Source organism: Ornithorhynchus anatinus, chromosome 6 (genome assembly GCF_004115215.2).
Source record: "Ornithorhynchus anatinus isolate Pmale09 chromosome 6, mOrnAna1.pri.v4, whole genome shotgun sequence".
In the NCBI taxonomy this organism is placed as follows: domain Eukaryota; kingdom Metazoa; phylum Chordata; class Mammalia; order Monotremata; family Ornithorhynchidae; genus Ornithorhynchus; species Ornithorhynchus anatinus.
Genome location: NC_041733.1, coordinates 44,705,811 through 44,777,483, shown reverse-complemented (window position 1 = coordinate 44,777,483; position 71,673 = coordinate 44,705,811). Strand labels below are relative to the sequence as shown.

The window sequence follows — 71,673 nt, the reverse complement described above, 5'->3', positions numbered from 1 at the left end:
CTCTCCGCTTCTCAAAAACTTCCAGTGGTTTCCCACTCCCCTCATTTCAAGCAGAACCTCCTGACTGTTAACTTAAAAACACTCTCACCCTCCTACTTATTCACGCCCTTCTCCCACTAAACCCCAACTGGCACCCTTAGTTCTGCCCAACTTAATCTACTCATTCTGTCTCATCAATAATAACTGTAATCATGGTATTCGTTAAGTGCTTAGACAGTGACAAGCATCGTACAAAGCTCTGGGGTAGATTTTTTGAAAGGTATTTATTAAGTGTTTACTACTTACCAGGCACCGAAATAAGTGCTGGGACAGATACAAGCTCACAGTCTTAATCTCCATTTTATAGATGAAGAAAATGAAGCACAGAGAAGTTAAGAGACATGTCCAAGGTCACACAACAGACAAGATGCAGAGCCAGGATTAGAATGCAGGTCTTTCTGCCTCCCGGGCTTGTGCTTGATCCATTAGGCCAGGGTGCTGCTTCTCATCTTTCCCGCAGCCAACCTTTTGCTTTCCTCCTACTGCCACTTAGAACCATCCAAGCACTTAAATCCTAACAACCTACATAGCACTTCTTTACATATATTATGTACTCGATTACTTTCATCTATTTAAGGGTCTGCCTCCCTCTCTTGAAAGTAAGCTTCTTGAAGGCAGGGATCGTGGATACAAATTCTTTCATATACTTTCAAGTGTCGAATATAAAATTCTGCATAAAGTAGGTGCTCGCTTACGTACATATCTATACTTTATTAATTTATATTAATATAGGTCTCCCCTTCTAGACTGTGAGCTCACTGTGGGCAGGGAATCTGTCTGTTTATTGTTATACTGTACTCTCCCAAGAACTTAATACAGTATTTTAGAGTAAGCACTCAGTAAATACTACTGAATGTGCAATAGAAATTTTTATCTTCTAACTTTTATCTTTTATCTTTTAACTTCTGTGCATACTGAAGTTCCATGAAAAGGAAGACGGCAATGATTCTCAGACAATCCACCAGGTGGTAGTGTGACTTAATAAACTAGACTCCCAGTCACATGGAGGAAGTTGTAAATGTAAGGATTAAAAAATAGGAAGGGTGATTTTTCCTTGCTTACCCTGGGCTGCAGATTTCGTCGTCCCTTGTTTAGCTGCAGGAGTTTCCCCCGGCTCTTAAAAGGAACAAATGAAACCAATTACTCGAAAGTATTCTATCACAAAACTACACAACTTGAAGGGAAAACAACAGATTAAAAAAAAATTGGCTGTGAGCACACGGTCTTTCTACTGAAGAATGAATGCTATCATTAGTGGGATGCTAGGAGTACAAAGAAAAATCTGACTGAATCAAATAAAGGCCTGAAATAAGGCAATCGGGAGAAACTGCTCTGGCTACAGTGTAAAGCAACGATTAGGATGATACTTTACTTTTCTGAGAACCTCAGAAAGTCTCTGAGTGTTTTCATAATCTCAACTCTGTGGATGGGGAATTCGGACACAAAGTAAGTGACCTATTCAGGATTCAGTCAAAGGCGCCCCAGATAATGAGGCACGGGGAATGTGGAAATGGTGTTTCCCCAACTTGTGAGCACATGATCACGACTTCTCCTTTGTCTTTTTTTCCCACCACAATTGTCATCCCAGCTCCAGGCTATGGTGCGTTGTGGGGATATTGATGTAGTGAGTTGGGCATTATTGGGCCTCTTGTCCCTCCCCTTTACTTCTTTAGCCTTGGCCGCTTATTTACCCGGAAAGGAAGAGGATATTAAATACATCACTTTGCTGCACCACAATCCAAAGGAAAAGGACAAAATCCCTGAAGCTAAAAAAAGGTTTTCACAGTAACATCTTTCCCCTCTTGTGGCACTTTATGAATAAGTCAGAGGATTGGCTGTTTTCCCAAAATGGAAAATGTTTAATCATTCAAGAACAAATAGAGGACATGATCTTTAACTCGTCAATTTCAGTCCACGTTTAACATGGGTATGAACATGGTTTCAGTGTACGGTAATCACGAATTCTTCCACAGTGCATGCTTTTTGGTGGGCATTTTGCTCGGGTGTTGTGACTTTCTAACACTTTTTAAGATCAATCATTGATACTTACTGAGCGCTTACTCTGTGCCAAGAACATTATTAGACACTTGGAAGGAGACAATACAGTAAAATTGAGAGACACATTTCCTAACCACAGGAGTTCCATTCATTCACTCAGTCAAGTCGTATTTACTGAACATTATTTGCAGAGCCCTGTATTAAGCACTAAGGAGACTACAATATAAAAATAAACAGACACATTCCCTGCCCACAATGAGTTTACGGCCTATTTATAGATTTATGTATACCATCTGAGCATTTTCAAATTGATTTACTTATGTACACATCTAGAGAAAACTGATCAAGCAATTATTTTGATTACTTGGTCAGGATTTGTATATTTGTTTTCCCCATTTCGGTGTAGACTGTTTGTGGGCAGGGAATGTGTCTCCCAAAAGGCTGGCCTAACCTGACTGATTACTTGGGATATTTTCCAACAATTTGGTAACCCATATGGGACTGCCCTAAACTGCGGTGTCCTGAGTGACCCAGCTACCCTGGATGACCCATGCCGGCAATGTGGTGCGTTCACCCCAGGGCCTTCAGGTAGTTGGACCTTGAGGATGCCGATGGTCAGCGGCAGTCAGGACCTACTGTGTCCCCAGTCTCGAGGGAAAACTTGAACTGGAACGAGTATAAAGAAGGCCAGTAAAGACTGAGCAGAGGTCAGACCCAGACGAGATAAGGGCTGTACCGGAGGCCAGTTATTTTTACTGTGCAGGGGTCGTGGTCCGGGTGAATGAGGAGGTGTGATAGCTGGCATTGTCCAGAGATTTTGAGCCTGTTCTTAGTGTGTGTGTGGAAAGCCTTCCAAAAGCTTGTTCGGCCGGTAAACTTCCTATTCAATCAACCATCGCAAAACGCCGAGTGGCGGATTTATGTCACTAATGGGAAAGGTATTTGGGAAATGATGGTACACAGATCTGGCCCACATGGGGTAGATTCGATTACTGTAAATTGAAGGCCTTGTGCTTGCGACTAGTAGACTTACCACCACCTGGGCAGATAGATCATTGGTATTGTTGGGCTGTCCCCTTAGATAGAAGCTGTCCCACAGGGACGTTCCTGGTAAATAAAGTCTCCATGGTAGGAGCCAAAAATTCCCCTTCCCTACCTTATGTGCAACCTGGGCCGGCTGCCCACCCCACTAATGAACTGGCTCCTATTTTACCTTTTCCTAACACCCCAACTAATCTCTACCCTATTTTGTGACAGCCTATTCAAAATCCCCTGGCAGGTCAACCGAACCAGCCTGCCCTGCTTAGTTTTCGGCAGTACACTCCCTGAAGGTACCAAGATTTGGCCACATGGCAGAAAGACACACCACCTTTTTCCCAGGACCCCAATTCGGTGGTCAAACGACTGAGTGATCATCATCAGGGGCCTTAATCCAATTTGGAGTGATATGGAAGCCTTCCTCACCAGGGATGAGAAAACAAAAATAATAGAGGCAGTGAGACAGTTAGGAGTACAGGCTGCTGGGGCTCTTGTGGTGTGGCACGAGGTCTACCCTCAGTGGAATCTGGAACACCAGGCTGAGTTTGATGCATTAGTAAGAGCTCGCCAGGTTTCAATTCAAGGTATGGAAAGGGCAGAGAGAAGCCTTTAGATTACAACAAATTCCATTCGATCCAACCAGGAGCTGAGGAAACCCCAAATGTATTTTTTACCCGCCTGTGTGATGAGGCTCGCCAGTAGGCTCGACTGGGCTCAGATAACCTCAGGGACCTCAGGTCAATAGTAGCAGCATTTGTAAACCAATCTACCCCCGACATAAAGGAATATTTCCACCGTTACTGTCCCGGATGGAAAGGGAAAGCTATGACAGAAATTAGAGGGATGGCTATTTATGTGTACGAAGGAAGAAGAAGGAAAAGGAGAAAGAGAAGAGACAGTGAGTGAAGGAATTGTATGTGTATGAAGGAAGAAGGAGGGAAAAGGAGAAAGAGAAGAAAAGGTGAAGGATTTGCAGCTAATGGTGGCAATGTTAGGGGAAGCGGACAGAGGTGGATCAGTCAGAAGGATAAATGGACTTGAAATGTAGGGAGACAAGAGGGAACCCAGATGGGGAGTGGGCAACCAGTACTCAGACCCAGTGGCCTGTTATTGGTGCCATCAGCCAGATCATTCCAAGAAAAATTGTCAGCCCTGGAAAAGGAGCTGGGACAATGCCAAAGACCAGCAGGTGGCTGACAAAGACCCCCGGGTTCACCTGGGCCATTCTCTGAACACCCCCAGATCAGCTGATGGGATGACGGGCTCGAGGGAGAATGGGAGGAAGTAGAAGGGACTGACAGTTTAATTGTGCTACAGATACCCATGGCCCATTCCCCTGGCAGCCAGGAACCTTATATTAATTTGAAAACTGGGACAGAAATGTATAAGTGCTTATTAGACACAGGCACTATGAATGGGCCTTGAATAAAAATCCTGGGAGCCTGTAGGGAAACGGTAATGGGGGTGGGCAGCCAACCTCTTAGGTGCGGTGAGACTCGAACCAACATCTGTGAAACTAGGTCTGGTGACTGTAGAACACTCCTTCCTGTTTATAGACCAGTCCCCCACCAATCTGCTGGGGAGGGATCTGTTGTGTAAACTGACGGCCACTATAAGGTGTGACTCTGAGGGGGGCTAACCCTGGAAGTGCCAGTCGATAATTGGTCTGCACTCACCATGCTGCTTCAGATCCCAGAGGATAACATCCCTCCTCAATTGGCTCAGTTGTCGACTCCTTATGGGGGTGAGCTACTATTGACGTTGGACTCCTTAAAGGAGCTACCCTGGTGAAGATCAGAGAAAAGTTTGGGAAACCATCAGTCAGACCCCAGTATCCCCTTAGCCGCTGTGGGAAGAGTGCCCTATCTGTGAGTTCACCCCTCCGCTGAGCAACCCACAGGGAGGACACAGAACTGCTACAGAATGGGAACTGTCCCAATCAGATAGACATCCTGGGAACACTGGGAGGGCTAACCAGTACAAGGGGGCTTCATAGCATTGCTGCTATTGTTAGTTGTAGGCATTTAGACCGAGCCCTGCAGAGCCTGCCCTGCTGATTAGGACTCGGACCCCCTCCTTCGCTTGCTTGCTGCACTAAAGTCATGTAAGTGTACCCAATAAAGAGGCAGAATTGATCACTCTGGCTAGATGTCTGGTCTTTGGCTCATCATTGCCCAAAGTAAAGAACCCGGAGCCGTCCTCAGGTCAGCAACCCCAGAAGATTTGGGGGGCAGCTCCCCACAGGCACGAAGTGGAACATGGTATTGAGTTCTTAATAGAAGTTTACCAGCAAGCCGGCATCGTAATCCCTTGTACATCCCCGTGTGAAGCAGTGTGGCTTAGTGGAAAGAACATGGGCTTGGGAGTCAGAAGACATGGGTTCTAATCCTAGCTCCACCATTGTCTGCTATGTGACCTTGGGCAAGTCACTTCACTTCTCTATGCCTCAGTTACCTCATCTGTAAAATGGGGATTAACACTGTGAGCCCCATGTGGGACAACCTGATTACCTTGTATCCATTCCAGCGCTCAGAACAGCGCTTGGCACATAGTAAGCACTTAATAAATACCATAATTATTATTATTATTATTATTATATGCCTCACCTACCGGTAAGGAAACCCAAAACAGATAATGACGGCAAGCCTGTCTACAGATTTGTATAAGACATCAGAGCAATTAACCAGTATGTGATCCGAAGATATGCTGTAGTCCCCAAACCGACAACCATTGTTACTTCCATCCCAGAGGAAGCTAAGTATTTCACTCTGATAGATCTGTGTGTTGAGTTCTTTGGTATCCCAGTTAACCCTCGGTTCTAAATCCTCTTCGCCTTTATGTGGAAGGGGGAGCAATTAACCTGACACGACTCCCCCAGGGCTATGTCGAGAGCCCTACCTTGTTCTCCCAAATCCTAAAGCAGGACCTGGAGACTATTGTTTTGTCGGCCAATTCCCAGTTGGTTCAGTATGTCAATGACTTGCTTCTTGTCACCCTTTCCAAACCGGACTGTGAAACAGATACTCTAGCCTTATTACAGGGACTGGCAGAGAAGGTCCATAAAGTTTCCCTGAAGAAGCTCTAGTATTGCTTCACTGAAGTAGAGTGCCTTGAATACAAACTTGGGGCCGGATATCGGAAACTGGCTCCAACTCGAGTAGAAGCCCTCCAGAACCTTGCCATACTGGTCACAAAAAGGCAGGTGAAAGCTCTACTGGGGTGGCCAGATACTGCAAAGCCTAGATACCAGCCTTCAGAGAAATCGTGAAGCCCCTAGTTGCTCTCACTTGGAAAGAAGAATCAGAGCCCCTTCAGCCGACCATGGAGGTAAGACATGCTATTAAGACTTTACAAACTGCTTTACTCTCAGTTCCCACCCTAGGGGTCCTCAACTACAAGAAGGATTTCTACCTGTTTATCCATGATTGGGGTAGAGTGATTTCTGGGGTTCTACGTCAGCAGCTCGGACACTGAAAAAGACTTATAGCTTACTATTCCGCCCAATTGTACTCTGCAGTGACAGGAGACCTCGGATGCCTCCAGGCTGTCACTGCGGCTGCCCTCCTTGTAGAAAAGTCCAGGAATTTGGTGGTGGGCTACTGGCTAATTATCCTGGCCCCCCATGAGGTGGAGGCCCTCCTCTTGCATAGCAGCACACAGGCCTTCTCCTGCCAGAGACTGGCCCATTATGAAACTGAACTATTAGCAGTAGAGAATGTCACCCTTCAGAGGTTCAGGGAGCTGAATCCCACGACCCTAGTTCTGGAGATCCTCACGGAGGGAGGAGAGTGACTTTCATGACTGGAACCAGATCAGATTTGTCTGACCTCCCCCTTGAGAATCCTGACTTGACTCTGTTCACAGATGGCTCTTCCTTCATACTTGAGGGATGGCAACACACAGGAGCAGCAGTTGTCACTTTGTATGATACCTTGTGGGCCGCATCGCTGACACAGGGCAGTGCTCAGGCGGCAGAACTGAGTGCCTTGATTCAAGCCTGCACCTTGGCCCAGGGGAAGGCAGTCAACATCTATACAGACTCCAGGTATGTGTTCGGGGTATACCAAACCATAGGAGCTCTCTGGAAACTGAGGGGATTTCTCACTGACTCTGGAGGCAGAATTGCTAATGCCAATCATATCCAACAACTCCTGGATGCGATTCACCTGTCGAGCCAGATAGTGGTCATACACTGTACATCCCACACCGAGGTGAAGACCCGTCTCCCTAGGCAACACCAGAGCAGACCATGCTGCCAAGCAGGCAGCCCTTCGGCTCCCCCGCGATCCCCTCACCTGCGTCGTCCAGCCGGCGGAAGGGTCCTCGCTCCCTCCCTATGACCCCCTGGAAGTACAGGAATGGAGAGATAAGTATGAGGCAGAGGAGAGACGGGGTTATGGGTCTCCACCTAGGTAAAGCCTTTCCATCCTAAAGCCCTTTACCCAACTGTGTGCATCCAGCTACACTCAACAGGCCACTTTGAGGCCCAAGGGGTGGTGGATTCCATTGTGCAGGAATGGGTAGCCCCCGGAATTCATCCTGTAGCCATAAGAGTTACCAATAGTTGCAAGACTTGTCAGGCCTAAAACTCTAAAGCCAGGATTGAACTAAGGAAAGGGAAGCATCCATCGGCATACCAGCCTTTTGAGGCATTACAAATCGATTTTGCCCAGCTTCCTCACTGCCAGCAGTATAAGTTTGCGCTGGTGATAGTGGATAAGTTGACCCACTGGATCAGGCATTCCCCGCCTCACAAGCCATGGCCAAGGTTGTTAGAAATGCGCTGCTCAGAGACATTATCCCCAGGTATGGCTTACCTGTAACTATCCACTCCGACAGGGGACCTCACTTCAGCGAGACTCACCTAGCGGAGTTATATAAATGCTTTGGGATTCAAAGGCAACTGCACACCCCTTACCACCCTGCTAGTGCCGGCCCGGTAGAGCAGGCAGATGGGGAAATCAAAACCATGTTGGGAAAAATTCGCAGAGAGATGCACCCTATTGTCTCGTACACCCTTAAGAATCAGCCTCGAGAGATTTGCAGGTCTCCCTGTATGAGTTGCTCTTTGGGCACCCCGCCCCTGTTGCTAAACAGTTTTCGCTTGTTTATACCTCCATGCTGGGAGGGGATGAACAATTAACCCATTATGTCAGAGCCCTCCAACAGTTCCTGAGGCAGCTACATAAGGCCGGAGCCCTTCACCAGCCAGCCCCGGTGGACCGCCACTTGCACCCTTACGTGCCCGGAGATTTCGTGTGGATCCTGAACCACCGGAGGTCCACGTCAACTGTGCTGAAGTGGGACGGCCCATTCCAGGTGCTTCTGACCATGCAAGCTGCAGTGAACGTGGCAGAGAGGGAACACCTGGCTCCACCACTCACACCTTAAACGAGCTGTAAGAAGCTGACGTTATATTCCTTTTGCTTCCCTCTGGCTCACGCAATGACGATACAACTTACAGATTGCTCCAAGACCACTTTGCCAATTCCTCCTATGACTACCGCTCTGCCGCTCATTTTTATCTCTGGGTTAATTGGATTGGGCAACCCAATGCCAGACTGACAAACTTTTTCTGTGGCCGGGGAAACCAGAGAGGGGAGTGTTACAACCTGATTGACCTGGTGCCGGATCTCCTATTGAGTATTACGATCCCTGGCTATGTGTTTATTTGCAGGTCTTGAGCCTACGAAACCCTACCCCGCTGGTGGTTTGGGACTTGCGGAATCGCAACCCTGCTACCACTACCAACTGTGTTCAAACATTCGTGGGTTGTTATGCCATCCCACTTGATTCACAACTTTGATTCATAGTGGCACAGATGTAGATGCAATTTCAGACCTCCATCCTTGCCCCCCATCCCCCACCTCCACCCCGGCAGAATTGGGCAACCAAGGTCTTTGGCATTTTATTTGCCCCTTTGGGTCTGGGACATCTGACCTCGGCCTTTCTGAATATGTCTGGAGAAAATAAGAAATTCGCAGCTGAAGTAAGGACAGGACTCACCGCTTTGCAGGAGAAGGGTGGATTCCTGGCATGGGTGACTCTGCATAACTGGATGGCATTAGACATATTAACTGCACTCCAGGGAGAGACCTGTGCCCTCACCATCCAATCTTGCTATATGTTTGTCAACAGATCAGACTTGATTCACTCTGTATTACAGAGCCTCCAGCATGTGATTGAGGAAACCCACTCAGCCCATACCAAGCATGGGCGATGGGACCCTACTTCCTGGTTTTCCTGGTTGAACCTGCAAGGTTGGGGGCAGGGAGTCCTTTGATTCTTGGTTATTGGCATTGCTCTTTTCGTCATCTTTCGGTTCTTGCTGACCAGCTGCCTTGGTCTCCTGTCTCGCCTGGTCTCCCCTCACCCTTCCCACACCCACCTTATGCGATGCTCATGAGAAACGCTCCAGGCTTGACGTTAAATATGGGCCTTAGGGTCTGTGCCGGACCCAGGCCCAAAGAGGGGAACTGTGGTCAAGCCTTAACCCTGCTCATTTATATGCATTACTGTCATTGAAAATGTATACTGATTAGTTTGTGTTCACTTCCCACCCAGGAAAACTGCGACTGGCAAGGCCAGGATCCACCTTATCAGCAACTGCTGCCCGTAGCCTTGAGACTCAAATTATCAGCAACCTTAGCAGCAACCAATCACTGACCGCTGCCCATACTCTTGAAACCCAACACCTGCACTTGCCAAAGACTTCTCCAGGCTCAGAGTATCCTCTGGATGACCCAGAGTCGATAATGAAGGAGCTTGGCATATAATGAGGAGATAATGTAGACAACAACACACAGGGGCAGAACTGCACTTGATATGCCGGTGCAGCACACAAACCAATAGGACTTGAGGGGAAGGATCGGACTAGAGGGAAGGACTTGGTCCTGCGTTACCCAGGGAAGTGGGACCAGTGGGAAATATAAGGATGGGCTCATCCTCACCTCTTTGTCTACCAAACAGCCACTGACCTTCTGTTGCAACCAAATGAATAAAAGGCTGGCCTTAACCCGACTCATTATGTGGGATATTTTCCAACACTCTCCGGGTTGTATGCCTGGACAGGAGAAACCTGAGTGGAGTAACAGCTGATTTCTCCAGACTACAACACCTCTTGAATCCAGGGCGCTGGATAATAATGATAATAATAATAACAGTACACTTAATGTGCACTAAAAGTCTATATACTATAGTATACACTTAGAGAAGCAGTGTGGCTTAGTGGAAAGAGCTTGAGCATGGAAATCAGAGGACCTAATTCTGGCTTCTAATCCTGGCTCCGCTATCTTGTCCACTGTGTTACCTTGGAAGAGTCATTCATTCATTCATTCATTCAATCATATTTATTGAGCGCTTACTGAGTGCAGAGCACTGTTCTAAATGCTTGGGGGAGTACAATGCAACAGTAAACGGTCACATTCTATGCCATAACAAGTTTACAGTCTAGAGGGTGGGAAATAGACAACAGTACAAATAAATAAAATTACAGGTATGCACATAAGTCCTGTGGGGCTGGGAGCAGGCAAGAACAAAGGGAGCAAGTCAGGGCAATGCAGAAGGGTGCGGGAGAAGCCGAAAAGGGGGCTTAGTCAGGGAAGGTATCTTGGAGGAGATAAGCCTTCAATAAGTCACTTCTCTGTGCTTCAACTACCTCATCTGCAAAATGGTGATTCAATATTTGTTCTCCCTCTTACTTACACTCCCAGGCCCATTTTCTTTCCATTAGACCACACTGCCCTCCAACTGTTTAGTGACCACAGAAAAGCTCCTTTCTTTGGCTCCATTTCCCATTTATGAGGCAGCATCTTCTGTCATCTCTTGAGGATTTTAGGAAGCCGAACATTTCCAGGCACAGACAAGGTCTAGAGGAAACTCAACCCTTTCCTCTGAGAGGCTCCAAGCACCCTCCTCATCCAGTGAAATTGCCTCTATTCCTAAGGAGTCAGAAGGGTGGCCTCAGATTGACTCTGGCCCTCTGGGTGACCTTAGGGACACCCCTGAGGTCTCCTGCTGTCCTTCTCTGCACTCCTAGAAATGAAGAGAAGTCTCCCCCAACACCCAAGGAGGTGTGAAGAGGCGCTCAAGGCCCGAGGGCAAACACATCCTGAGGTCTCATGAGCCCTGCAGGGTCAGGGCTAGCAGTAGCACTCACCTATCGCTGACAGGGCTCACATTCTTGCTTTCCTTTCCTGTTTCTCCTTTCCCTCAGGACTGAGCGTTAGAGAGGCAGCCGCCAAGGTATATTTTTGTGCTAGGTTAATGAGTAAACCAGGAGCCTCTGTGGCTGCCTCCTGCAGAGAATTGGGGAGGGACCCCCATGCCCCATTGACAACTGAGTGGGCACCAGAGGCTCATCAGGGGAGGCTAGCGGGCAGAGTGCTGGGTCTGCTGGGCTGGTGCACTTGGGACATTGAACATCATTCCAAATAACAACAATTAAAATAATTATAATCTGTATTAAGCACTGACTGTGTGCTGTGGGAGGCACAAGATAATCAGGTTAGACACAGTTCCTGTTCCACATGGGGCCACCAGTCTGAAAGGGAGGGGGAGCAGGTATTTAACTTCCATTATACAGATGAGGAAACTGAGGTACAGAGAATTTAAGTGACTTGCCCAAGGTCACATAGCAGTCATGTGGCTGTGTGCTTAATAAATTCTATCATTTTTATAGGAAAGACTCACCCTCCATCCCTCCTCTTTTCCCTGCTCCATTATGTTCTGCAATCAGGAAGTTCATTTTTTCATCTTATCTATTTTCTTCCGTGAATGCCAGATAAAGATTCTACTGTTATCCCCTAAGGCTTCGGAACCAACTCACCCCCTCTCCCACAGCCCTCATGCACATAGGCATACTGGATTGCTTCCCTTACCTGTAATTTATTTTAATGTCTGTCTGTAAACTCCTTGAGGGCGGGGATTATGGCTATCTACCTCATTATACTCTCCTAAGGGCTCAGGCTGAATGCTCATTTAACTTCTCTGTGCCTTCCTTACCTCCTCTGTAAAATGGGGATTAAGACCCTGAACCCCATGTGAGAAAGGGGCTGTGTCCAACCTGATAAGCTTGTATCTATCCTAGCGCTTAGTACAGTGCCTGGCATATAGTAAGAGCCCACTGTGGACAGGGATTGTCTCTATTGCTATACTGTACTTTTCAAGCCCTTAGTACAGTGCTCTGCACAGAATAAGCGCTCAGTAAATACAACTGAATGAATGAAAGCACTTAACAAATACCATACAAAAGAGGGAGCACTCACTAAGCACGTTGATTGATGTTTGCTGGACTTCTGTATTCACCACGCAGCAAAGAACTTGCCTGAGGAACCCTGTGCCTGAAGTCACGTTGCACTCAGGTCAAGGGACATTTCCTTGATTCAGTCAATAAGATTTATTGAGTGCTTTCTTTGCGCAAAGAACTGTACTATGCACTTGACCAGTCCAGCAGGGCTCTAGCTAGCTTCTGGTCAGTAGCGGGCAGTAGTGAGGGTCCTCAGGGGTTTCTGCAATCAGCTCCGTCCCCTTCCCTCTTGATGATGGTGGTATCTTGGAGATCTGCAGCCATTTCTCAGGGTGCCCTACGTTAAAGCAACGTGACCCATTGGATAGAGCACGGAATCTGCTCTAGAGGATCTAAATTTTAATCCCGGCTCTGCCACTAGCCTGCTCTGTGACCTTGGGCAGATCACTCAACGTCTTTGCACCTCCATTTACAAATCTGTAAAATGGGAATTAACTACCTGTTCTTCCTCCCCCTTAGAGGGTGAGCTCCATGTGGGATAGGGAGGGCAGGGATGAGAAAGGAGTTTGAAGAGCACAGAGGCCTATGCAAAGGGCTGCTCTGTTGGCACTGTCTTGGCTTTTTGCAGGTCTGGCTCAGGGAGAGTTGGGGATGGGGCCAGCCACTCTCCATCTTGGTCTTGTGGCAGCCTCCTCCTCATGCCTTTTCTACTCTTTTCCAACTCCATACTGGGCTTCCTCAGTTCCTTTTCTCACTGTCCCACTTAGAGGCCAGCCCTAGCCAGTCTTCTTCAGGGTGTGGCCAGGGTAATACAGTCCTCTAGACTCCTCATGGTCCTCATGGGCATTTGAGCAGCCAATTCTGCTAATTTCTGCTAATTCTGTTGTATCTTGCTCTTCCGAGTGCTTAGTACATAGTAAGTGCTCAATAAATACCATTGATTGACTGATTGGTTGATAGATGGCTGGGAATTAGAGCCTCCTTTTCCACTGCAGCCCCAAACGGCTTCTGCTTCTGGACTGGCAATTGACATTCTGGAGTTTGGCTAAAGGTCACATGGAATTTCTGGGCAGCAGGATCTGTCTTGTAGCAGATACTTCAGCAATAGATGGTTGGAGGGCTGGAGAAGATAAAAGCTTTGGCTGCTTCCTTTCTCACCACCGCCTGGAGAGCATTCATTGTAAAATAACCACTGCTTCCTGCCAGCTATTTCCAGACCCAGGTGGAAACACGCTAGAATACAGGGCTGTGGAATAAAGTGTATGAGTAAACAGTGACTCTTTTGGTCCTATTTTCTTCCCAGTCTTCTTCAGGCAGTGTAGACTTTCCTCTCCCTGCTCAGGCAATGAGAATGGTACTGATTGTGTCTAGTTACACTAGCGTAGTACACTGTATTGTGTTGGAAAGAAGCAGCATGGCCTCGTGGAAAGTGAACAGCCATGGGAGTCAGAGGAGCTGGGTTCTAATCCCAGGACCACCACATGCCTGTTGGGTGGCCTTGAACAAGTCACTTAATTTCTCTATACCTCAGTCCCTTAACCTGCAATATGAGGATGAATAATAATAATAATAATGTTAGTATTTGTTAAGCACTTACTATGTGCAAAGCACTGTTCTAAGCACTGGGTAGACACAGGGTAATCAGGTTGTCCCACGTGAGGTTCACAGTTAATCCCCATTTTACAGATGAGGTAACTGAGGCACAGAGAAGTTAAGTGACTTGCCCACAGTCACACAGCTGACTGTGTGATTACCTCGTATCTACCCCAGAGCTTAGAACAGTGCTTGGCACATAGTAAGCGCTTAACAAATACCAACATTATTATTATTACAAAGCTCCACCCATAGTCAGCACTCAATAAATACGTTTGACTGATTGATGATGTAAGCTGAGGAATAGTTGGAGGGATTGAGAGGAGGAAAAAGGAAAGAACAGGGATGGAAGAGAAAGATATGCCGATGCCTTGTCTGGGTCCCTGGTACATCACGAATGATTGTTCCATGGGTGGCCTTCGCCAAGTAGCAGGGGCATTATTGATAAAGACAGTTATCCTTCAGGGGACAGGACCCAGCCCCTCAGTGACACTTTCTTCTGACTCTGTGGCCTGGCCCCTCAGGGCTCAAAGAGGATAGGGGTTGGAGCCAGTACTGTAGGGTAATAATAATAATAATGTTGGTATTTGTTAAGTGCTTACTATGTGCAGAGGACTGTTCTAAGCACTGGGGGAGATACGGGGTAATCAGGTTGTCTCACATGAGGCTCACAGTTAATCCCCATTTTACACATGAGGTAAGTGAGGCACAGAGAAGTTAAGTGACTTGCCCAGAGTCACAGAGTTGACAAGTGGCAGAGCCTGGATTTGAACTCATGACCTCTGACTCCCAAGTCCGGGCTCTTTCCACTCAGCCACGGGGCCTTCTCAGACAAAGGCACACTTTTCCTCATCTCCCACTCCCTTCCGTGTCACCCTGATTCGCTCCCTTTGCTCCTCCCCTATTCCCTGCCCCACAGCACTTATGTAATTTTATTTATTTACATTGATGCCTGTTTACTTGTACTGATGTCTGTCTTCCCCCCCTCTAAATTGTGAGCTCCTTGTGGGCAGGGATTATTTATTGCTGTATTGTATTTTCCCCAAGTGCTTAGTACAGTGCTCTGCACACAGTAAGTGCTCGATTAAATACAATTGAACGAACCAATGAATTGCTGCAGCGGGTGGGTGCAGGAAGTCTGGGGGTGGTGGGCAGGGGCGTGGGGCCTAGGGGAAGCTCCCCTCATTCATTTAGATTGATGTCTACTCCCCCCTCTCCCCACACCCAACCCTAGACTGTAAGCCTGTAGTAGGCAGGGAATGTGTCTGTTTATTGTTAAATCTCCTCCCCTGTTCTTTCTCCCTCCCTCCAGGCTCGCATCTCCTCCTGCCTTCAGGACATCTCCACCCAGATGTCCGGATGTCCTCCGGCCACCTAAAACTCAACATGTCCAAGACTGAGCTCCTTATCTTCCCTCCCAAACCCTGTCCTCTCCCTGATTTTCCCGTCACTGTGGGTGGCATGACCATCTTTCCCATCTCACAGGCCCGCAAACTTGGTGTCATCCTTGACTCCGCTCTCTCATTCACCCCACACATCCAATGTCAACAATACCTCACCTTCACAACATCGCCAAGATCCGCCCTTTCCTCTCCATCCACACAGCTACCAAATTATTCATTCAATAGTATTTATTGAGCGCTTACTATGTGCAGAGCACTGTACTAAGCGCTTGGGATGAACAAGTCGGCAACAGATAGAGACAGTCCCTGCCGTTTGACGGGCTTACAGTCTAATCGGGGGAGACGGACAGACAAGAACAATGGCAATAAACAGAGTCAAGGGGAAGAACATCTCGTAAAAACAATGGCAACTAAATAGAATCAAGGCGATGTACAATTCATTAACAAAATAAATAGGGTAACGAAAATATATACAGTTGAGCGGACGAGTACAGTGAAATTAGTACAAGCACTCATTATATCCCAACTGGATTACTGCATCAGCATCCTTTCTGACCTCCCAACCTTCTGTCTCTCCCCACTTCAGTCTGTATTTCACTCTGCTGCCCGGCTTATCTTTCTACAGAAACATTCTGGGCATGTCACCCCCTCTTCAAAAATCTCCAGTGGTTGCCTATCAACTTCTGTATCTAACAAAAACTCCTCACTCTTGGGTTCAAAGCTCTCCATCACCTGGCCCCCTCCTATCTCACCTCCCTTCTCTCCTATCTCCCAGCCTGCACACTCCATTCCTCACCTGTCCCGCTGTCGACCCCTAGTCCATGTCTTACCTCTGGTCTGGGAATGCCCTCCCTCCTCACATCTACCAAACCAGCTCTCTTCCCCCCTTCAAAGCCCTACTGAGAGCTCACCTTCTCCAGGAGGCCTTCCCAGACTGAGCCCCCCTTTTCCTCTGCTCCTCTTTCCCTCCCCACTGCCCCGACTCGCTCCCATTGCTCTACCTACCTCCCCGTGTGTATATATGTATATATAGTTATAATTCGATTTATTTTTATTAATGGCATGTATATATCTATAATTCTATTTATAATGATTCTACTGATGCCTGTTTTCTTGTTTTGATGTCTGTCTCCCCACCACCACCACTACTTGTAGACTGTGAGCCCATTATGGGCAGGGATTGTCTCTATGGGTTGCTGACTTGCATTCCCAAGCGTTTAGTACAGTGCTATGCACACAGTAAGCATTCAATAAATACGACTGAATGAATGAATATTGTACTCTCCCAAGCGCTTAGTACGTGCCCTGCACACAGTAAGTGCTCAATAAATACGAATGAATAAATAAACATTGACAATCATTATTATTATGGTATTTGTTAGGCACTTACTATGTGACAGGCACTGTTCTAAGCGCTAGGGTGGATACAAGCCAATCGGGGTGGACATAGTCCCCGTCCCACGTTAGGTTCACGGTCTCAATCCCCATTCGACAAATGGGGGTCACCGAGGCCCAGAGAAGTGAAGTGATTTGTCCGAGGTCACACAGCAGACGATTGGTAGAGCTGGAAACTAGCTGACTGCGACAGGCTGACTCCCAGGCCCGTGCTCCATCCACTACTGGAAAGCAGTGAGGCTTACTGGAAAGAGCCCGGGTTTGGGAGTCAGAGGTCGTGGGTTCCAATCCCGGCTCCGCCACTTGTCAGCTGTGGGACCTTAGTCACTTAACTTTTCTGGGCCTCAGTTCCCTCATCTGTAAAATGGGGATGGAGACTGCCAGCCCCACGTGGGACAACCTCATTCCCTTGTATCTACCCCAGAGCTTAGAACAGTGCTTGGCACATGGTAGGCGCTTAACAAATACCAACATTATTCTTATTCTTAGTACTCCCTGCTGAATGTGAGCCGGGGGGAGAGGAGGGAGGAAGGTGCTGCCGGCGGAACCGAGACTGCGGGCTGCGTGTTTCTGGTGGGAAAGGTGGAAGTGTGGCGCTGGGGGCGGTCGGGGTTGCCGGGGCAACGAGGGCAGGCCGGGGTTGCCGGGGCAACGAGGGCAGGCCGGGGTTGCCCGGGCTGCGAGGGCTGCGAGGGCTGCGAGGGGCGATGAGGCCTGGGGTCAGCGGGCAGACGTTCGGGGCCGGCGGCGCCCCTCAGACCCCTTCCTCCTCCTCCTCCACTTCCTTCTCCTCCTCCTTCTCCACTTCCTCCTCCTCCATGTTGGGGAAGCAGCCTGGCCTAATGGAAAGAGCCCGTGCCCGGGAATCAGAAAGTTATGGGTTCCAGTCCCAACTCTGCCACTTGTCTGCTGTGTGACCTGGGGCAAGTCACTTTACTTCTATCGCCCCTTCCCTCCTCCCCGCCTTAACTTCCATGTTTAACCACTCACTCTAATGGCCTCTTCCCCTCTGCCTTCCAACAGGCCCATGTCTCCCCCATCCTAAAAAAACCCTCTCTTGACCCCACTTCCCCTTCCAGTTATCGCCCTATCTCCCTCCTACCCTTCCTTTCCAAACTCCTAGAACGAGTCGTCTACACTCGCTGCCTTGAATTCCTCAACTCCAACTCTCTCCTGGACCGCCTCCGATCTGGCTTCTGTACCCTCCACTCCACCGCAACTGCCCTCTCAGAGGTCACCCGTGTCCTCCTTCCTGCCAAATCCAATGGCTCCTACTCTATCCCAGTCATCTTCAACCTCTCAGCTACCTTGGACACCGTCGACCAGCCCCTTCTCCTCCACACTTAATCTCACCTTGGCTTCACGGACTCCGTCCTCTCCTGGTTCTCCTCTTATATTTGTGGCCCTTCATTCTTGGTCTCCTTCGCGGGCTCCTCCTCCCCCTCCCATCCCCTAACTGTAGGGGTTCCTCAAGGGTCAGTTCTTGGTCCTCTTCTCCATCTACACTCACTCCCTTGGTGAACTCATTTGCTCCCATGGCTTCAACTATCATCTCTATGCCGATGATACCCAAATCTACATCTCCTCCCTTGTTCTCTCCCCCTCCTGCCTTCAGGAGGTCACCACCTGGATGTCTGCCCACCACCTAAAATCTGCCCACCACCTAAAACTCAACATGTCTAAGACAGATCTGCTTATCTTCCCTCCCAAACCCTGTCCTCTCCCTTTCTTCCCTGCCACTATGGACGGCATGACCATCCTCCCCGTCTCCCAGGCCCGCAATCTTGGTGTCATCTCCACACATACAGTCCGTCCCCAACACCTGCCGGTCTCACCATCACAATATCGCCCAGATGCACCCTTTCCTTTCCATCCGAACTGCTATCTTGCTGGTACAAGCTCTCATAATATCCCATCTGGATTGTTGTGTTAACCTCTTCTCTGATCTCCCTTTTTCCTTTCTCTCCCCACTCCAGTATATTCTTCATTCCGCTGCCAGGATCATCTTCCTACAGAAATGCTCTGGACATGTCACTCCCCTCCTCAGAAACCTCCAGTGATTGCTTGTCAACCTTCACCTGGCCCCTCCTACCTCACCTCCCTTCTCTCTTTCTACTGCCCACCCCATACACTCCACTCCTCTGCCGCTCACCTCCTCACGGTCCCCCATTTGTTCCTGTCTCGCCATCGACCTCTAGCCCACGTCCTACCTCTGACCTAGAATGCCCTCCCTCCTCACATCCACCAAATTAACTCTCTTCCCCTCTTCAAAGCTCTACTGAGAGCTCACCTCCAGTAGGCCTTCCCAGACTGAGCCTTCCCTTTCCCTCTGCTCCTCCTTCCCTCCCCATTCCCCCTTCTCCCGCCCTCTGCTCTTCTCCTTTCCCCTCTTCTCAGCACTGTGCTTATTTGTATATATTATTTATTACTCTTTTCATTTTGTTAATGATGTGTACATATCTATGATTCTACTTATCTTGATGATGTCTGTGCCAGACTACTTGTTTTATTTTGTTCTGTTTTGCTTTGCTGTCTGTCTCCCCAGTTCAGACTGTGAGCCCGTTACTTGGCAAGGATTGTCTCTATCTGTTGCCGAATTGTACATTCCAAACACTTAGTACAGTGCTCGGTAAATACTGTGAAATGAATGAATTAACTTATCTGGGCCTCAGTTCCCTCATCTGGGAAATGGGGAATAAGACCGTGAGCCCGTGTGGGACAGGGACTGTGTTCAACCCGAATGGCTTCTACCTACTCCAGTGCTTAGAACAGTGCCTGTCACATAGTAAGCTCTTAGCAAATGCCCTTATTATTAGTATTCCAGACCAGGGGAAAGCAGGAGCAAGGGTTCAGCAGGATATGAGATGAGAGCAGGAGGGTTTGGGGGCAATCATCTTCAACGATACTAATTCGCCTCCACCACTTGTCACAGCTGTGATTGTGACTTTGAACAAGTCACGTAGCTTCTCTGTGCCTCCGTTCCCTCATCTGTAAAATGGGGATGGAGACTACCAGCCCCACGTGGGACAACCTCATTCCCTTGTATCTACCCCAGCACTTAGAGCAGCGCTTGGCACATAGTAAGTGCTTAGCAAATACCAACATTATTATTTATTGAGCACTTCTTGTGTGTACTATTCAAGCACTTTAGTATGTGCACAGCACTCAGTACTGAGTCTTTTGGAGAAGGAGCTCATGCTAATGTCACCTCGTTATGGGCGGGGTGCATGGCCACCAATTCTCTTGTATCGCATTTTCACAAGTGCTTAATTAATAATGATAATAATAATAATTAGTAGTAGAAGTATTTGTTACTCCTCTCAGGATCACACCTGAGAGCTTCCAGCACTTTACCAGTTTCGGCTCTCAGGATGGCCCCTGGAGAGTTTCGGGTACTCCACCAGTCTCTGCTATGGGAGAGAGAGTCAAGCAGAGGCCTACTCATTCCGTTCCTAGCTTGGCCAGTGGCTAGCGAGTGGAAGGCCATCTGCTACAAGTCAAAACTCCCCTGTGCTGGGCAGCAGCGGCACGGGAGAGAGTCAAGGCCAGAGACTCACGTTTACTCTGCAGAGTTTTTACCAAGAAAACTCTAAGGATCCACTACCAGAACGATTGCAGATGGAGGTGGGGCGTTCTGGAAGAGATGTGTCCATGGAGTCGCTGTGGGTCAGAAATGACTGGACAGCATAAAACAAACATATTTGTTAAATGCTTACCAAGTGCTAAGAGCTGGGGTAGATACGAGCTAATCGGGTTGGACACAGGCCCCGTCCCACATGGGGCTCACACTCTTAATCCCCATTTTACAGATGAGGTAACTGAGGCACAGAAAAGCTGAGTGACTTGCTCAAGGTCACACAGCCGACAGGTTGTGCAGCCAGGATTAGAACCCATGTCCTCTGACTCTCAAGTCTATGCTATTGCCACTAGGCCATGCTACTTTGGTACTCTGCACACAGTAAGATCTCAAGAAATATCATTGATTGATATTATGAGCTGGAGAATAATGGATGAAAAGAGTTCAGATATACCCATTTTATATTCAGCTCCTTGGGGACTTCACCTACTCCTATGGCTAGCAACTCTATAAGGGTGACTCCCACATCTCTCTAGCCCTGACCTCCTTCTCCTTCTGCAACCTAACATTTTGGCTTGCCTGCTGAATATTTCCACACTGGATAGGCCACTGGCATCTTAAACGCAATATATCTGTCTGTACTCCTCAGCTTCCCTCCCAAATCCTCTCTACTTATTTGCCCTATCATAAGTTGATAATGATATCATCCCCCCTGTCTTTGAAGCCCTGTGTGGAACAGGGACTGGATTTATTTTACATCCCTCCCAAGGTTTACTCCAGTTCTTGGCACGTAAGTGCCTAAAAAATTGCGCTGTTATTATTATTATCATTATTGTTATCAAAACCCACATCCTCGGACTCTCAGGCCCATGCCCTTTAAGCTAGGCCTTGCTGCTTCTCTTTTTAAAAAAAATTTAGAAGCTATGGCTTCATTTCATTTTGACTCTTCACCAGTATCCACTCTGACTTCCACTCTCCCTCTAAGGATCCTGCTTGGACACGACAAACTTTGGCTCTCAGGCTTTCTGAGAGAAGACAAATTTGTTCCCCTCTTTCTTTCTGTTTTCTCCACAGGAACCAAGCCCGTTACCGGGTTCTTCTCCTGCCTGAATGCTAGTGGCATCAATCAGTCAATCAATCAGTCAGTCAGTCATATTTATTGAGGCATGATCAAAGGAACCAAGATAATTGGCCTTGAATTTATGAGGAGCAGGGTGGCCTGGTGGAAAGAGCCTGGTCCTGGTGGTCAGAGGCTCTGCTAGTTGCCTCCTGTGTGACCTAGGGCAAGGCACTGTGAGTCAGTTTCCTCAACTGTAAAATGGGAATTTAATGAATCAGTGGTGTTTACTGGGTATTTACTATGTGCAGAGCACTGTACTGAACGTTTGGGAGAGAATACAACAGAGTTAGTGAATATGTTCCCTTCCCATAATGAACTCACTTCCACCTACCCTTTCTGTTCATGCTCCAAATCATGAAATAATTATGTTTGATTTTGTGTTTTGCTTGCTTGACCAAATAGATATGATACTGTTCTCCGATTGGTCAGTGACTCCCATTTAGGAGAAAAAAAGGGTCTAACAAAATGTATATTGATTGGTGTTCACTTATAAAAATGAAAATACAGATTTCCATTGGGTAAATTCCCTTGGGGTTGTTTCAGTCAGCTGAATACCCCAGTCTGTACTTGACATTTAATGTCCAGCTTGCAGAAATTGCCTTCAATTCAACAGCAATTATAAGATATTTGGGGAGGATTTGGGTTTTTTGGAGGTGTGATTCTTTTTCTCTTTGAAATAGCAAATCAGGTATCCACTACAAAGTACTGAGTGTGAGAAACAGCATGATCTAGTGGACAGAGCGCAGGCCTGGGAGTCAAAGGATTTGGGCTCCAATCCCAGCTCCTCCATGTTTAATACCTGTTTAATGCCTGTTTAATATCTGTTCTCCCGCCTACTCAGACTTTGAGCCTCGTGTGGGACAGAGACTGAGTCCAGGGCTTAGAACAGTGCCTGACAGTCAAAGTGCTTAACAAATACCATAATCATAATTTTTCAATATGAAAAATGGAAAGACGTTGTTAGGTCTGAACAAGACTCTAGCTTACGGTTTTCTCCAGGGAGTCCCATAGCCCTGGAACTCTCTCACTGCCATGGTCCACTTGGCCCTGGGGTGGTAAATTCACAGGCCTTGAGTGTTTTGTGAGCTCAAAGCTCCTCTGGAGCAGCTTCTCCAATCGTGATTAGCAGCCTCGGGTGGGGAGTGGTGGGGTAGAGGGAAGGTCAGTTTTGTGTTTGGAGTATTGGACTTGGACAATACTCCAATCCTTGGAATATTGGAGTATTGGTGTTGGAGAGAGATGGAGACATGACCTCGTGGAAAGAGCATGGACTTCTGCACTTGCCTCCTGTGTGACCTTGGGCCAGTCACTTCACTTCTCTGGGCCTCAGTTACCTTATCTGTGAAATGGAGATCCAGACTGTGAGCCTCATGTGGGTCAGGAACTGTGGCCAACCCCATTTGCTTGTACCGTCCCCAGCACTTAGTACAGTGCCTGTCACATAGTAAGAACTTAACAAATACCATAATTATGATTATTATTATTGTTAACAAGTCAGAGGACCTGGGTTCTAATCCTGGATCTGCCACTTGCCTTCTGTGTGACCTCGGGCAAGTCACGTCACATCTCCAGATCAGTTTCCTCATCCATTCCCCCTTCAGCTGTGAGCCGCCGTGTGGGACAGGGACTGTCTCCATCCTGATTGGCTTGTATATACCCCAGTGCTTAGTACAGTGCCTGACCATAGTAAGCACTTAACAAATACTGTAATTATTAATTATTCTTAAGGAGAAGAAGAAGGGAAAGATGAGGAAGAGACAGGAAAAGATGACAGAAGAGGAGGAGGAGGAATTGACTGGTGAGGAGACTAATAATAATGATGATGATGGTATTTGTTGAGTGCTTACTGTGTGCCAGGCACTGTAATAAGCGCTGTGGTGGATAAAAGCCAATCGAGTTGGATACAGTCCCTGTCCCATGTGGAACTCGCAGTCTCGATCCCCATTTTGCAGATGAGGTGGCCAAGGCCCAGAGAGGTGAAGCGCTTGCCCAAGGTCACACAAAGACGTGGTGGAGCTGGGATTAGAATGAGGTGCTGGAGGGGGAGAGGAGGAGAGGAGGGAAGATGTGGGGGAAGGGAGGCCAAGCCAGGCCATCTCTTCTACAGCTGGTGCGGCTCTTGGGTGTGTCTGCCCCTTCCTAGGTTCCAAGGCCAGGGATGAGATGTGAGGACGGAACCTCTGTCCTATCTCCGGAGCCCGGGGACAGTGAGGAAGCACCACTCGCCTCCTCATCAACCTCCAGATGTTGCACCAACCCAAAACTCCTCACTCTCGGCTTCAAAGCTCTCCATCACCTTGCCCCCTCCTACCTCACCTCCCTTGTCTCCTTCTCCAGCCCAGCCCGCACACTCCACTCCTCTGGTGCTGCTCACCTCCTCACTGGGCCTTGTTCTCGCCTGTCCCGCCGTCAATCCGTGGCCCACATCCTACTTCTGGTCTGGAATGCCCTCCCTACTCACATCTGCCAAACTAGCACACTTCCCTCCTTCAAAGACCTACTGAGAGCTCTCCTCCTCCAGGAGGCCTTCCCAAACTGAGCCACCCCTCTCCCTCTGCCCCTCCTCCCCTCCCCATCATCCCTACCCCCCCGCTCTACATCCTTCCCCACCCCACAGCACTTGTGTACATTTGTATATATTTATTCTATTTATTAATGATATGTATAATTCTCCTTATTTATACTGATGCTGTTGATGTTGGTTTACTTGTTTTGTTTTGTTGTCTGTATCCCCCTTCTTGACAGTGAGCCTGTTGTTGGGTAGGGATTGTCTCTATCTGTTGCCAAATTGTACTTTCCAAGTGCTTAGTACAGTGCTCTGCACACAGTAAGCGCTCAATAAATACAAGTGAATGAATGAATGAATGCTCTATCCCCCTCCCCGCCCCACAGCACTTATGTGTCTATATGTACATATTTATAATTCTATTTATTAAATTAATGATGTGTATATATCTATAATTCCATATATTCATATTGATGCTATTGATGCCTGTTTACTTGTTTTGATGTCAGCTTCCCCTGCTCTAGACTGTGAGCCAGTTGTGGGCAGGGATTGTCTCTGTTGCAGAATTATACTTTCCCAGAGGTTAGAACAGTGCTTTGCACACAGTAAGCGCTCAGTAAATATGACTGAGCGAATAAATGAAAGAGGAGAAGGAAGGGGAGGGGAAGAAAGGGACGGTGTGGCAGGGAGGAGAAGAAAAACCTTCCTAGCACTGAAGATAGCCCAGGACCGAGAGGTGGAATGGCCATGTCGGCTCTGCCCCTGCCCCTTTTGAACCCCTAGGGATTGGGTTGCTAAAAATAATAATAATAATAACAGCGGTGGTGGTTGTGAAGCGCTTACTATGTGCCAAGGACTGGGGTAATACTAATTTTGGTATTTATGTGCGAACAGTGTGATAAGCAGCGTGGCTTAGTGGATAGAACACGGGCCTGGAAGTCAGATGGTCTTGGGTTCTAATCCTGGCTCCGCTACCTGTCTGCTGTGTGACCTTGGGCAAGTCACTTCACTGCTCCGGGCCCCAGTTACCTTACTTGTAAAATGGGGATTATGAGTGTGATCCCCTTGTTCATTCATTCTTTCAGTAATATTTTTTGAGCACTTACTGTGTGCAAAGCACTGTAATAATAATAATTTGATATTTGTTAAGCGCTTACTATGTGCCAAGCGCTGTTCTCAGTGCTAGGTAGATACAAGGTAGGTTGTCCCACTTGGGGCTCACAGTTTTAATCCCCCTTTTCCAGATGAGGTAACTGAGGCACAGAGAAGTTATGACTTGCCTAAAGTCACACAGCTGACAAGTGGCGGAGTTGGAATTAGAACCCACGACCTCTGACTCCCAAACCCGGGCTCCTTCCACTGAACCACGCTGCTTAAGCACTTGGGAGGAGACAGTAGAGCAGTAGAACATGCCCATGACATAGAGAATAGAACACAGGCCTGGGAGCCAGAAAGTCATGGGTTCTAATACCGGCTCTGCACTTGTCTGCTGTGTGACCTCGGACAAGTCTTTTAACTTCTCTGTGCCTCAATTACCTCATCTGTGAAGTGGCATTGAGACTGTGAGCCCCATGTGGGACAGGGACTGTGTCCAACCCGATTTGCTCGTATCCACACCAGTGCTTAGTACAGTACCTGGCACAGAGTAAGTGCTTAACAAATACCATTATTATTATTATTATTATTATTATTATTATTATTATTATTAATATGAGGGACAGGGACTGCATCCAACCTGAATGACGTCTATCTACCCCAGCACTTAGAACAATGCTCTGCACATAGTAAGCACTTAATGAGTACAATGCTCTCATAATATCCCAGCTGGATTATTGTGTCAACCTTCTCTCTGATCTCCCTTCTTCCTGTCTCTCCCCGCTCCAGTCTATTCTTCATTCCGCTGCCCGGATCATCTTCCTGCAGAAACGCTCTGGGCATGTCACTCCCCTCCTTAAAAACCTCCAGTGGTTGCCTATCAACTTCCGCATGAAACAAAAACTCCTCACTCTGGGCTTCAAGGCTCTCCATCACCTTGCCCTCTCCTACGAGAAGCAGTGTTGCTCAGTGGAAAGAGCATGGGCTTTGGAGTCAGGGCTCATGAGTTCGAATCCCAGCTCTGCCACTTGTCGGCTGTGTGACTGTGGGCAAGTCACTTAACTTCTCTGTGCCTCAGTTCCCTCATCTGTAAAATGGGGATTAAGACTGTGAGCCCCACATGGGACAACCTGATTCCCCTGTCTACCCCAGCGCTTAGAACAGTGCTCGGCACATAGTAAGCGCTTAACAAATACCAACATTATTATTATTATTACCTCACCTCTCTTCTCTCATTCTACTGCCTACCCCGTAGGTTCCGCTCCTCTGGCTCACCTCCTCACCATCCCCCATTCACGCCTATCCCACCGTTGACCTCTGGCCCACGTCCCACCGCTGTCCTGGAATGCCCTCCCTCCTCACCTCCGCCAAACTCTTCGCCTCTTCCCCTCTTCCCCTCTTCCCTCAAACTCTTCCCCTCTTCAAAGCTCTACTGAGAGCTCCCCTCCTCCAAGAGGACTTCCCAGACTGAGCTTCCCCTTTTCCCTCTGCTTCCTCTGCTCCCTCTCCGCTCCCCCTCCCCCCCTCCTCCTCCCCCCTTCTCCCCTTCACATCCCCTCACCTAAGCCCCCTTTCCCTCTGCTCCTCCCATCTCCCTTCCCCTCCCCTCAGCACTGTGCTCATTTGTATATATTTTTATTATCCTATTTTGTTAATGAGGTGTACATCCCCTTGATTCTATTTATCGTGATGATGTTGTCTAGTTTTTGTCCGTCTGTCTCCCCCGATTAGACTGTAAGCCCATCATTGGGCAGGAATTGTCTCTATCTGTTGCTGAATTGTACATTCCAAGTGCATAGTACAGTGCTTTGAACATAGTAAGTGCTCAATAAATACTATTGAATGAATGAATGAATAATAATTGTTATTTTTATTAAGCACTGTCCCAAGCACTGGGTAGATATAAGGTAACGAGGACCCATTTGGGGCTTATAAGTGTAAATAGGAGGGAAGACAGATATTGAATCCCCATTTTGCAGATGAGGGAATTGAGTCACAGAGAAGTGAAGTGACTTGCCCCAGACCACCCAGCAGGCAAGTTCCGGGGCTGGAACCCAGATCGTCTAGCTCTCAGGCCCAGACTCATTCCACTAGGTTTTATGAGAAGCAGCATGGCATAGTGGATAGAGCACGGGTCTGGGGAGTCAGAAGGCCTAATGGGTTCTAATCCTGGCTCCGTCACTTGTCGTGTGACCTTGGGCAAGTCACTTCACTTCTCTGGGCCTCAGTTACCTCATCTGAAAAATGGGGATTGAGACTGGGAGCCCCACTTGGGCTCACTTGTCCAACCCAATTTGCTTGTACCCACCCCAGAGTTTAGTACAGTGCCTGGCATATAGTACGTGCTTAATAAATGCCATTACTATTATTAGGCCATGATAATCAGGCTGGACCTGGCCTTAAAGATATCACTCCACTACAGAGGCCCAGCTAGCAGCTCCTAAGTTAGAGTATAGGCTTCTCAGAAGTAGAAGCCAGGTCCATCCCTCTGGATTAGTTTAGTTATGTTATCAGTCAATCAATCATATTTATCGAATGCCTATTGGGTGAAGAGCACTGTATTAGGGAAAGTACAACTGAGTCCCTATCAATCAGTCAGTGGTATTTATTGAGCCCTCAGTGTGTACAGAACACTGCTTGGGCGAGTAGAGTAGAGCTGGCAAAAATGATCCCCACCCTCAAGGAGCTTATATTCTAACCAGGGAGACTGACAGGCACAAAGCATTTCCAGGTTAAAGGGAAAACAGATTCCTTTATATAGGCAGCTACCCAAATAATCTCAAACTGCCCATGTTATTGGCCTGCAAGCCCCACGCCCTAAGAGTCTTCATCTCCTGCAAGGAGACTGAAGACATCTCCTTTCTTGATTATATGATAGTGAGAAGTCTGGTCAGTGTACTCTTCTGTCTTTGTCTCGCACTTGCTGCCTGTGTTCCCCAGAGCTCATATTCTCCTAGAAAGGGGCAGGAGAGGAAACCTTTGAGGGTTTCCATGCTGACAGGTCATGTTTTTCTTTCTGCTTTTTTAAAAAAAAAATGACATTTATCAAATGCTTACTATGTGCCGGGAACTATACTAAACTCTGGATTAGATATAAGCTAATTAGGTTGTGCCCAAACCCTGTCCCACATCAGATTCACAGTCTCAATCCCCATTTTGCAGCCAGAGAAGTGAAGTGACTTGCCCGAGTTCACAAAGTAGGCAACTGGCAGAGCCAGGACTAGAACTCAAGCCCTTCTGACGCCTAAGCACGTGTTCTATCCACTAGGCACGCTGCTTCTCCTAGAAAGGTCCAGGAGAGGAAACCTTAAGGGTTTCCGAACTGATGGGATGCTCTGTTCTTTTGTAGGGTCACATCGTGAGATCCGGGACAGCATCCTGAAGGACCACAGTGGAGGTTACCGGCCCAGAGAGCCCCAAAGACTCCGAGATGGAGAGCGAGGTGGAGGGGCATCCTGTCGGCCGCCCCACTTCTGATTGCTCCGCCGAGATGGCCGGACCTATATCCGAGGTGCAGGAGAGCCGGACGAAGAGCAGCAGTGGACCATCCAGCCCTGAGTCTTCTCTGGAGGCATGGCAGGCCACCTCCAACGTCTCCCTGAGCATCCCTGAGATGGGGGAGCTGCACACAGGCATGGAGGACCAAGTTATGCTCGTTTTTCTCTCAAGGAGACCCTTGCCCTCTAGGTTACAGGAAGGGACAGGAGAGATCTCGATTGAGACCCCTGGAAACCGATGCTGATACTACTTTGGTTTTCCTCCCCCAGTGGGATAATAGACAGCAGTGCTGTCTAGCCAGAGGTGCTCTTTGGCTGAGAGGGGCCAAAGCGAGAAGCAGTGTGGTCTAGTGGTTAGAGCACTGGGATTCTAATCCCAGCACCACCACTTGTCTGCTCTGTGACCTTGGGCAACTTATTTAACTTCTCTGTGACTCAGTGACCTCATCTAAAAAATGAGGACTAAGACTGTGAGCCCCATATGAGATGTGGACTGTGTCCAACCTGATTAGCTTGTATCCTCCCCAGCGCTTAGTACAGTTCCTCGCACATAGTAAATGTTTAAGAAGTACCATAAAAAACCGGGGGGGGGGGGGGGGGGGAGGGCTGTCTTGGAAAAAACACCAGGAATTGAATGCCCAGAGGCAATGTAGCCTTGAAAGCCTATTTTTCCTGCCTGGTGTTTACTGGACCTTTATCGGGATCATGAAGAAGCTTTGAAAAGGGGCTTGGATGACATTGTGCATCCAGAAAAATAATTAGGCTACAAGAGGAGTCTAATTCTACCCTTGGGAGGAGATGGAAACAGCACCAATAGCAGCCAAGTGGAATGAGGCTTTGGCTAGGCTGCGGGGCGAACTATCTCTGAGCCACAAAACGCCAAGTAGAGCAGAAAGTTAATGAAGTCACCAAGATGGCTGATAGGCACCTCCTAGAGCCTGTGTGGACTGAGTCCGATGGGGTTGGGGCGGGGTTCCCTCTGCCAGGGGGTGGTGGGTGAGGGCAGCACATCAGCTGCCCAGTTACAGTATGTCCTAATGGACAGAGCACAGGCCTGGGAGGCAGAAGGATCCTGACTCCATCACTTGTCTGCCGAGTGACCTTGGACAAGTCACTTCACTTCTCTGGGCCTCAGGTCCATCGTCCGTAAAATCCAGAAAATGATTAAGACTGTGAGCCCTATTTGGGAGGGGGACTGTGTCCATCCCGATTATCCTGTATCTACCCCAGCGCTTAGAACAGTGCCTGGCACATAACAAATATCATTATTATTACTATTCCTGTTGTCACCATCAGGTTTTGTCTGGGCAACTAAATGAGCCCCCGGTGGAGCCTGGTTTCTCCTGGAAATGTATCTTCTAGGACTGACAGTTGGTAGAGAGGACTTAGCCACTGAGCCAAGGACCCTCTGCTTCTAAAAGTGCCAGATTGTAAAATCCTCAAGGCCAGGGATCGTGTCTCCCAACTTTCTCGTATTGCTCTCCCAGTCGCTTAGTACAGTGCTCAACAAATACCACTGATTGATTGACTGATTGCTGTAATCGAGATGCAGGGTCCAAGCTGTCGGATTCGGCATGGCTTAAGAAGAAGTTGAGCCGAAAATGGATCGGTTTCCTGAGGCGTGAAGAAGGCTGCCCTCCGCACCATCAGCCAAGGTCTTGGACTCCAGCAGGTGAGTTCTGTCTTCAATCTGCAAGTAGCACCTCTAATCTCCACCTTCTCCACGCCTTCTCCAGCTCTATTTTATTTCTTCACATAATCCTTCTTTTTTTTAATCCTCTTCAAAGCAATCCACCCAGGTGGGTTTTGCACCATTGACGTTCTGAATTTTTGAACTCCTGCGACTAGTAGTCCCAGATTTAGCTTTACGGAGTGTCAGTCTCCTTAAGTAATAATAAAAATAGTCATAATAACAACGTCAACGAAAGTGTATGTTAAGCGCCTACTATGTGTTGGGCTAAGTGCTGCAGGTCATACAAGATACTAATGCTATTTAAGTGTTTACTTTGTGCCTCTAGACTGTAAGCTTGTTGTGGGCAGGGAATGTGTCTGTCCGTTGTTATATTATACTCCCCCAGTACAGTGCTCTGCACACAGTAAGCACTCAATAAATACGATTGAATGAATAAATGAATGAATGAATGAATGAATGAATGAATGAATGAATGAATACCACACCCTGGGATAAGCACTGCAATTGATTCAAGGTACAAACAAGTACCTTGTCTTTCTTGAAGCTCCCAGTCTAAGAAGGAGGGAGAGAATCCCAGGGGTGATCATTCAGAAGGAGTCTAGGGTCCCCCTCCCACCTGTGGGTGCTGATTATTCACCAAGATAATTGGAATTTCAGGGTGGGTCCTGAATGCATGTCTCCATTCCCACCCCAAGGGAGTGTTTGGTAATAGGCCGGCTGCTGGGAGGGGAAAGTAGCCCTCCCAACCTCCTATGAGGAGACCATGGAGGTGCTTCCAAAGAGCCTCACATGTCCATCTGTCCCCCTTCCCTCTCCCAGGCTGCCAGCTCCGACAGTCTGCTGGTTCTCTTACCTTCCAGAAGCTTCCAGAAGTCTCTTCTCCCGGGCCCTGCTGCCCTCCTCCCCATTCTTTGGGCCTCCATTTGACTTCTCAGATCCCCCTGTTTCCCATTTCATCCTGGGACATCTTGTCATGTATTATTAACAGGCAAGCCTTTCTATCAGACATCAAGACATCAGAATTAAGGGAGCCAGCAGTTGGGAATGATAATAACTGAAGACCACATTTTATCTTTAATAAAATCAAGGGTCTCTACATTATTCCGGCCCCGAAAACGAAGAAGCCTTAGCATTTTGAAAATAAATAGTGTGTTTTGTCATGCTCCAGGGGTGGGGGGTGATAAAGAAAGGAGAGGGGTTCTGGGCAAATGTCTGACTCACCTGGGCAAATCCCAGGAAGGTGGGGTGAATCACGGCCACAGTGTCTGAAGAAAAACGCCCCAGGGTGCTTCCTGTTCAGAATGCTAAATTTACTGAAGGGGCTTGAATTATGCATCCACTGGTTCCAGGCAAGCTCCCCTTTAATTATGCAAAAAACAATTAGAGGATAATCAAGAAACGCTTCTAAGTAGATAAAAGAATACAGATCTCCGGTGGCTGCCGATTTAAGCTGACACCCAGCTGTCCAAATAAAACCAACATCCAGCATGCAAAGCTTCCGATTGCAGTGGATCCTATGGATTTCTCTTTGTGCTGCCTTTGCTTCCGATTGCAGTGGATCCTATGGATTTCTCATTGTGCTGCCTTTTTAAAATGGGGTTTATTAAGGCTTGACTGTGTGCTAAGCATTGTACAAAGCACAAGATAATCAGGTTGGATATCATCCCTGTCTCACAAGGGGCACACGGTCTAAGAAGGAAGAGGGAGAACACGCATTGAATCCCCATTTTACGGATGAGGATCCTGAGGCGCAAAGAAGTGAAGTGAAATGGTATAGCAGTCAAGTGGCAGAGCCAGGATTAGAACCAGCTCCTTTGACTCCCAAACCTCTGCTCTTTCCACTAGACCACTTGAACAATTCAGCTTGGAAGATTCCACCCTTAGTCCAGGGATCAACTTTTTTTTAAGAGGATGAAGCCAGGCAATGGAAGAACTCGGAAGTCAATCACTGGTGTTTAATGAGCACTTACAGTGTGCAGAGCACTGTACTAAGCACTTGGGAAACTTCACCGGTGGTATAGAAAGACACAGTCACTACCCTCAAGGATATTAACAGTTTATCCTTCTCCCTCCTGCTCCAACTAATTGTAAATAATGTGTTACCTACCTTCCTCATTAGATGATACCCTCCATGGTGGTCTGCCCTATTTATTCCTAATGTTGGCAGTCGTGGGTATGAGAGTCATAGTGCCCTGACTCACCACATCAAAATCAAAAGCTAGAAAACCCATCTTCTCTCTAACCTGGCATAAATCCTAGATTCAATCCCTTATAATAATAATGATGGTGTTTGTTAAGCTCTTGCTATGTGCCAAGTATTGTTCTAAGCCCTGGGGTAGATTCAGTTAATTGCTACATTACTAATTAATAATTAATTACTACTACACAGAAGTCAGGTTGTCCCACATGGGGGTACCAGTCTTAATCTCCATTTTCCAGATGAGGAAACTGAGGCCCAGAGAAGTGAAGTGACTTGCCCAAAGTCACACAGCTGATAAGTGGCGGAGCTGGGATTAGAACCCCCGACTTCTGACTCGCAAGGCCGTGCTCTTTTCACTAAGCCGCGCTGCTTCTCATAATAATAGCCATAAGAATGGTGGCAAAGAAGCGGTGTGGCTTAGTGGAAAGAGCACAGGCTTGGAAGTCAGAGGACTTGGTTTCTAATCCCAGATCCACCACTTGTCTGCTGTGTGACCTTGGGCAAGTCACTTAACTTCTCTGTGCCTCAGTTACCCCATCTGTAAAATGTGGATTAAAACTGTGAGCCCCACGTGGAACAACCCTGATTTCCTTGTATCTACCCCAGCACTTAGAACAGTGCCTGGCACATAGTAAGCACTTAATTATTATTATTATTATTATTATTATTAAGCACTTACTACATAATAATGTTGGTATTTGTTAAGCGCTTACTATGTACCGAGCACTGTTCTAAGCGCTGGGGTGGACACAGGGGAATCAGGTTGTCCCACGTGGGACTCACAGTCTCAATCCCCATTTTACAGATGAGGGAACTGAGGCACAGAGAAGTAAAGTGACTTGCCCACAGTCAGCTGACAAGTGGCAGAGCTGGGATTCGAACTCATGACCTCTGACTCCAAAGCCCGGGCTCTTTCCACTGAGCCACGCTGCTTCTCTAGCCATGCTGCTAACACTGTAGTAAATGCTGGGGTAGATAGGAGGTTGGACACAGCCCACTTTGCACGTGGGGTTCACAGTCTAAAGGGGAGGGAGAACAGCTTCCTCACTCCCATTTTACAGTTGAAGAAATTGAGGCCCAGAGAAGTTAAGTGATTTGCCCCAAGTCACACTGGATGCAAGTGGCAGCGCCGGGATTAGAACCCAGGTCCTCCAACTCCCATTCCCAGGCTCTTTCCACGAGGCCACACCGCTTCCTGAGCAATCGTTCATTCAGTCGTATTTATTGAGCGCTTGCTTTGTGCAGAGCACCGTACTAAGTGCTTGGGAAAGTACAATGCAGCAATAAGTGGACACATCAATCATGTTTATTGAGCACTTACAGTGTGCAGAACACTGTACTAAGCACTTGGGAGAACATAGTATAACAGAATTGGTGGGCATGTTCCCTGCCCACAAGGAGTCCAGAGGGGGAGACAGACATTAACATGAATGAATGAATGAATGAAGGCTATGTACATAAGTGCTGCGGGCTGGGTTGAGGGCAAGCTGAATGGAGGATGGAAATCCCAGTGCAAGGGTGATGCAGAAGGGAGTGGGAGAAGGAGAAATAATAATAATAATAATGTTGGTATTTGTTAAGCGCTTACTATGTGCAGAGCACTGTTCTAAGCGCTGGGGGAGATACAGGGTCATCGGGTTGTCCCACGTGAAGCTCACAATCTTAATCCTCATTTTACAGATGAGGGAATTGAGGCACAGAGAAGTGAAGTGACTTGCCTACAGTCACATAGCTGACAGGTGGCAGAGCTGGAATTCGAACCCATGACCTCTGACTCCCAAGCCCGGGCTCTTTCCACTGAGTCACGGTGCTTTTCTGATATAAAGAGGAAAGGCATTCCAGGCAAGGGGCAGGAAGTGGGCGAGGGGTTGGGAGCCAGATAGGTGAGATCGAGGTGCAGAGAGTAGGTTGACATTAGAGTAAAATGTGCTGGCTGGATTGCAGGAAGTTATCAGGGTGTTAAAATCAGAGGGGCAAGGTGATTGAGTACTTTAAATCCGATGGCAAAGAGTTTCTGCTTGATGGGGAGGTGGATAGACAAGCCCCGGAGGTTCTTTGGAAGTGTGAGAACATGGACTGAACATTCTGGTAGATACACGATTTGGGCAGCAAAAAGAATGAACCGAAGTAGGGAGAGACAGGAATCTCATGCAGTAGTGGAGGCAAGATAGGATAAGCTCTTGGATCAACGTGGCAGCATTTTGAATGGAGAGGAAAGGCAGATTTTAGCGATGTGAAGATGGAACCGACAGTATTTGGTGAAAGATTGAGTATGTGGGTTGGGTGAGAGAGACGAGTCAAGGATAATGCCAAGGTTACAAGCTTGTGAGACAGGGAGGATGGTGGTGCTGTCTACAGTGATACAAAAGTCAGGGGAAGGGCAGGGTTTGGGTGAGAAGATGCAGAGCTGTTTGGGTGGGAAGATGCGGAACTGTTTTGGACATGGTAAGTTTGTGGTGTTGGCAGGATGTCCAGGTAGAGTTGTCCTGTAGGCAAGAGGAAATACAAGACTGCAGAGAGGGAGAGCGATCAGGGCTGGAGATGTAATATTGGTGGGATATGTTAAGTGCTTACTGTGTGCCAGGCACTGAACTAAGCGCTGGGGTGGATACGAGCAAATCAGGATGGATGCAGTCCTGGTCCCACGTGGGGCTCACAGTCTCATTCCCCACAGTCTCATTCCCCACTGTACAGATTAGGGAACGGAGGCCCCGAGAAGTAAATGAATAAAATAAATTGTGGTATTTGTTAAGCGCTTTCTATGGGCAAAGCACTGTTCTAAGCGCTGGGGGATACAAGGTGATCAGGTTGTCCCACGTGGGGCTCACAGTCTTCATCCTCATTTTCCACATGGGGTGTAACTGAGGCACAGAGAAGTGAAGTGACTTGCCCAAAGTCACACAGCTGGCAAGTGGCGGAGCCGGGATTAGAACCCATTACCCACGACTCCCAAGCCCGGGCTCTTGCCACTGAGCCACGCTGCTTCTCTTTGAAGTGGCTTGCCCAAGGTCACCCAGCAAACAAGTAGCAGAGCCGGGATCAGAACCCATGACCATCTGACTCCCCGGCCCGTGCTCTAGCCACTCAGTCATGCTGCTTCCCAGGCCATGTAGATTTGGGCATCGTCTGCAGAGAGATGATAGTTGAAGCCATGGGAGTGAATGAGTTCTCCAAGGTAGTGGGTGTAGATAGAGAATAGAAGGTGATCCAGAACTGAGCCTTCAGGGACACCCACAGTTAGGGGGTGGGAGGCAGAGGAGGAGCCCGCGAAAGGGACCGATAATGACTGGCCAGAGAGATAAGAGGGGAACCAGGAGAGGAAGGTGTCAGTGAAGCCAAGATTGGATAATCTTTCCAGGAGAAGGGGATGGTCCACAAGTGGAGAAGGCAACCGAGAGGTTGAGGAGGATTAGGATGGAGTAGAAACCATTGAATCTGGAAAGAAGGAAGTCATTAGTGACCTCAGAAAAAGCAGTTTCTGTGTTGAAAGGGAGTGGAAGCCAGATTGGAGAGGGTCAAGGAGACAACTGGAGGAAAGCAAATACCATCAAAAAAAATAACGGAGGCAGCAGTCAAAAGCCGCAGCATATTGGCTTCTCTGAGGAGTGCACAGCCGCTGGACTGCTCGTTCTTACATTCGAAGGAAATATTTAGTAATAATAATGTGGGTATTTGATAAGCCCTTACTCTGTGCCGAGCACTGTGCTGGGGTAGATACAGGTTCATCAGGTTGTCCCAAATGGGGCTCACAGTCTTAATCTCCATTTTACAGATGGGGTAACTGAGGGACCGAGAAGTTAAGTGACTTACCCAAAGGTGGCGAAGCCAGGATTAGAACCCATGACCTCTGACTCCTAAGCCCATGTGCCACACTAAATTTCTGTTTGGAGCTCCCGTGGGGAACAGGTCCACACTGCTGGACTGATCTAGACCACACATCGCCCTGATGCCTTAATACCCGTCCAATACCTGCAACGCACAATGGAGCACAAATAGAATTACAGTCTCTGCCTTGCTACCAACTTGACCATTGCAAATTGGACCAGGATGTCTTTAGGCGATTCAGTGGCCAGCCGGCCAGCCGGCCTTTTACAGGATTGCGGGGATCTGCTCCGGATTCTTAAAGTTCCTCAGAACATTTAATTTTAAATGGTTGGATGGCAGATAGACTATTGTGTCTCCTACAGAGCAGTTGCTATGCAAACCCATTTTAGGAATGGCTTAAAAATGTACCTTAGAATACTCCTGGCGCATAATAATAATAATAATAGTGATGGTCTTTATTAAGCGCTTACTATGTGCCAAGCACTGAGCACTGTTCACACTCTGTTCATGCACACTGCCTTTCACACTCAGGCATCTTTCCTGCAGTTGTCATTTTCACTTTTGAAATGCCCCGAAATATTAGCACAGAGTAGCTTTTGATGACCTGCCAAGTTTCAGCCTTCAGCACAGTGGCTGGATTTGATAGGTTAAAAGAGCACTGAAGAAAGAGTTGAGTCTCGGTAAGCTTTCTCCGGTTTTAATTTATCTAATCAGAACTTGCTAGGTCATTTAACTTTACTGCCAAAATGCGAAAGCGGATGAGGAATCCTGCAGGCGTGTTTCCATCCTTTCATATACAGATTTAGGGATCATTTCAGATGTGCCGTTCTGACTGGGCATCTTTCTCTACCATCCCATTGAAAAGAAGAGGTCCTGAGTCAAGGGGCCAGAATGAAGAAACAAGGAGCATGGCCTAGTTGAAAGAGCACTGAAAGGACCTGGGTTCCCAGCTCTGTCAATTGTCTGCTGTGTGATCTTGGGCAAGTCACTGAACTTCTCTGTGCCTCAGTACGTCAACTGTGAAAAGGGGATTAAAACTGTGATCCCTATGGGAGACATGGACTGTGTCCAACCTGATTATCTTTTATCTACCCCAGCACTTAGTACAGTGCTTGGCACATAACAAACTCTTAACAATACCATAAAAAATGTATGAGCCTGAGAAAATGAAGATTAGTGAAGCAGGTATATCTGATGGACACTCTGCAGGGAAGCAGGGACTTGCAAATCAGTCACCTCTGGAGGATGGTCACCATAGCACAGAAACGAAAGGGAGATCAATCGACCAATGACATTTATTGACCACTTACTGAGCACAGAGCACTGTACTGCGCGTTCATTCGTTCAGCCATATTTATTGAGTGCTTACACTGTTGTACTAAGTGCTTGGGAGAGCACAATATAGTAATAAACAGACACATTCCCTGCCCGCAACCAGCTCACATCAACATCATCATCGTCACCACCAAATACCCAACTCTGCCCCAGACACAGGGAGAGAACAGGATGACGTAGGTCTGTCACAAGGACAATATGCAAATTTTGCCCCTTAAAGGCTTAGAGACGTTCCCAACTCACGTCCACCTTTTGTTTCAGATCAATTTGAACCCAATAATAATAATAATAATGATATTTGTTAAGCTCTTACTAAGTGCCAGGTACTGTACTAAGCGCTTGGGGTTGATACAAGATAATCAAGTTGAATATAGTCCCTGTCCCACTTGGGGTTTACAATCTTAATCCCCATTTGACAGATGAAGTAACTGAGGCAAAGAGAAGTGAAATGACTTGCCCAAAATCACATAGCGGACAGGTAGTGGATCTGGGATTAGAACCCAGGTCCTTCTGAGTCCCACAGCCATGCTCCATGCCACGATGAGTTTTTAAGTAGCAGGTTTATCACAGTTAAATGGCAGCCTGACTTTACTCGCAGCCTGACTTTACTCTCTCCCCTTCTTACTGTGGCCTAGTGGAAAGAGCACGGGCCTGGGAGTCAGAGGACCTAGGTTCTAATTCCGGCTCTGTTAGTTGTCTACTGTGTGAGTTTGGGGAAGTCACTTAACTTCTCTGGACGTCATCTGTAAAATGGGCATGCATGTCCTCCTTCCTTTTTAGACTGTGAGCTCCATGTGGGACAGAAACTGCTTCTGAGAAGCAGCGTGGCTCAGTGGAAAGAGCCCGGGCTTAGGAGTCAAAGGTCATGTGTTCTAATTCCGGTTGCACCATCTGTCAGCTCTGTGACTCTGGGCAAGTCACTTAACTTCTCTGGGCCTCAGTTCCCTCATCTGTAAAATGGGGATTAAGATCGTGAGCCCTACGAGGGACAACCTGATGACCCTGTATCTCCCCCAGCGTTTAGAACAGTGCTCGGCAAATAGTAAGTGCTTAGCAAAGACCAACATCATCATCATTCTGACCCAATTCATTCATTCATTCAATAGTATTTATTGAGTGTACAAATCAGTAACAGATAGAGATAGACCCTGCCCTGCCCTTACAGTCTAATCGGGGGAGCCTAATTAACTTGTATCTACCCCAGCTTTTAGAACAGAGCTTGACACAAAATAAGAACTTACTGAATACTGTTATAATTATTAATTCTCTGGCTGTCGTTTTAAAATGGGATTCTATTGTCCTTCCTTTTCCCTCCAGGGTCTGTTCGATGAGGGAGGATAAAGATCTCACCCTTCACTCTTCAGAGACTCCTGTCTCCTGGGCAGCATTCTCTCTTAGAGTGTGACAGATGGTTGTGTCTCACACTGGGCGTGAGCTTTCTACAGAATGCTTTCTGCCTCTGCCAGCAAACCCCAGCAAATGAAGTCTAACTTTTTGACCTTTTCAGAAATACCAGTGAAGTAGATGGTGCTGGATGGCAGTGAAAGCTTTTTTTGCCATGTTGCTCAAATTAAAAGCTCTCTCCAAGTTCCTGCCCCAGGGTATAACTCCTTCAGGTAATTACTGCCTTTACCCAAGCCTTGATCATTGTTTTTCCTTTCAAGGGAGCAATAGGGAACAGTGCTGAATTTGGGGCCAGCAGGTGAAGAGGATTTTTTTTTCCCCCATTGGGAAAACATTTGATTTGGGGGAGAAATCGAAATCTCCCTCAATGTGACTCCTCCTATAGCAAGTAATAAGCTCATTAATGTCTAAAACAATGTGGGGAGCACACCCTTTGTCTCATTTCAGAATGAGTTGTCCTCAAGTCAAGACTTGGCAGGAAGGTGTGATAGAGTGAGAAGTGGTGTAGCCTAGTGGAAAGAGCCCAAGCCTGGAAGTTGGAAGAACTGGGTTCTAATCCTGGCCCTGCCAATCATCTGCTGTTGACCTTGGGCAAGTCACTGCACTTCCCTGTGCCTCTGTTTCCTCAACTGTAAAATGGGGTTTCAATACCTGTCCCACCTCCTATTTAGACTGTGAGCCCCATGAGGCTCCTGTTTATCTTACATCTGCTCCAGCGCTTAGTAAAGTGTTTGGCACATAGTAGGTGCTTAACAAATACGCAGTTATTATTAAAGGAAGGTGGGTCTGATTCTCTTGTCTCTGGTGATTAAGCACACTTGGGCCTGTGGGTAATGGCTAGAAGTTGGAGGATTCTGGCTCATCCCAGTTCTGTACATATCATCTCCTCTAGCAAAACGCCCATTAGAAGAAATTACTAAGAGGCTTCCTCAAATGATAGAGGCTGGGGCCGGAGCAGGAGAAGGACCCCGGATGTCTCCTCTCCCCATTCCCTGGCCACAGGCTGCAGCCAGGAGTGTTCCGATCCTGGGTTAGAACAGCTCTGCGTTATCCGACAGCAAGCGACGCCCGATGTGTGACTAGAGCTGAGTCGATTGGCCAGGTGGCTGTGGATCTTTGTCTCCCAGCAGGGCACACCTCTCCGACAAAAGATCCACAGACCAAAAGCCCACGGAACCTAGTGCCCCGACTCTGGCAGCAAGAAGCCCCTGCCCACCCTCGGATTCACATTTTATTCCCTGTGGTTCCCAGGAGGGGCCACCCAGAGTATGGAGATTTGTTGGTCACTTAATTCTCCACCCACACTGTCCGCAGCGCAGGCTTAGTATGCCCTGGAATGTCACATACATTTGACATGACCATTCAAATGAGCTCCTCACCACATAAAAGTCATCCTCTTTGCCACTGTGCATGTCTGGTTGGTCTGATAAGGGTACATTCAGACCCTAGTGGTCAGCTCCACCTCCATCCACCCCCCTCCACCTCCCAATGCCTACTCAGTTTCCAGCTGGTGCCAGAAAGTCTCTTTTGGGATTGTCTTGGGGTTGTCTTCTGTGTTATCTTGGGGACTTGGTTCCCCTAGAAACGGGAGTCACCCCCATCAGGGGTGGCTCAACATTAACCTTTCCTTTCCCAATAATGAAGATGGGGGGTGATCAGGCATATGGAAAAGGAATGTGACCACTATGGTGGGGATGGGTGAAGAGGCATGTTTTTCTCCTACAACCCAGCCCTCACACTTCACTCCTCCACTGCTAACCTTTCACTGTGCCTCCATTTCGCCTATCTCCCCCCGACCCCTAGCCCACATCCTGCCTCTCACCTGGAACGCCCTCCCTCCTCAAATCTGACAGACAATTACTCTTCCCCCTCTTCAAAGCCTTATTGAAGGCACATCTCTTCCAAGAGGCCTTCCCAAACTAAGCCCCTCCTTTCTTCCTCTCCCATCATTCCCTTCTGCGTTGCCCTGACTTGCTCCCTTTGCTCTTCCCCCCTCCCAGCCCCACAGCACTTATGTACATATCTGCAATTTTATTTATTTGCATTCATGTCTGTCCCCCCCCGACTCCCCTGAGACTAAGCTTATTACTGTATTGTACTCTCCCAAATACTGAGTACGGTTCTGCAAACGGTAAGCGGTCAATAAATATGATTGAATGAATGACAGTCCATCTGGAGTAACAAGGGGGAGAAGCAGAATGGTCTAGTGGAGAGAGCACAGGCCTGGAAATCAGAAAGACTCTTAGGTTCTAATCCCGACTCCAGCGCTGGCCTGCTGTATGACCTTGGGCAAGTCACTTCACTTCTCTGAGCCTCAGTTACCTCATCTGTTAGGTGGGGATTTAGATTGCAAGCCCCATGTGGGACATGGGCTGTGCTCAATTGATTAACTATATACCACGGCACTTAGAAAAGTGTCTGCCATATAGTAAGCCCTTAACAAATACCATTAAAAAAAAAAAGGAGCAGGAGGGCCAGGGAGAGGCCTGGCCACTGAGGAGGTGGGAAGGGAAGGGGTTGGGGTCAGTTTGCCTAGCTGAGGGGTTGCCTTGTGTGCTGTTTGGAGCCCTTCCTTGGGCCAAGCTTCCCGATTTCCTGCTTTCTCTTTGGCCACTCTGGTTCTCTAAGCAGCTAAGGATGACTGTTTATAGCTATGGCCAAAACTCTTTTTTATTGATTCACCAGTCCATCCATGGAACTCAAGCATTAGAATCACTGAAATGCCCAGATTTCAGTAGGGGAGAACCAACACAGAGAGCATCAAACCTCCATCTCTGTCTATAGTAAACCTGTCATGATGCAGATTCTTAACAATAATAATAATAATAATAATAATTGTGGTATTAAGCACTTACTATAGGCCAGGCAGTGTACTAAGCGCTGGGGTAGATACAAGCAAATTGGGTTGGACACAATGGTATTTATTGAGTACTGACTGTGTGCAGAGCACTTGTACTAAGCCCTTAAGGACAGAAGAATGAACCAGGATTAAAACATAATCATCGCTAATTACACATCCCTTCTAGCTGATCTAGGTTTGGTTTTTTTTAATGGTATTTGCTAAGTGATGATGATGATGGCATTTGGTAAGCGCTTACTATGTGCTATGCTCTGTTCTAAGCACTGGGGGGGATACAGGTGATCAGGTTGTCCGAAGTGGGGCTCACAGTCTTCATCCCCATTTTACAGTTGAGGGAACTGAGGCCCAGAGAAGTGAAGTGACTTGCCCAAAGTCACACAGCTGACAAGCAGCAGAGCCGGGATTTGAACCCATGACCTCTGACTCCCTGGCCCGTGCTCTTTACACTGAGCCATGCTTACTGTGTGCTGGGCACTGTGCTAAGTGCTAGGGTAGATACAAAGTAATCAGGTTGGACAGAGTCCATGTCCCACAATAGGGCCCACAGTCTCGATCCCCATTTTACAGATGAGGTAACTGAGGCACAGAGAAGGTAAGAGAGTGGCCCAATGTCACACAGCAGACAAGTGGCAGAGCAAGGATTAGAACCCTGGATCTTCTGATTCTCGGGCCTGAGGTCTATTCAGTAGGCCGTGCTGCTTTTCGAGGTTGTTCTCTGGGACTTCACAAGCACTTAGTACAGTGCTCTGTGTAATCAGTGCTCAATAAATAACATTGCTTACTGGATAGCTTTCATCTGAAGTGCTCACCGAGGGATTAAGCTTCATGTCAAAAGAGACCGTCCTGGAGTCTGTAGATTTAAGGTGAAGCAGCATGGCCTAGTAGATAAAGCACGGGCCTGGGAGTCAGAAGGGCCTGGGTTCTAATCATTCATTCATTCAATAGTATTTATTGAGAGCTTACTATGTGCAGAGCACTGTACTAAGCGCTTGGAATGAACAAGTCGGCAACAGATAGAGACAGTCCCTGCCATTTGACGGGCTTACAGTCTAATCGGGGGAGATGGACAGACAAGAACAATGGCAATAAATAGAATCGAGGGGAAGAACATCTCGTAAGAACAATGGCAACTAAATAGAATCAAGGCGATGTACATTTCATTAACAAAATAAATAGGGTAATGAAAATATATACAGTTGAGCAGACGAGTACAGTACCGAGGGGATGGGAAGGGAGAGGGGGAGGAGCAAAGGGAAATGGGGGGAAAAGAGGGTTAAGCTGCGGAGAGGTGAAGGGGGGGCGGTAGAGGGAATAGAGGGAGAAGGGGAGCTCAGTCTGGGAAGGCCTCTTGGAGGAGGTGAGTTTTAAGTAGGGTTTTGAAGAGGGGAAGAGAATCAGTTTGGCGGAGGTGAGGAGGGAGGGCGTTCCAGGACCGTGGGAGGACATGGCCCGGGGGTCGACGGCGGGATGGGCGAGACACAGGGACGGTGAGGAGGTGGGCGGCGGAGGAGCGGAGCGTGCGGGGTGGGCGGTAGAAAGAGAGAAGGGAGGAGAGGTAGGAAGGGGCAAGGTGATGTAGAGCCTTGAAGCCTAGAGTGAGGAGTTTTTGTTTGGAGCGGAGGTCGATAGGCAACCACTGGAGATGTTTAAGAAGGGGAGTGACATGCCCAGATCATTTCTGCAGGAAGATGAGCCAGGCAGCGGAGTGAAGAATAGACCGGAGCGGGGCGAGAGAGGAGGAAGGGAGGTCAGAGAGAAGGCTGACACAGTAGTCTAGCCGGGATATAATGAAAGCCCGTTGCAATAAGGTGGCCGTTTGGGTGTAGAGGAAAGGGAGGATCTTGGCGATATTGTAAAGGTGAAACCGGCAGGTCTCGGTAACGGATAGGATGTGTGGGGTGAGTGAGAGAGACGAGTCAAGGATGACACCGAGATTGCGGGCCTGAGAGACGGGAAGGATGGTCGTGCCATCCACGGTGATAGGGAAGTCTGGGAGCGGACCGGGTTTGGGAGGGAAGTAATCCTGACCCCACCAGTTGTCAAAGGTATACACCTTGGGCAAGTCACTTCACTTGTCTCTGCCTCTGTTCCCTCATCTTCATTCATTCATTCAATAGTATTTATTGTGTACTGTGTGCAAAGCACTGTACTAAGCGCTTGGGAAAGTACACTATAACAATACACTATAACGAGAGGGGGACAGACATTAAAATGAATTTTAAAAAATCAATTATGGATAAACTGTAGATATGTACAGCTGGAAAATGGGGATTAAGACTGAGAACCATGTGGAGGCATAGACTGTGTCCATCCTGATGAGCTTGTTTGTAGCCCAGCGTTTAGAATGGTGCCTGGCACATAGTAAGCACTTAACAAAGACCATTAAAAAAATTACTCTTATGAATGAATGCTAAGGCTCTGAAAAGGATCGGTTGGTTTTTTTCACCTGACACTCTATCCTTAAAGGTCCCAGTAGATTAATACCACTTCTCTATCCCTAGTGAATAGACCACCCTCCTGGGAATCAGAAAGTCATGGGTTCTGATCCCACCTCCGCCACTTGTCTGCTGTGCGACCTTGGGCTTGTCGCTTCACCTCTCTGGGCCTCAGTTACCTCATCTGTAAAATGGGAATTGAGACTGTGACCAACCTGATTAGCTTGTGTCTGCCCCAGCACTTAGCACAGTGCCTGGCGTATAGTAAGTACTTAACGAAGACCACAGTTATTATTATTGCCATTTTTGTTTGGGGGACACACCCCGTTGACAGAAATCCCTGAGTTTTCAGAAGAACTGGATGCTCTGCAGTCTTTTTGCAGCCTGAAGATAAGCCAGATCCAGTGCCAGGAGCCTCACAGCCGTGGACCTAAAAACCCAGCAATTTCCTTCGATTCCAGAAAGGCTGTGACAGAACAGTTGAACCATGACATTCCTGATCAGCTGGTGAGGAGACTCCATCTGAAAAACATCCTAGAGACAGTGCAACAGGTAACCTAGCCAAAGCAGGTCACCACCACCATCATAAAGGTCTCCATCACCTTGCCCCCTCCCACCTCACCTCCCTTCTTTCTTTCTACTGCCCACCCCCTACACTCCGCTCCTCTGCCACTCACCTCCTCACCGTCCTCCATTCACGCCTGTCCTGCCGTCGACCCCTGGCCCATGTCCTACTGCTGTCCTGGAACGCCCTCCCTCCTCACGTCTGCCAAACTAACTCTCTTCCCCTTTTCAAATCCCTACTGAGTGCTCCCCTCCTCCAGGAGGCCTTCCCAGACTGAGCCTCCCCTTTCCCACTGCTCCTCCTTCCCTCCCTTCCCCCCCACCCTCTGCTCTTCCCCCTTCCCCTCCCCTCAGTACTGTGTTCATTTGTATATATTATTTATTACCCTATTTATTTTGTTAATGAGGTGTATATCTCCTTGATTCTATTTACCTTGATGATGTTGTTTTATTTTGTTCTGTTTTGCATTGCTGTCTGTCTCTCCTGTTTAGACTGTGAGCCCGTTATTGGGCAGGGATTGTCTCTATCTGTTGCTTAGAACAGTGCCCTGCACATAGTAAGGGCTTGCCAAGTACTATTATTCATTCATTCATTCAATAGTATTTATTGAGCGCTTACTATGTGCCAAGCACTTATCACATCCCCCCTTGACTACTGCATCAGCTCCCTCACTGGCACCACCCCCTCCCACCTCCTCTCTCACCCCTCTCCAGCTTTCCACATCTCCCACACCTTCAGGGTCCCGGAAAAAAACCCAGCTCTCCGAAAAGCAGCATGGCCTAATGGAATACTAATAATAAGCTTGGTATTTGTTAAGCGCTTACTATGGTGCTGAACACTGTTCTAAGCGCTGGGGTAATAATAATAATGTTGGTATTTGTTAAGCGCTTACTATGTGCAGAGCACCGTTCTAAGTGCTGGGATGGATCAGATTGTCCCACATGAGGCTCACAGTCTTCATCCCCATTTTATAGATGAGGTAACTGAAGCACAGAGAAGTTAAGTGACTTGCCCACAGTCACACAGTTGACCAGTGGCAGAGCCGAGATTCGAATCCATGATCTCTGACTCCCAAAATAGATACAGGGTAATCAGGTTGTCCCACGTGAGGCTCACAGTCTTAATCCCCATTTTACAGATGAGGTAACTGAGGCACCGAGAAGTGAAGTGACTTGTCCAAAGTCACACAGCTGACAGTTGGCAGAGCCCTGATTAGAACCCATGACCCCTGACTCCTAATCCTGTGCTCTTTCCACTGAGCCACGCTGCTTCTGGGAATCAGAGGACCTGGATTCTAAACCCATTTCTGCACTTGCCTTATGGGCAAGTCACTTAACCTCTCTGTGCCTCATCTGTAAAATCAATCAATCAGTTGTGTTTATTGAGCACTTACCTCATGCAGAACACTGTGCTAAATAATAATAATAATGTTGGTATTTGTTAAGCACTTAATATGTGCCAAGCACTGTTCTAAGCGCTGGGGTAGATGCAAGGTCATCAGGTTGTCCCACGTAGGGCTCACGGTCTTTTTCCCCATTTTACACATGAGGTAAATGAGGCCCAGAGAAGTTAAGTGACTCGCCCAAAGTCACACAGCTGACAAGCAGCAGAGCTGGGATTCGAACCCATGACCTCTGACTCCCAAACCCAGGCTCTTGCCACTAAGCCACGCTGCTTCAATACTTAGGAGAGTACAAATACTTAGGAGGGTACAATACAACAGAGTTAGTAGACACGTTCACTGCCCACAATGAGCTCACAGTCTAGAAGACAGACATTAATATAAATTTATAAATTATGGAGATGTACATAAGTGCTGTGAGGCTGAGGGGAGGGGTGAATAAAGGAAGCAAATCAAGGTGACGTAGAAGGGAGTGGGAGAAAAGGAAATGAAAGCTCTGTCAGGGAAGTCCTCTTGGAGGAGATATCCTTCAATAAGGCTTTAAAAGTGGGAAGAGGTAATTGTTGGCTATGTAGAGGGGGGTCATTCCAGGGACGTGGGTGAGAGGTCAGTGGTGTGATAGATGAGATCGAGGTGCAGTGAGAAGGTTAGCATTAGAGGAGTGAAGCGTGTGGGCCTGGGTTGTAGTAGGAGAGCAGTGAGGTGACGTAGGAGGGGTCAAGGCGATTTGAGTGCTTTCAGCCCGATAGGAGTTTCTGTTTGATGCGTTGATGGGTGGGCAACCACTGGAGGTTGGTAAGGAGTGGGAAAACATGTCCCGAATGTTTTTGTAGAGAAGTGATCTGGTCAGCAAGGTGAAGAATAGACTGAGGAGGGACAGGAGGTAGAAAGATCAGCAAGGAAGCCGATAGAGTAATCGAGGCAGGATAGGATAAATGCTTGGATCATTGTGGTCGCAGTTTGATCAGAGAGGCAAGGGTGAATTTTAGTGATGTTGTGAAGATTGAAGTGACAGGATTTGGTGACAGATTGAGTATGTGGGTTGAATGAGAGAGATGAAGTGAGGATAATGCCCAGATTATGGGCTTGCGAGACAGGGAGGATGGTGGTGCTGTCTATAATCGGGGAGGACAGGGTTTGGGTGGGAAGATAAGAAGTTCTGTTTTGGACATGTTTAGTTTGAGTGATGGCAGGACATCCAAGTACATATGTCTTGAAGGCAGGAGGAACAGAGCTGGAGTTGTAGATTTGGGAATCATCTGTATATAGGTAGGTAAAGTCATGGGAGCCAATGAGTTCTCTTGGAAGTAAGTGTAGATGGAGATGGAGAATAGAAAGAGACTCAGAACTGAACCTTGAGGGACTCTCACATTAAGGGGTTGGGAGGCGGAGGAGGAGCCTTGAAAGAATCTGAGGAGGAGCGGCCAGGGAGGGATAGGAGGGGAACCAGGAGAGGATGGTGTAAGTGAAGCCAATGTGGGATAACGGTTCCAGGAGAAGGGCGTAGCCGACAGAGTCGAAGACAGCTGAGTGGTTGAGGAGGATTCAGATGGAGTAGAGGCCATTGGCCTTTGAGAGACTGGTTTCTGTGGAGTGACTGGAATGGAAGCCAGAATGGAGGGGGTCAAGGAGAGAATTGGAGGAGAGGAACTAGAGACGGCAGGTGTAGATGACTCACTCAAGGAGTTTGGAGAGGAGTGGTAGGAGGGAGATAGGGCAATAACTGGAGGGAGCTGGGGTCAAGGATAAGGGAGACAGAGGCATGTTTAAAAGCAGTGGGGAAGACATCTTTGGAGAGCAAACAGTTGAAGATGGCGGTCAGGGAGGAAAGAAGGGAAGGGGTAAGTACTTTGATAAGGTGTGGGATCGGATGCACTGGTGGAGGGGGTTGATTTTGAGAGATGGCAGGAGATCTCCTCTTGAGATACTGCTGGGAAAGATGGGAGGGAGGGACTGGAAAGGAGCAGGGGAGATTTTAGGGAGATCACCCCGATAGTTGCAGTGGAGATTAAGACTGCAAGCTCCATGTATCCAACCTGATGATCTGGTATCTACCCCAGCCCGTACTACAGTGCCAGGCTCATAGTAAGTGCTTAATAAATACCATAAAACAAAGCAACAACATCAACAAAAAGTCCTACCCTTCCTCTCACACCTGCGGGGATGGCCATGGGAGGAAAATCAGTCAATCCATCGATCAATGGTTTCTACTGAGCACTTACTGTGTGCAGAGTATCATACCAAGAATTTGGAAAAGTACAAAATAATAGAGTCTGTAGTCACGGTCTCTGCCCACAACGAGCTTACAGTCTGGAGTTGCTCAGGAAATGACAGAGACAGCATTTTGGATAAACATTCCTGGTTAAATGTCTGATGAGGTTTTCTCCAGTTTCTTCTTTCATTGCACAGCTGGCGGTGAAGCCTTATGGAACTTGGGCACGAAGAAGGAAGCTGTCTAATAGATTTGGTGCTTCCATCTCTATCTTCACTGGAAATAAGCGACACTTAAAAACCCTTTGGTGACTTTCCACCTCATGCCTTAGGGGAATTTCATGGGTCTAACTCCCAGGATTTAGATTGGGAAGAAAATAGTTCTAATAAAGCTTTGGTGATTTATGCATTTGTCTTAGAATAGTGTAGAAGTAGTAGTGGGATTACCATTTATTGAGTACCCTCTTGGTGTGGTGCACTGTACTGGCCGCTTTGTATGTAGAGAATAACCAAGTGACATGTTCCTTGCCCACAAAGAGCATACAATCTAGTATTGGGAGAGACCGATATCAAAATGTTTACAGATAGAGTGGTGGGAATAAATAAATCGAACAGATATGTGTATCTGAGAGCAGTAGGTCCAGTGATCACAGGGGAACCCCAAGCTGGACTTGATGTATGTCCCTACGCTAATAATAATAAGTGCTGACTTTGTGCCAAGCACTATAGTGGATACACTATAAACAGATAAGACACAGTCCTGTCCCATAGCCTCAGAGGAAGGGAATACAGGTACTTTATCCCAATTTTACCGATGAGGCAACTGAGGCACAGATAAGTGAAGTGACTTGGCCAAGGTCACACAACTGGCAACTGGCAGAGCTGAATTTAGAACCCAGGTCCTCAGACTCCCAGGCCTTTGCTCTTTCTACTAGACTACCTTGCTTCTCTAATTTGGGGCAGTTGGCCAGTTGAAATGATCATCTTTCGCCAGTAAGTCACAAGGCTGTGACTATTAATAAAACGGTGTGAGAAAATTCCAATGTTTTCGACTTCTAACGGTTGTAAGCAATGAACATATTGCATTACTGAAGGATTTTCTTTTCAATAATTCAAGGTGGTCACCTTGGAAACTTCTGAGAGTTTGCTGACAGCGTTCAAATTGAATTTGACAGGCGTAAGTCACCCTTGAAATTAAATTTATCATCTCCCAGAGACATGCTGAAATAGCATCGGCTTTAGCTTCAGAAAAGTTTTGGACTATAAGGGAGAGGAAGGGCAGATGTATTCATTATGATAGAAGCAATCAGTAGGATTTAGAGACAGGTTGGGTTTGGGAGGCATAAAGGACAGAGAGAAGTCAAAGATGAAAGTTTAGAGAGGTTCTGGGGCAGGGAGGATGGGAGTACTGATGATCCCGATGGAGGCGCGGGAAAAAGTAACAGCGTGGCCTGGTGGAAAGAGCATGGGCGTGGGAGTCAGAAGAGCTGGGTTCTAATCCTGACTTGGCTCTGTGACCTTGGGCAAGTCACGTAACTGCTCTGTGCTTCAGTTCCTATATTCTGTAAAATGAGGATTAAGAGTGTGAGCCCTATGCGGGACATGGACTGGGCCCAACTGTTTAGCTTGTTTCTTACTACAGCACTTAGTACAGTACCTGGCAAGTAAGTGCTTAACGAATACCATTTAAAAGAAAGAAAGTTGGTTTAGCAGATAAGATGATTTCAGTTTTTGCCATATTGAGTCTAGGGTGCTGGTGGGACATCCCTGTGGAGCTAATTGGAGGCTGAAGGAGATGAAGGTCATAAGGCAGATTTGGGAGTCATCTGCAGGAGAAGACAGAGGGAGGCAGAAGACTCTCCAAAGGGCAGCTGGGCTAGAAGGTACTCCGGAAACCCACTGGCCATCCTCAGTTGGAGCAATTTACAATTAGCTCTCAACTGGAAGGCATTTCGAGTTAAGGCAAACAGGACTTCAGTTTTCTAATTTACTCTTATTTCAACCTTGCAGCCTCAAGTGCCTTTTGGCACCGGCTCAGGGGGGAGCCCTACAAAATGGGGAAACCATTTTAAAAACCACGGTGAGTGGGACAAAGTTTGAAGAGGATGGGTGAGTTTGGAGCCAGAAGGATCTGGGGGATGGAGGACCAGGGGAGGGTGGGGAGGACTCCCAGATAGATCGCCAGGCAGAGTCACCCGGGAGGGTCAATGCCCGTTTCCCCACCAATGAAATAAAAACCAGCTCCACTATGTCAGAACCTCAGAGATTCGATTTAAAGACAAGGCTGTAGCCAGATCACTCATCAGTAATTGAGTAGATGATGCAGAGTCATTTTGATAAAAGCAACGTATCTAGCCTAGGTTCAGGAACAAATTCCCCATTTATAATGGGTGAGAAAGTTGGTTCCAACTCACAGGTCTTCATCTTGGCACTTTCAGGAACCACTTTCATGATACATTTACTGGGTACTTGGGGGAGTGCAGTACCACAGAGATGGAGATGCAGTCCCTGCCCACACGAAGCTTACTATATAGACCATAATGGGTGCCTCTCCTCCCCTCCAAAGGTCACTCAATTAATGGTATTTAAGTGCTTACTGTGTGCAGAGCACTGTACTAAGCCCTTGGGAGAGTGTAGTACAACAGAGTTGGGAGATACACACCCCGACAGGGAGCTTACATCTAGAGGTGAAGTGATTACAGCTGTTTTCTTGCTTTTATTACTGGCCCATGTACTGGCTCTAATTTCTGCTGAACTCTGCCCGGTGAAGAAACAAAACCTTTTCTTAAAAAACAAAAAGCTCGTTTCTAGAGACCAACAGCTCCATTTCTTTTCAGTGTTGGAAGAAAATGGCTTCAATCATTACCCTGTCTCAAAGTGTACTTCAAAATGACACATGCAAATTTATTCTTAGGAGGGAGTTTTTGGAACGCCTTTGCAGAAACGTTCATTAAAATGACCAGGAATACTTGGTAGATAAAACTACACCCACTTGGATAGTTAAACACAGACAGGAAACTGCTAAAGCACCATCTCTTTTTCCCTTCTCCTCTCCTTAGCCTCCACTTTTCCTCTATTTTTAATTTTAATGTCTGTCTCCCCCTCTAGACTGTAAAGCTCCTTTGGGCAGGGATCGCGTACTCTATTGTATTTTTCTTTCTCAAGCACCTAGTTCATTTCTGCACACAGGAAGTGCTCAATAAAAACCGCCGATTGATTGATCGACCTCGTTTTTAACCTAAGATCTCATGTGAATCATAGAACACTGGTGGCCTCAAGATCCGTTCTCTCACCTTCCCATGAGAGTTTCTTTCGCGGCATGGGCGGCTGAGACTGAGGCTAGCAATAACCTGTGCCTAGTCCAGGAATGGAAAGCTCCTAATCATAATAATAATGATGGCCTTTGTTCAGTGCTTACTATGTTCGAAGCACTGTTCTAAGCGCTGGGGGAGATACAAGTTGATCAGGTTGTCCCACGTGGGGCTCACGATCTTAATCCCCATTGGGGCTCACGATCTTAATCCCCATTTTACAGATGAGGTTTCTGAGGCACAGAGAAGTGAAGTGACTTGCCCATAGTCACACAGCTGACAAGCGGCGGAGCCAGGATTAGAACCCATGACCTCTGACTCCTCATCCCGTGCTCTTTCCACTGAGCCACTCTGTTTCTCATAACCAACCAAAGTAGAGGTGGATGCCTCTCAAACCAAATGAACCTTAAATAAAACTGCAGTTGCCGCTAGAGAGGGGGCATGGCTAATGAAATAGAGCAAAAAGTCCCATTCATCAGGACAACAGTATGGAAAGATGGAGTCAAGCCCTGCTGGACCAGCCCCTGCCCATAGAAAAGGAGCTGAGGTCCCCTTGCACTTCTGGTCCCAACACAGGACCTGGGTTCAAATTCCAGCTACGCTACTTGCCTCCTGGGTGACCTTGGACAAGTCACTTCACCTCTCTGGGCCTCAGTTTCCTCACCTGCAAAATGGGGGATGGTCAATCCCCGTTCTACCTCTTCTTAGGCCGGGAGCCCAGTGTGGGACAGAGACTACATCCGGCCTGATTATCTGCGTCTCTCCCTTAGCACAGTGTTTGGCAAATAGTAGGCACTTAACAAACAGCACACTTATTATAATTCCTTGTTCGCAGGTGGCTGCTGTTCAACTACACCAGCCCTCCCAGTGTCCCGACTGCAACAACCAAAGAGCCCAGATGGGCCAGATGACATTCCTTAGGCGAAAGAAGACCCTCCTGGAGTCAGTTCTACTCCGGGAAAAAATGGAAGAACAGCTTTATACAAAAGTTAGTAGTCCCCCCACCCCCCGCCCCGCCTCCAGCCCCCCAAACCGAAATCCCGGGAAACGCAGGAGCCCTGCTCCGGACTCTTGTTGAGCGAGAGGTGGCAGTGCCATTTGGTTGCACCCAAAGGCAAAAGCTGGAAGCGGTTCCCTCCTGCGTGAAGCTGTAGCCCTTTCTACCCTACTCTTAACAGGTCAATCGACGGTATCTATTGAGCCCTTACTGTGGGCAGAGCACTCTTCTGAGCACTGGAGAGAATACATAGAAACAGCATGGTTTAGTGGATAGAGCACGGTCCTTGGAGTCCGAAGGATCTGGGTTCTAATCCTGGCTATGCCACATGTCTGCTGTGTGACCTTGGGCCAGTCACTTAACTTCTCTGGGCCTCCATTACCTCATCTGTAAAATGGGGATTAAGAGTATGAGCTCCATATGGGACAACCTGATTAACTTGTATCTACCCCAGTGCTTATTACAGTGTCTGGTACATAGTAAGAGCTTAACAAGTACGATTATAAGTATTTATTATTGATCAGTAGCATTGCCCTTGCCAAATGGATTAAAAGCAAAAGTGGAGAGGCAGAGATGGTCTCGTAGCGGGTGAAGGGCGGAGGCTGACGGAGGCTGTACATCAGGCTCGTCACGATCCCGAAACTGCCCCCGGGTCTTCCGAACATGTCGCCCCGGGGCTGGCTGTCCCAGTCCTGAGGGGCAGGGGATAGGGTCCTAGTTGCCAGGTCTGACCCCTCTTCCTCCTTCCAGGACGTGATCACCCGCCTGGGAGAGGTGCATCAGAGCCTCCCCAGGCTTGGGGCAGGCCCACGGTGGGTCTGGACAGAGCTGAGCGCCAAGGCTCAGGCCCAGCGGCCTCGGATCCTGACAGGCCTGAAGCCGAGAGGGTTGTCGGTGGAAGATCCGGCGGCGTCCTCTTCTGGCCCCCCGACTCCTCCCCACCCGAAGAGGATGTAGTCTGAGGGTTGCTGGGGCCGGGCTCAGCAGAGTGCGTCTCTGCAGTCAGATCGGCAAAGTCCCTCCCGCACCGACAGGAAAGACACCCACTTCACAATCCCAGCTGGCAAAACCCTTCCAGGAGCACAGCTCTTAAGCTCCCTCATCCAATAAGTTGTTCACATGGTAGTGGCCAGCGTTTTTCCTTGTTATCTTGACCAGTGGCAAATTTGTGGGTTCCACCTGTGGGATTTTGGAAATCCCTCTTGGTTATTTGCAGCAGGAAGGAGAAAAATGGGCCTGTTTTCTTAACGGGACCTGATGGCTGGGTTGCAGCCCTGCCTCTGGTTAACTGGAAAACCCAAGTGGAGTAGAGGAAAGCTGAGCAGCAAATGGGCTACTCGAGGAACAAAGCCAAGTAGGTATTTCTGGTTCTGGAATAAAAAGGAGATGAGCTAGAAATTATTATTAAAAATAGTAATAATAATAACTGTGGTATTTGCTAAGTGCTTCCTATGTGCCAGGCACTGTGCTAAGTGCTGGGGTGGAGATAAGCCAGGCAGGTTGGACACAGTCCCTGTCCCTTGTGGGGCTCACAGTCTCAACCCCCATTTTACAGATGAGGTAACTGAGGAACAGAGAGGTGAAATGACTTGCCCAAGGTCACACTGCAGGCAAGTGGCAGAGCTGGAATTAGGAGCCATGACCTTATGGCTCCCAGGCCCATGCTCCATGCACTTGACCTTGATGCTGCTCTAATTCTGAACTTACTTGCCTACCCAACCTAGCCGGCCCTCCAGGGCCCCCATGGCCACCACCTCCCTGGATGGACTGGATTTTGTGTCTTAGAGGATTCAAGAGTTCTCCCTGTTTCCCCGTCTATTAAGCGGGCCCTCTCCGTCTCCAAGCCGGTCAATGGAATGGGAACGCTTTCCAGGCGGGCTTTAAAGTGCCCCAGATTACACGGTAGGGTGCCAAGATCAGTGACGCTGATTATGCAGAAGCTTTGTTATAAAGAAGTCATTATTCCCGGGCCTCCACTGATGACACAAACATGTCTTCTCTTATGCCATCGAGTCACCTCCAACCCGTAGCGACTCCACGCACATGTCTCTCTCAGAGCTCCCCGTTCTCCATTGCAGTTCTTCCGGTAGTGTATCCAGAGAGTTTAATCGGTTTAATCCAAGAGTTTAATCCGGAAGTGGTTTCCCGTTGCCTCCTTCCACACAGTAAACTCGAGTGTCCACCCTCGACTCTCTCCCATGCCGCTGCTGCCCAGCACAGGTGAGTTTTGACTTGTAGCAGATTGCCTTCCACTGGCTGGCCACTGCCCAAGCTAGGAATGGAATGGGTAGGCCTCTGCTTGACTCTCCCTCCCATTTGTCAGCTATGTGACTGTGGGCAAGTCACTTAACTTCTCTGTGCCTCAGTTACCTCATCTGTAAAATGGAGATTAAGACTGTGAGCCCCACGTGGGACAACCTGATTCCCCTGTGTCTACCCCAGCGCTTAGAACAGTGCTGTGCACATAGTAAGCGCTTAACAAATACCAACATTATTATTATTATTATTAATTGAGACCGATAGAGTACTGGAAACTCTCACTGAGAGAGGAGACACATACATGCCATCCTGTTTGCAATTAAGGACATGGGTCGGGAACCTTGAAATGGCTCCTTCTGCTTTCTCCTCTCCATGAAATCTTTTTGGTCCTGTCCCACTCCCATGTGGGCCCTTCCCTTTGTTGAGTGGCCCCTGACTGGGACTAAGCTCTCTCCAGCTGCTTGATCTTGGAGTGGGGGTGGGCGCCGAGGGCTAGGGGACTGGCTGGGCGGTGCTCCCACTCCACCCACACTGGATCCTTCCATGTTACCATTCACTCACTTCTTACAGAGTGACACAGGCGGGTGGCTCATTCCACACAGAAGGGCGCACATGCACAATCAATATAAAAATAATAACTGTTGTATTTGTTAAGCGCTTACTATGTCCCAGGTGCTTTACGAAGCGCAGGGTTGGATACAAGCAGTCCCTGTCCCACATGGGGCTCACAGTCTTAATCCCCATTTGACAGATGAGGTCACTGAGGTACAGAGAAGTGAAGTAACTTGCCCGAGGTCACACGGCAGACACGTGGCAGAGCTGGGATTAGAAACCATGGCTTGAATCCCAGGCCTGTGTGCTGTCCTCTACGCCACGATGCTCAGTGTGTGAGGATGAGTCTCCGCTCAGATGGGACCACCCAGGCGGCGGGCGGAGAGCCACTCTCAGCTACCGCCTTTGTCCCTTCTTCAAGTCCTCATGACTCGGGGCCACCACTATCCCTGTAGCATCGCTGGACTCAAAATCCATCCAGCACTGTGATGCTGGGGGTGTCGATACAGATGCGTGGCCTGCATTCGAAACACTTTCTTAGGATAATGTTCTGTTCCACGGTAATAAATATTACTTCCAGATTCACTGGACTCCATTGCGACATACCTTAAGGCCAGGAAAAGAGGGACCCACAAGCTTCCAGCCCAGTACTAACACATACTGAGACACAGGATGGCATGTATGTGCCTAGTACGTTCCTCTGCAAGTACTCAGCTCCCAAGCTGTTGCTGTCTCCTCCCAGGGAGGAGCTTCATCCCCAGCTCCCTTCATGTCACTGTGAGACGATTCAGAGCAAAGAAAACGAAGGTCTAAAGCCCAGCTGCATACCACTCCAGGGACCAAAGAGCAGAACCGCTCGTAATTATCTGAAGCCTCTAATGAAACTTGGAGAAAATTACCAATTTGATTAGAAATGAGACCAAGTGCTGTTTGTTTTCTTTGCCTTCTCCCTGAAGTCCTTTCCCCTTCATTCGGGCCAGGGTCGCAGTGTTGGGAGCTGGGTTGGTGATCAATCTGTTTATAATAATAAAAACAACAGTGATAGTATTTGTTAAATGCTTACTACGTGCCACACACTGGGGTAAATACGGATCGGACACAGCCCCCGTCCCAACCAGTCTCAGGGGAAGGAAGAACAAACAGATACTTCAGGTACATCAGCACGGGCTTGGGAGTCAGAGGATCTCGGTTCCAATCCTAGCACCGTCGTTTGTCTGCTGTGTGACCTTGGGCAAGTCACTTACTTCTCTGTGCTTCGGTTATCTCATCTGTAATATGGGAATTCAGATTGTGAGCCCAAGAGGGAGCTGGACTGTGTCTAATCTGATTGGCTTGTGTCTTCCCCAGCACTTAGAACAGTGCTTTAGTAAGCTCTCATCATTTATCTTTATTTTCACCCCCATTTTATTAACAAAGACACTGAGATGCAGAGAAGCTGAGTACCTTGTCGGAGATCATGCAGTAGGCAAGTGGAGGAGCCAGGATTAAAACCCAGGTCTCGTGGCATCCCCAGGCCCCACTGCTACCCGCCGTTTTATGAAGTGCATCCCTTGGCTGGGCTCTGAGGACCGTCCCTCTGCCGGTCTCTCCAATACTCCTCCTGAGCTTGGCGCAGTTTCTGTGCCCGCAGTTTCCGCCTATGCCAGCTGTACGTCAGCAGCGACGTTGTGATCATGGCAAAGATCATTACCAGCACCATCGTCAGTGCCACCAAGGAGGAAGGCGAAGTGAGGGGAGACAGACAGACAAAAACAATAGCAATAACAAAAACAAAATTGAGCTCTTACTATGCACAGAGCACTGTACTAAGCGCTTCGAATGTACAATTCGGCAACAGATAGAGACAATCCCTGCCCAATGACGGGCTCACAGTCTAATCGGGGGAGACAGACCGACAAAACCAGACAACTTAATCACGATAAATAGAATCAAGGGATGGACACCTCATTAACAAAATAAAAAAATAAAATAAAATACAATAATACAAAATAATAAAATAATCAGGTTGTCCCACGTGGGGCTCAAGATGGCAGTCTGGGAGGGGAGAAGGGAGGGGACAACTGTTTTGACAAGGGAGGGGACAAGGTGCAGGTAGAGGGGGAGATTTTGAGAGCAGGCTGGAGATCTACTCTTGAGATACTGCTGGGAAAGATGGGAGAGTTGAAAAGGGGGCAAGAAGAGGGTGGGACTGGAGAGGAGTGGAGGAGATTTTAGGGAGATCCCGTCTGATGATTTGAGTTTTCTCAACAAGGAACATGGCCAAGTCACTAGGGCATTGTTGGGGGAGGGAACAGGGGACTTGAGGATAGAGTTATATGCCTGAAACAATTGATGTCGACAATCGACCCCAGTGAATGGAGAACAGTGAGGACCCCTCCCCTTCACCCCCAACACTCCCCACTCACTTCTCAGCCATCTCTGGTAGAGGTCCTTCCTCTTGCTTCTGCATCACCCTTTCACTTGGAACTATACCCCTTAAGCACTTGATATTCACCCCAACCTCAGCCTACAGCACTTATAATAATGTTGGTATTTGTTAAGCGCTTACTATGTGCAGGGCACTGTTCTAAGCGCTGGGTAGATACAGGGTAATCAGGTTGTCCCACGTGGGGCTCACAGTCTTCATCCCCATTTTACAGATGAGGTAACTGAGGCCCAGAGAAGTTAAGCAGCATGGCTCAGTGGAAAGAGCACGGGCTTTGGAGTCAGGGCTCATGAGTTCGAATCCCAGCTCTGCCACTTGTCGGCTGTGTGACTGTAGGCAAGTCACTTCACTTCTCTGTGCCTCAGTTCCTTCATCTGTAAAATGGGGATTAAGACTGTGAGCCCCATGTGGGACAACCTGATTCCCCTGTGTCTACCCCAGCGCTTAGAACAGTGCTCGGCACATAGTAAGCGCTTAACAAATACCAACATTACCAACATTATTATTAAGCGACTTAGCCACAGTCGCAGAGCTGACAAGTGGCAGAGCCGGGATTCGAACTTGTGACCTCTGACTCCCAAGCCTGGGCTCTTTCTACTGAGCCACGCTGCTTCCCTATGTCACTTATGTCCACACCCAAAATTTATTTCAACGTCCGTCTCCCCTTCTAGACTGTAAGCTCCCGGTGGGCAGGGAATGTGTCTACCAACTCTGTAATAGTATACTCTGCACACAGTAAGCACTCACTAAATGCCGCCAATTCATTCATTCATCAATGGTATTTACTCAGCGCTTACTAGGTGCAGAGCTTGAGGAAGTACAATACAACATTAAACAGTGACATTTCCGGCCCAAAACGGGCTTAAAGGCTTGAGTGGAGGAGACAGACATCAATACAAATAAAGTGACAGACATATAGGTAAGTGCTGTGGGTGGAGAAGGGGAAGGGCAAAGAGAGCAAGTGGGGGCGAGACTGAAGGGAGTGGGAGATGAGGAAAAGTGGGGCTTCCTCTGGGAAGGCCTCTTGGAGGATATAGGCCTTCGGTAAGGCTTTGAAGGTGGGGAGAGTAATTGTCTGTCGGATTTGAGGAGGGAGGGCATTCCAGGCCAGAAGCAGGGTGTGGGCTAAGGGTCGGCAGCAAGACAGGTGAGATCGAGGCACAACGAGGAGGTTGCACTGGAGGAGCAAAGTGTGTGGGCTGGGTTATAGAAAGAGAAAAGTGAGGTGAGGGAAGAGGAGGCAAGGACTTCTTTAATGCCAATGGTGAGGAGTTTTTGTTTGATATAGAGGTGGATGGGCAACTGCTGGAGTTTTCGGAGGAGGGGGGGTGATGTCCTGAATGATTGACTGACTGATGGGGGCACTCTGCCTCAGTGTGTGCGTGTTCGGTGGGAGTGTTCTGTGTGTGAATTGGGACACTGGAGACGTGTGGGTGTGTGTTTGGTGGGAGTTTTCAGTGTGCGATTTGCGACTCCGGAGGTGTCTTTGTGTGTTTGTGTGTGTGTGAGACAGAGAGAGAGACTGGGGAGATTTATGTTGAGGGGTAAGTGTATGAATGAGTCCCCAGTGATCTCCTTCTTGCCAAATCCAAAAACCTCTACTCCATCCTAATCCTCCACAACCACTCAGCTGCCTTCTATCCCGTTGTCCACCTCCTTCTCCCGGAAACATTATCCAACTTTGGCTTCTGTCCTCTCCTGGTTCTCCTTTCTCTCTGGGTCGCTCCTTTTCAGTCTCTTTCGCAGGCTCCTTCTCTGCCTCCCAACCCCTATCTATGGGAGGCCCTCAGCATCTCCTTCTGTTCTCCATCTACACCCACTCCCTTGGAGAATTCATTCACTCCCTTGTCCTCAACTACCGTCTCTTTGTGGATGATTCTCCAGCCCTGACCTCTCTCCTTCTCTGCAGTCTTGTATTTCCTCCAAGCCTTCAGGTCATTTCTACTTGGATGTCCTGTCAATACCTCAAACTTAACATGTCCAAAACAGAACTCTTCACCTTCCTACCAAAACCCCGTCATTCCTCTGACTTTCCCTTTACTGTAGACAGCACCACCATCCTTTCTATCTCACCAGCCTATAACCTTGGCATCATCCTTAACTCACCTCTCTCATTCAACCCACATATTCCATCTATCACCAAACACTCATCTTTCCACCCAATCCCTGCTCTTTCCACCCCAGCCTTTTTTTAATGGTATTTGCTAAGCGCTTACTATGTGCCAGGCACTATGTTATGTACTGGGGTGGTCACAGGCTAATCAGATTGAATACAGTCCAAGTCCCCCTTGGGGCTGACGGTCTTAATTCCCATTTTACAGATGAGATAACTGAAGCATAAAGGAGTTAAGTGATTTGGTCACATAGTAGACAAGTAGGAGAGCCAAAATTTGAACCCGGATCCTTGACTCCTAGGCCCATGCTCTTTCTACTAGGCCATGCTGCTTCCCCCTGACTTTCCCATCACTGTAGACAGCAGCACCATCCTCGCTGTCTCACAAACCCGTAACCTTGGGGTTATACTTGACTCATCGCTCTCATTCAAATCACATAGTCAATCTATTACCAAGTCCTGTCAGTTCATCGTTCACAACCTTGATAAAATCAACCCTTTCCAGACTGCTACCATGTTAAACCGAGCATCTGTCCTATCCTTGATGACTACATCCGTCCCTTGCTGACCTCCCGGTGCATACTTCATCCTGCCGCCCAGATCTTTTTCTACAAAACCATTCAGTCGACATTCCCCTACACCTCAAAAGCCTCCAGTGGTTGCCCATCCACCTCCACATCAAGCAGAAACTCTGCTTTAAAGCATTCAATCACCTTGCCCCCCTTCTCACCTCACCTCCCTGATTTCCTGCTTCAACCCAACCCACACACGTGGCTCCTCTAAAGCCAACCTCCTCACCGAAACTTGATCTTGTCTACCTCGCCAATGACCCTTTGACCAAGTCCTGCCTCTGGCCTGTAACACCCGCCCTCCTCCCGTCCGACGGACGATCACGCTCCCAACCTTCAGATGCCATTTCCTCCAAGATGCCTTTCCCCGACTAAAACCTCATTTCCTCTTCTCCCACTCCCTTCTGTGTCACCCTCGTACTTGGATTTGCACCCTTTATTCATTCCTCCCTCGGCCCCACAGCACTTAAGCACACATCCATAATTTATTTATTTATATTCCTGTATGCCTCCCCCCAGACTCTAAGCTCAGTGTGTCACAGGTGGGAAATGCTAAGGGGATGGAGAAGGGGAGAACTGCAGAATTTGCCTTGGTGGAGTTAATTTTAACCGCCCTCTTTTCCCCCCACCAGCAACTAGGATCCTGAAAGGTCCGTGTGCACCCTCTGCACACAAGCAGCATGGCATAGTGGGTAGAGCATCGGCCTGGGAGTCAGAAGGTCGTAGCTTCTAGTGCCAGCTCTTAGGCGAGTCACTTCACTTCTCTATGCCTCAGTTCCTTCATCTGTAAAATGGAGATGCTGAGCCCATGTGGGACAGGAAATGTGTCCAACCGATTTGCTCGTATTCATTCATTCATTCAATAGTATTTATTGAGCGCTTACTATGTGCAGAGCACTGTACTAAGTGCTTGGAATGTACAAATTGGCAACAGATAGAGACAGTCCCTGCCCTCTGAGGGCTTACAGTCTAATCAGGGGAGACAAGCAGACAAGAACAGTGGCAATAAATAGAGTCGAGGGGAAGAACATCCCATAAAAACCATGGCAAATAAATAGAATCAGGGTGATGTACATCTCATTAAACAAAATAAACAAAATAAATAGGGTGATGAAGATATATTCCGTTGAGCGGACGAGTACAGTGCTGAGGGGGTGGTATTTATTGAGCACTTACTGGGTGCCGAGCACTGTACCGAGCGCTTGGGAGAGACAGTAGGACAATAAGCAGTGACGATCCCTGCCCACAATGAGCTCACCGTCTTAGCTGGGAGGTGTGGGGGGTTAGACTGTGGCCCTCCTCCCTTCCCCCCAGGCTCGGGGCACGTGCTTGGGGCAAACTGGTGTCCGGCCCAGGCACGAAGCCACAGGGAAGCCCATGCGACCTGTCACGCCCACAGATACCCAAGGACCCAGGCCAGCAGAGCCACCTCATGCACGTCCAGCTCTTGCATGTCCCCCCGCCCCGGGGTCCCAGGGGACCCAGGCGTCCTTACTGCCACAGCCCCCAGCGTCCGTGCAGGGGCAGGGGACTGGTTAGCGGGTCCTCCTGACTTCCTTCCCCGACACCCCCGCCCCAACCCTGGGGCTGCTGGTTTTGGGGGGAGGTGCAGGCTATGGGGCTGGGGGTTTAGGGCTGGAGTCTGGGGGCTGCGGGCTATGGGGCGGAAGGATGCGGGCTGGGGGCTGCAGGCTGAGGGTGCGGATATGGGGCTGGGGGCTGCAGGCTGGGGCTGCAGGCTGGGAGTGAGGGTAGATATGGGGCTGGGGGCTGGGAGGCTGGGGGCGGGCTATGGGGCCGAAGGATTTAAGTTGGAAGTTCATTCATTCATTCATTCAATAGTATTTATTGAGCGCTTACTATGTGCAGAGCACTGTACTAAGCGCTTGGAATGAACAAGTCGGCAACAGATAGAGACAGTCCCTGCCCTTTGACGGGCTTACAGTCTGATCGGGGGAGATGGACAGACAAGAACAATGGCAATAAATAGAGTCAAGGGGAAGAACATCTCATAAGAACAATGGCAACTAAATAGAATCAAGGCGATGTACATTTCATTAACAAAATAAATAGGGTAATGAAAATATATACAGTTGAGCAGACGAGTACAGTACCGAGGGGATGGGAAGGGAGAGGGGGAGGAGCAGAGGGAAATGGGGGGAAAAGAGGGTTAAGCTGTGGAGAGGTGAAGGGGGGCGGTAGAGGGAGTAGAGGGAGAAGGGGAGCTCAGTCTGGGAAGGCCTCTTGGAAGAGGTGAGTTTTAAGTAGGGTAGGAGGTGAGTTTTAAGTAGGGAAGTGAGGGTACGGGGCTGGGGACTGCGATCAGGGAGTCTGGGGGCTACAGGCTAAAGGGCTGGGGTGCGGGCTATGGGGGTGTGGGTATGGGGCTGGGGGCCGCGGGCTGGGAGTGAGGGTATGGGCCTGGGAGGCTGGGGGGGCTATGAGGCTAAAGGATTTGAGCTGGGGGTGAGAGTATGGGGCTGGGGGCTGCGGACTGGGAGTCTGGGGGCTGTGGGCTATGGGGCCGAAGAATGCAGGCTGGGGCTGCGGGCTGGCGGGGGGGCGGGCTATGGGGCTGGGAACCGCGGGCTGGGGGTGAGGGTATGGGGCTGGAGGCTGGGAGGCTGGAAGAGGGCTGGGAGCTGCAGGCTGGGGGTGAGGGTGTGGGGTTGGGGGCTGGGAGGCTGGGGGGTGGACTATGGGGCTGAAGGAGTGGGACTGAAGGATTGGGACTGGGGGTGAGGGTATGGGGCTGGGGGGCTGGGAGGCCGGGACAGGCTGGGGGCTGCAGGCTGGGGGTGAGAGTATGGGGCTGCAGGCTGGGAGGCTGGAGGATGGGCTATGAGGCTGAAGGATTGGGTCTGGGGGTGAGGGTATGAGACTGGGGGCTGGGGGTTATGGAGCCGATGGATGCAGGCTGGGGGTGGGGGCTACAATAATAATAATAATTATGTTGGTATTTGTTAAGCGCTTACTATGTGCAGAGCACCGTTCTAAGCGCTGGGGTAGATACAGGGTAATCAGGTTGTCCCACGTGAGGCTCACAGTTAATCCCCATTTTCCAGACGAGGTAACTGAGGCACAGAGAAGTGAAGTGACTTGGCCCCAGTCACACAGCTGACAAGTGGTGGAGCCGGGAGTCGAACTCATGACCTCTGACTCCGAAGCCCAGGCTCTTTCCACTGAGCCACGCTGCTTCCTGTGCTATGCTTCCCGGGCTATGGGGGGCTGGCTATGGGGCTGGGGACTGCGGCCTGGGGGTGCAGGCTATGAATGTGGGGGCTGGGAGGCTGGGGGGCAACTTGGGGTGCAGCTCGGCTGAGCCTGCAGGTGCCGCACCGTTAGCTAGTCGGGGCCGATCAGGTCCGGTTCGATGCGATTCGATGCGATTCGATCTGCAGCTCTCGAGGTCTGCCAAGAAATCTTCAACTGTCTCTAGGGGGGAGCGAGTGATATGTTGGGGGGATGGGGGTCACCTGGCAGCGGGGAGGAGCTTGGGGGGCCACCCCCCAGCCCCCAGCCCAGCCTTCCTGCCCCGGCCTGTCTGCATCCCTTTCCTACGACAGGCTTTTGCACACTTCATTGTCAGCAGCAGCAGCAGCGTGGTATTTGTTAAGCCCTGATGATGTGCCAAGCACTGTTCTAAGCGCTGGGGTAGATATAGGGTAATCAGGTTGTCCCACGTGAGGCTCACAGTTAATCCCCATTTTACAGATGAGGTCACTGAGGCACAGAGAAGGTATGTGGCTTGCTTAAGGTTACAGAGCAGACCGACCCGCTCCCTTTGCTCTACCCCCCTCCCCACCCCACAGCACTTGTGTATATTTGTACATACTTATTATTCTATTTATTTTATTAATAATAATAACATTGGTATTTGTTAAGCACTTAGTCTGTGCAGAGCATTGTTCTGAGTGCTGGGGGAGATACAGGGTCATCAGGTTGTCCCACGTGAGGCTCCCGGTCTTCATCCCCATTTTCCAGAGGAGGGAACTGAGGCCCAGAGAAGTTATGTGGCTTGCTCAAGGTTACAGAGCAGACTGACTCACTCCTTTGGCTCTCCCCCCTCCCCATCCCACGGCACTTGTGAATATTTGTACATATTTATTATTCTATTTATTTTATTATTAATAATAATAATAATGTTGGTATTTAAGTGCTTACTATGTGCAGAGCACTGTTTTAAGCGCTGGGGTAGATACAGGGTAATCAGGTTGTCCCACGTGAGGCTCACAGTTAATCCCCATTTTACAGATGAGGGAACTGAGGCACAGAGAAATGAAGTGACTTGCCCACAGTCACCCAGCTGACAAGGGGCAGAGCGGGGATTCGAACCCATGACCTCTGACTCCCAAGCCCGGGCTCTTTCCACTGATGTGCATGTGTCTATAATTCTATCTATTCTGATGCTCTTGATGCCCGTCTACTTGTTCTGTTTTGTGGTCCATCTCCCCCATTCTAGATGGTGAGCCTCTTGTTGGGTGGGGATTGTTGCCGAATTGTAATTTCCAAGCGCTTAGTACAGTGCTCTGCGCACAGTAAGCACTCAATAAATATCATTGAATGAATGGAGCACGAGTCAGAAGGTTATGGGTTCTAATCCCGGCTCTGCCCTTGTCTGCTGTGTGACCCTGGGCAAATCACTTCTCTTCTCTGTGCCTCAGTACCTCATCCATAAAATGGGGATTGAGACTGTGAGCCCTATATGGGACAGGGACTGTGTCCAATCCGATGTGCCTGTAGCCACCTCAGCGCTTAGTACCCGGTAAGCGCTTAACGAAATACAACAATTACTTTATAGTGCATCAGAGTTGGTAGGCCACAAGGAGCTGACCGTCCATCAGAACGGGAGCCCCCTGAGGGGCACAAGTCAGACATGGCCAGGATTAAGGTGGGCAGGGGAATTATGCAATTCCTGGTTGCAAAGAGACCAGGAAGGTGAAATGATTCTTTTCTGCCTGGCCAGGATCTCCCCTTTCCAGCCCACAGAGGTGGGGGTGTGTGTGTTTTGGGAGAGGGGGCGTTCAATTTTTTCTCAAGCTGACCTGGGACGGAAACACCACAACCCTCCCCTATCTCCCTCCCCCAGCCCATCCGGGGGTCCGGGATGCTCTTCCTCTAACATCCCCTGAGCCCCCGTGCCTCAGCTGGAAGAGAAAACCTCAAGGAACCCACCAAAGGTGAGACTGGGGGGCCAGGCTCACCATTGCCCCTGCTGCCCGTGAGGTGGGGACGATGATTAGCGTGTTCGATAAGCGCTTATTACTGTGCCAAGCGCTGTTACTCTGGGTCAAGCGCTGGGGTAGATACCAGATAATCAGATCGAACGCAGTCCCTGTCCTGCATGGGTCTCAGGGTCTAAGTGGGAGGGAGAACAGTTATTGAATCCCCATTTTGCAGATGAAGAAACCGAGGCTGCAGCCCCAGGGGAAGATTTTTGCAAAACGTCCGCAGAGCTGGTCTGCTGGGGCAGGTGACGCAGCCGAGGCCGGGACCTTTCAGCTCAGCAGCTTTTCGTTTTGTTTGTTTTGAATGGGATATGTTAAGCACATACTATGGACCAGGCACTGAAGGGAATCAGGTTTGGACACCGTCCCCTTCCGGCTTCCGTCCCCTCCACTCTACCGAGACTGCTCTCTCTAAGGTCACCCATGACCTCCTTCTTGCCAAATCCAATGGCTCCTACTCCATTCTGATCCTCCTTGACCTCTCAGCTGCCTTTGACACTGTCGACCATCCCCTCCTCCTCCATACCTTATCTCACCTTGGCTTCACGGACTCTGTCCTCTCCTGGTTCTCCTCTTACCTCTCTGGCCGATCATTCTCGGTCTCCTACGCCGGAGCCTCCTCCCCCTCCCATCCTTTAACTGTTGGAGTTCCTCAAGGGTCAGTTCTTGGCCCTCTTCTGTTCTCCATTTACACTCACTCCCTCGGTGAACTCATCCGCTCTCACGGCTTTGACTACCATCTCTACGCAGATGACACGCAGATCTACATCTCCGCCCCGTCCTCTCCCCCTCCCTTCAGGCTCGCACCTCCTCCTGCCTCCGGGACGTCTCCACCTGGATGTCGGCCCGCCACCTAAAACTCAACATGAGCAAGACTGAGCTCCTCATCTTCCCTCCCAAGCCCGGTCCGCTCCCAGACTTCTCCGTCACCGTGGATGGCACGACCATCCTTCCCGTCCCGCAGGCCCGCAATCTCGGTGTCATCCTTGACTCGTCCCTCTCGTTCACCCCACACATCCTATCCGTTACCAAGACCTGCCGGTTTCACCTCTACAATATCGCCAAGATCTGCCCTTTCCTCTCCACCCAAACGGCTACCTTACTATTACGGGCTCTCGCTATATCCCGGCTAGACTACTGTGTCAGCCTTCTCTCTGACCTCCCTTCCTCCTCTCTCGCCCCGCTCCGGTCTATTCTTCACTCCGCTGCCCGGCTCATCTTCCCGCAGAAACGATCTGGGCATGTCACTCCCCTTCTTAAACAACTCCAGTGGTTGCCTATCGACCTCCGCTCCAAACAAAAACTCCTCACTCTAGGCTTCAAGGCTCTCCATCACCTTGCCCCTTCCTACCTCTCCTCCCTTCTCTCTTTCTACCGCCCACCCCGCACGCTCCGCTCCTCTGCCGCCCACCTCCTCGCCGTCCCTCGGTCTCGCCTATCCCGCCGTCGACCCCTGGGTCACGTCCTCCCGCGGTCCTGGAACGCCCTCCCTCCTCACCTCACCGCCGAACTGATTCTCTTTCCCTCTTCAAAACCTTACTTAAAAATCACCTCCTCCAAGAGGCGTTCCCAGACTGAGCTCCTCTTCCCCCTCTACTCCCTCTGCCATCCCCCCTTTACCTCTCCGCAGCTAAAGCCTCATTTTCCCCTTTTCCCTCTGCTCCTCCACCTCTCCCTTCCCATCCCCACAGCACTGTACTCGTCCGCTCAACTGTATATATTTTCGTTACCCTATTTATTTTGTTAATGAATTGTACATCGCCTTGATTCTATTTAGTCGCCATTGTTTTTACGAGATGTTCTTCCCCTTGACGCTGTTTAGTGCCATTGTTCTCGTCTGTCCGTCTCCCCCGATTAGACCGTAAGCCCGTCAAACGGCAGGGACTGTCTCTATCTGTTGCCGACTTGTTCATCCCAAGCGCTTAGTACAGTGCTCTGCACATAGTAAGCGCTCAATAAATACTATTGAATGAATGAATTAATACATGGGGGTCACAGTCTTAATCCCCATTTTACGGATGAGGTGCCTGAGGCACAGAGAAGTGACTTTACAGAAGATTACCCAGCAAAGTTGCAGAGTCAGGATTAGAACCCAGGCCCTCTGACTCCCAGATCCGGACTCTTTCCATTAGGACAGAGTTGAGGTGGGCAGAGGCAGTGGAGAGCCATGGATGGAGCCCCTGGACCAGGAAGTGGCAGGACTGGGCCCTTGACCTGACCCAACGATAATGATAATAATAATAATGATAATGTTGGTGCAGAGCACTGTTCTAAGCGCTGGGGAGGATATAAGGTGATCAGGTTGTCCCACGGTCTTAATTCCCATTTTACAGATGGGGTAACCGAGGCACAGAGAAGTGAAGTGACTTGCCCAAAGTCACACAGCCGACAAGTGGCGGAGTGGGGATTTGAACCCATGACCTCTGACTCCCAAGCCCGGGCTCTTGCCACTGAGCCACGCTGCTTCTCTTAATGATGTTACCTCGGCAGTTTGGGGGAGTGGGGACAAGAGTGTAGGGAGGTTCTGACTGGCCCTCTTCTGACTGGCCCTCTGAGGTCCCCCGGCAATCCCTTTGTCTGCTGTGTGACCTTGAACAAGTCACTTCACTTCTCTGTGCCTCAGTTACCTCATCTTTAAATGGGATTTTGAGTCTGTGAGCCCCACGTGGGACAAGGACTGTGTCCAAACTGATTTGCTTGTATCCACCCCAGAGCTTAGTATAGTGCCTGGCACATAGTAAGTACTTAACAAATACCATCATCATCATCACTATTATTTTTTATTATTTTGGAGTTTATACAGTTTTTGACTACAGATTCTTGTCGAGAGAAAGCTTGGGGACAGGGGACAAAGGTGGGGAAGGTTGGAAGAGAAAAAGACAGAGGAGGGCGTCAAAGTCAGGGAGCAGCGTGGCCTACTGGAAAGAGCACAGGACTGGGAGTCGGGAGACTCAGGTTCGAATCTCACCCCTGCCACTGATCTGCTAGGGGACCTTGAGCAAGTAACTTATCTCCCCCTCAAGACTGTGAGCTCACTGTGGGCAGGGAATGTGTCTATTTGTTATTATATTGTATTCATTCATTCAGTAGTATTTATTGAGTGCTTACTATGTGCAGAGCACTGTACTAAGCGCTTGGACTGGACAATTCAGCAACAGGAAGAGACAATCCCTGCCCAATAACAGGCTCACAGTCTAAATGGGGGAGACAGACAGCAAAGCAAAACAGGACAAAACAAAACGAGACAACATCATCAAGATAAATAGGGCCCGGGAGTCAAAGGTTGTGGGTTCTAATCCCAAATCCTCCACTTGTCTGCTGTGTGATGTGGGGCGGGTCGCTTCACTTCTCCATGCCTCGGTTTCCTCATCTGTAAAATGGAGATTAAGGACGGTGAGCTCCATGTGGGACAGGGACTGTGTCCAATCTGATTGCCTTGTACCTACCCAGCTCTTAGAACTGTGCTTGGCACATAGTAAGCATTTAACAGATATTACCTTCGCTCTGAAACAGAGAGGGGAGGGCAGACCATCCTCCATTTCAACATCTTCGGGGCTTCTGCTCTATTTTTGAAAGCCCCTCTGCGACTCAAACGGAAGTCCATTTCTGGGAGCGACTCATGCGGTGCCAGATTGATCCCCACAGTGGGGGAGAACTAGAAAGAGTCGATAACTGGAATATCCATGACACCGCACCCGCTGTGTCCGGGTCGTGGTATACTGGGATGACGTCGTGGGCTGGGCTGGAGGCTGGGCAGCTCAGTCCCTCTCTGGCCTCCACCAAGCGCCATTTCTCCATTCTCCCACTGCACCCAGGGGTGCTCTACCCTCAGCCTGGGGGAGCCCGGGGCCGCAGGTCTGGTTGCGCGATGGCTGAGGGCTCGGCCGGTCCCTGCCGCTCGGACCTGAGGTCTCCCTCCACCTCCTTGGAAACCAACCGCCATTCCCCGGGCAGGAGGCCTCGGGGCGGTGGGGGGTGAGGACGCAGGATGGAGGGAGAGAGCCGGGAGGGACAGAGGCAGACGGGCGCGGGATTGGGGAAGGGCAGCAACAGGGATCTGGGAGTTGGGCATTGGGCCTCCTCCCTTCCTTCCTCCCCAACACCCTCCTGCCATCCCTGCTCTCGGCTGCTGCAGCACACACCGTCTCCTCGGGGCTCCCTGCAGAATCTAACCAGGTATCAGGTATAAGAAGCGGCGCGGCTCAGTGGAAAGAGCTCGGGCTTGGGAGTCAGAGGTCATGGGTTCGAAGGCCGACTCTGCCACTTGGCTGCTGTGTGACTGGGCGAGTCACTTCACTTCTCTGGGCCTCAGTTACCTCCTCTGGAAAATGGGGATGAAGACTGTGAGCCTCACGTGGGACCACCTGATGACCCTGTATCTCCCCCAGCGCTTAGAACGGTGCTCGGCACATAGTAGGCGCTTAACAAATACCAATGTTAATATTATCAGTCAGCGGCTGGAGGTGGTGAGAGGAGGAGGAGGAGGAGCAGAAGGAGGAGCGAAGCAGCACGGCCTAGTGAAAAGAGCCGTAGTCAGAGGACTTGGGTTCTAATTCTGGCTCTGCCACATGTCTGCTGGGTGACCCTGGGCAAGTCAACTTCTTTGTGCCTCGGTTACCTCATCTATAAAATGGGGATTAAGACCATGAAACCCATGTGAGCCAGCCGGATTATCCTGTATCTACCCCAGTGTTTCGAACAGTGCTTTGCACGTAGTAAGCATTTAACAAATACCGTGCCTACTAGTAGTTGCGGCGGAAGGAGGAGCGTTCTCGGGAGCTGCTTGAGGGCAGGGATCATGTTCACCAACTTTATCGAACTGCACTCTCTCAAGTGCTTAGTACAGTGCTCTGCACACAGAAAGCGCTCAGTAAATGCCATTGATTAATAAGTAGTAGGAATAATAATAATAACGTTGGTATTTGTTAAGCGCTTACTGTGTGCCGAGCACTGTTCTAAGCGCTGGGGGAGATACGGGGTCGTGAGGTTCACAGCCTTCATCCCCATTGGACAGATGAGGGAACTGAGGCCCAGAGAAGTGAAGTGACTTGCCCACAGTCACCCAGCTGACAAGTGGCAGAGCCGGGATTTGAACCCATGACCTCTGACTCCCAAGCCCGGGCTCTTCCCTCTGAGCCTCGTTGCTTCGGTTCCAGCCCAGTGTGGCTACAGTCTGGTACAGATACAGCCCGGGGACCGCAATTAATAATTAAATAATTATGGACTCGTGAAGTGCTTACCATGTGCCAGGCACTGTACTAAGTGCTGGGGTGGAGACGAGCAAATCGGGGTGGACACGGTCCCCCTCTCATGTAGGGTGCGAGTCTCAACCCCCATTTTACGGATGAGGTGACTGAGGCACAGAGAAGTGAAGTGGCTTGCCCACACAGCGGACAAATGGCAGCGCCAGGATTAGAACCCATGACCTCTGACTCCCAGGCCCGTGCCCTATCCTCTACACCATGCTGCTGATAGGGTCCAGTTCAGCCACGGTCCTGTTTGGATATGGCTCAGGACAGGTACGGCCTGGTACCAACATGACCCGGAACGGATCCAGCCCAGTATGGATACGGGTGCACTTGATGTCGGGAATTTTTCTGGCGGGCATCCAGCCTCCCTGCACCTCAGCTTCCACCGAGAGTCGCACGGCTAGAACGCAGCCTCTGTGTTTGGCGGGAGCTGGGAAAGGAAAATTCATTCCGTCAATAGTATTTATTGAGCACTTACTATGTGCGGAGCACTGTACTGAGCGCTTGGAATGTACTCCGAGGCTCCGGATAA

At 48.9% G+C, this 71,673-nt stretch overlaps 1 protein-coding gene and 1 non-coding gene across 2 annotated transcripts; both read left to right on the top strand.

The window, feature by feature from the left end:
• The first annotated feature begins 20,073 nt into the window (after positions 1-20,073).
• On the top strand, positions 20,074-20,211 carry LOC114813016. Its single transcript, XR_003760627.1, has one exon. It is a non-coding gene; the product is annotated as a small nucleolar RNA SNORA7 (small nucleolar RNA).
• An 8,094-nt stretch (positions 20,212-28,305) lies between these two features.
• C6H8orf48 (chromosome 6 C8orf48 homolog) lies at positions 28,306-54,208 on the top strand. Its single transcript, XM_029067109.2, has 5 exons — positions 28,306-28,643; positions 30,061-30,180; positions 44,595-44,812; positions 52,585-52,737; positions 53,497-54,208. The coding sequence occupies exons 1-5, from the start codon at positions 28,442-28,444 to the stop codon at positions 53,701-53,703; spliced, it is 900 nt and encodes a 299-aa protein (XP_028922942.1). The 5' UTR covers positions 28,306-28,441; the 3' UTR covers positions 53,704-54,208.
• The last annotated feature ends 17,465 nt before the right edge of the window (positions 54,209-71,673 follow it).

Excerpts from the sequence above, each read along its gene's own strand:
- C6H8orf48 (XM_029067109.2), top strand. The coding sequence starts at position 28,442 with ATGGAGAGCGAGGTGGAGGGGCATCCTGTCGGCCGCCCCACTTCTGAT. Across the intron at positions 28,644-30,060 it reads GATGGGGGAGCTGCACACAG|GGTCCAAGCTGTCGGATTCG; the intron begins GCATGGAGGACC and ends ATCGAGATGCAG. Across the intron at positions 30,181-44,594 it reads AAGGTCTTGGACTCCAGCAG|AAATCCCTGAGTTTTCAGAA; the intron begins GTGAGTTCTGTC and ends CCCCGTTGACAG.